Below are 70,446 nucleotides of genomic sequence, written 5' to 3'. Positions count from 1 at the left end.
TCGAGATTCGAGAGACGTGATGTTCTGTTGCATCGATTCTAGTTCGGTTCTGGAGAACTGCAGTTCGATCATCATATAGGAGATCTTTTCTTAGAGCATCTTCTTCCATTCGGCTGCCGTCTGAAGTTGTTCGACAGCAGCAGTTTTCTCGATGTTGGTGACAGCCACCTTATCCATCCACACTCGATCAAGCTCGATGATTTTTCGATATCTGCTCTCTAGAGCATGCATATCGTGTGCCCACTAAAAAGAAAAAGAACAAGTCAAGTTGGATCAAAAAAAAAAGTTTCATTGACTCATCCCAAGCATCATCGGATAAAAAGGAAAAAATATTTTGAACACTGTCTGATCTTTCCTATTCTCCCTATCGGTCGGGAGAAGTGCAGCTTCTATGAGTCATTTAGCCAATAATGGATTGGCCAAGGCAGACTCATCGATAGAGATTCAGATGTCAAAGAGAGTGGGAAGGCCCGTCGATGACCCATTATCGACAGAAGTAACCGGTGCCTTTCTCCAATCCCCAGTCGGCGATCGTACGCTTGAAACTATCACAAAATCGATGCTCGATTGCATCCGAGACCACTCTACTTGAGGAACAGCTTGTGCAGCAGTAGATAGTTCTCGTTCGACTGTGACTACAGAATCGGCCCGAACCTCAATTGATGGAGCCGTTGATAGTTCTGGTGCAGCATTTTCATCTCTTGCCATCTCAACTCTGACTGATGGCACTTCAATTGGAGGAAGCGTTATTGGAGCTGACAATGCTATAACCGACTCGATGCTGGGAGCCATCACCAATGGGATGTCAGACTCCCTCACCGATACTGACCCAGACGCACCCTGACTTCTCTTTGGCAGTCAAGATGGTCCAGCATCGATTGCTGCTCTCTTCTTAGCAGCATGTAAACAGATGTCGGCAGTTGAAACTCGTGCTGTCATCTGTATGGCTACAATCAAAAGACAAAGTTCAGTACAAAATTTAAAAGCAAATAAAAAATAAAGCGATCGATCATGCTATACCTAAAGAAGTTACCGAACTAAGTCTGACATCATAAAGAGCCTGCTCTATCATCAACTCTCATTGTGCTGAAACTTTCATATCTTTAAGTCAGAGAAAGTCTTTTCGATCGATGGTGTCAACCTGACTATGCTCATTGGGGTCGATTTTCAAGTTACCCTAGCATAAAGGAAAGCCCCAAGGAGATGAAGAAAAAATGAAGAAAAATTGATTTTTCCATCTATGAATAGACGATGGAAGATTGAAAATGAAAGAAAGATCCTTCTGTTGGGAATAGTGTCCCAAAGCCAATCGTCAGCCTGTTGACGGTTGTGCTCCTTTTGTATTAGTACATGAATTATAAATAAATAAAAGTTATTTTGATATTTTTTCATCACAAATATTTCATCTTCTAATGAACTCCTGTGTTGTGGTGAAGTCCTTACGACTATTTAGACTCGACAAAGGAGGATTTGTCGTTTAGTCCTTAAACATGTTCGCGACCAAATGATACGTTGTTACCAAGGACGACAATATTTATCGAGCATAGGTCGTTGTGTGCCATATGGGTTGGTTGTCCTCATAACCAAAGAGTGTGGAGACACTGGTATGGCATACAGGTGAGATGTAATGGTACATCTGCACTGAACGTGACCAACTCCGGAGCTATTTCTGCTGTCAAGATTTGCTCCGATGGGATATGGGTATAAATGTCCCTCCGATCTGAGACCGCCACGGTGACTTGCAAGCAACTCACTGCACTTAGGCACTGGACTACCTGAATTTCTAATTCAGTGATGGAAGGTTGCTGGGTGTAGTCAAGTACTTGACTTGTCGGTGCATGTGTCAAGATGGGATTGACCACTCCAGTTTAGGAGCTGTGTGCAGTCGTGTTTCAATTTAGCAAAACCTTGGCCAGGGTAGTCCTAGTGAGGAGTCACAGGACTAATTGAGTTGAGCATGATTCGGATGATATCATCAGGGTTGACAGTTTAACCCTGAGTCATCCTAAACTCAGGGGTCAAAAGGGATGAATTATACGGTAACAATATTCACGTAGGTTCTGAATGTTGCGATTACGATTATTCGACCTATCCGGTCGTCGGGTACCATTGCTAGATGGTCACTTCGATTAGTACAGAAATTGGTTCCTGTGCTACCGGCTTAGGTTCGAACCTGCGGGGTCACACACATTAGAGGTTCCTTTCTGATCTGATGGCTGATTATGAGTCTTATCTATCTGGGACTCTATGATTGAGAATTAAGATTCTCTAATCATGAGTTCCACACATTTTGGGTACCGGGGTCAAAATTTTGAATTTCGAATTTTGAATTTGAAATTTGAACTCTTTGATCAGGGTTTCATATCGATGGTCTCTGATGCCTGATTGCCCATCGGATTTGGACTCAACATTTATGAGAGGTTTAATTAGTGATTTAATCACTAATTAACTCAATTTGATTGAGTAATTATTTTTGGATCAAGTCCAATTGAATTGGATTCAGTTTGGATTGACCCGATTAGGTTAAATGTTGACCTAATCGCTAAGGTGGTTTAGTCCCTGATTTGATCAGGGGTTAGGTTTAGTTAATTTCTGATTTGATTAGGATTTTATTAAGCCTAATTAAGCCTAATTATATTGGGTTTAATTTGGTCTAATTGTGCTCAACCTATTTTAAACTAGGTTGGCTCAATTTGAATCAAACCACCTTGTTTTAAATTCTCTGCGTCACCCAACTTCCTTGCACCCATTTGAATTCACGAGAAGAAACTTCTCGTGAAATTTTTCTCACATAAAACCCTTCCCCACGTCCTCATTTGTGAGCCATATGGATGGATAAATTAATTAGTTAGCCATTCAAATTCAAAGCATGTTTGAATTTGAATGGATAACTTATCACTTGCCCTTTCATCCTTATCCATTTTGTGCGTCACATTACTTACACGAGAAAAGGTTTCTCGTGAAACTTTTCCATGCACAAAGAGCCACGCCCCTTCTCTTCTCACGCCCAAAAGGATAGGGATAAGTTGGTTTTCGTTTGAATTCAAATTTGATTTGAATTCAAATGTGTAACCTCTTGTCTTTATCCTCTCACGCGGATAAGACACGTTCGACGTTGTTTTAAAAAGAGGAGAAAGGTGGGACGTGCGTAGAAAAATTAGGAGAGAAACTTTGGGGCGTGAGGAAGGCTTCTGCACAAGGTGAAGGTCCAAAACCTTCCGAGAGAAAAAGAAAGAAAAGAGAGAAAATTGGGCGCAGGGTTTTTGGTGTGTACCCTAGGGTTTCTACCTAGGGTTCGGGAAGTGAGATTGGTGTGCCACGAGTGTCGTGAGTCCACCAAATTTTAGAGAGAGATATATCAGCCTCTCAAATAATTGTGCAGATGATCCAGAGCATCTGAGAAGTCGGCACACATCGATCGAAGGAGTTCGATCAACATCTGCCATCAAAAGGGTGAAATCACGAACTAGCATTCGTGAGGAGCTGATCAGACGGGAGCTTTGTGTGGACGATCCACAGAGGCCAGACAGTTGGGTGGCTGCGACGTGATGATCAGAGCCCTCCGACGGTGATCAGATTACGGTGATCGACTATCCGCAAAAGGTGATGTGTTCTGAACACAGTACTGTAAAACGTTTACTGATTCAAATTTGAATTTCAAATTTAAATGCATGCTGTTGTATCATATTTAGATCCTAGTGTAGGATTAATTAGTATTAATTAATGAGATTAATTAATAATTCCGCTGTAAAATAGTAATTTTAAAAAAATTTTAAAATTACCATTTTGCCCCTGCACTAAATTTTTGCTTCAATTGGTATCAGAGCCAGGTTCTAGAATATGATATACATATGCATGTGTAGATTAAGGTGTAATCTATAAGTTTAAATTTGAAATTCAAAATTTAAAATTCAAAATTCAAAAAGATTTAAAATTTGAAATTTGAAATTTGTTAGAAGTTTCAAATTTGAAATTCAAAATTTGAAATTTGAAATTTGGTTGAAATCTCAAATTTGAAATTTGAAATTTGAAATTCAAAATTCAAAATTTGAAATTTGGTTGAAATCTCAAATTTGAAATTTGAAATTTGAAATTCGAAATTTGAAATTTGAAATTCAAAATTTAAAATTCAAAGATTGAAAATTTGAAATTTGAAATTTGGTTGAAATCTCAAATTTGAAATTTAAAATTTGAAATTTAAAATTTGAAATTTGAAATTCAAAATTTAAATTTTGAAATTTGTATATTTAGATATACATGATCCAAGTAGCAAATAATCTAATTGGGTTGGTTGCCATGGCCGTCCGGTCATAGGAGAAAAGTATGGTTTAAAGGCCCTCTCTTCCCATTCGATGGGGTCTCCTATGGCGGTAGGGGTGCCGATGCAATTATATCCCATGCCGATGAAGCAGCGAAAGGACTTAATTAAGAAATTTATCATGAATGTGTTAGATTAGATCTAAAAAAAAATTTATTATTTATTTTGAGTTATTTTCTGTTATGAAATGAGCAATAGAATTGTTGTTTATGAAATGTGCTGACCCGTTTGTGAAATGAGTTAACACATTTGGTGAACAAAAAATAAAATCTTTCAAATTTGAAAATTGTTTTCGAAATGCCAAACCCTGACCCATCAGCCCAAGTACTTAATTAAAAGAATTAAGTGTTGTCTAGTAGGTCTAGAATTATGAATTAAGACCTAAGACAATTGCATAAACTTTTGGGTCAATGGGTTAGATGAATTAGGTCCATAATTGGGTTAGACCTAAGGTTAGTTTAAAAAAATGGACGAATTGGAGTAATTGGTCAAATCTAATCAAAAGTTGAATTAGATTAGGTCAAGGATACTCTAGACTCAACTTCAATAGTTGTAGTTGAATAGGTCCATGTCTTTAACTAGACCAAGATGGACTTAATTCATGGCTACGCGGTGGAGCTCTATTTACTAAGTTGATCAAAATTAAAACTAATGAACCGGTTGGTGTCTAAGGTAAGTTCGGCAGTTTTGACCAGTGGTTCTTAAGCGGGAGCTACTCGCATTGATTCGATCATTGACGAGTTAATGGCAAATCCCCACCACTGATCTCACTTACCTGGCCAATCTGGTAAGTTAGATTTTGATTAGATCACTTGATGATTAGAGCTCACCCATGTCATTAGGTAAATCAGTATGACTGATTTAGGTGCTCCTAATGCCAGCTTTAATTAAATCCTTTTTAATCTGACTTGGTGAAGTCAGTGGGAGGATTGAAATTGGCTGGATGATTTCTTCTCTACTATTCTTTAATAAAATCCTCAAAATTATTAGGTCCCTAAAATGATTAAGTTATAATGATAACTAAGTCATAGCCTCCCATTAAGTGAATGATAATGAGTCCATTAGTTCAATGATCATTGGAGGCCCAAAGGCCTGGTGCTCATTGGCTAATGGAATTATTATTCATAATATGATAATTTGATTGAGTCTTTCTGATGGTGGTTAGGTTGGCCGGCCAAAGTCGGGCCTGATCATTTATTGGTCCGATTCACTAAATTAAGTCATGTTAATGGTTGGACCTAACCAGATCTTTTCAGTGGAGGCCAAAGCCTACTGATTAGGTTCTGGGGCAAAATAAATTACTAGAAGTTGTTTAGAGAAACAACTGGTTAAGAACCTACCCATAGATGCACATGGGTTGACCAACCAAAGTTGGGCTCGTGTGTAGTCTGTGTGGATTCTAGTACCCATTAAGGAATTAAAGTAATTTCTCGAATTGGAGGATGAGGCTACCAGTTCGTAAAAATATTGGGAAAAACTTTAGACTAAAGTCCAAGTCTTTAGTATTAATTTATGTACTAATAGAGGTCTCGTTTTTCTTTAAGCAGCTATGGCCACTACCCTGTCGCTCCGATCATTATTAGATAATGACAAGCTCATGGGACCCAATTTCGATAGCTGGTATCGAAAATTGAAAATCGTCCTTGAGCATGAACGGATCCTTTATGTAGTAACGGATCCAGCACCTGAGGAGCCAGCTCCGAACGCTAGTAAGACGATCCGAGATACTTACTTGAAGTGGCTCAATGACCGCACCGCCGTTCGATGTATTATGCTGGCAGCAATGAATGACGAGTTCAGTCGAAGGTTAGAGAACACCCAGCCACAGGAGATGCTTCAAATGTTGAACGACTCCTTTGGCACGCCTGACGACGTTGAAAGGCACAAAATTAGTTGTGCTATTTTCAATGCTCGGATGAGGGATGGGGCCTCAGTCACTGATCATGTACTGTATATGATCGAGATGATTGAGCGCCTAAGCAAATTGGGCTTTCCTCTGCACGAGCAGCTCGGTAAGGATGCGATCCTTAATTCCTTGCCCAAGTCCTTCCTCCCATTCCTTACTCATTTTCGAATGACAAAGCCTGCAGTAAACTACCACGGATTGTTGGGGTTGCTGCAGAACTTTGAGAAGGATCACCAACTCCATAAGGAGTCGGTGAATGTAGTGGGAGGGTCTTCTTCTCGTCGTCAACCCTTTGGGAAGGGGAAGAAGAACAAGAAGAAGAAAAATAAGAAGGTGCAATCTCATGCTGGGACAGTAGCACGGGGTCAGACCAAGAAGCGCAAGCATGACCAGAGCCAGGCGGAGTGCTTCTTTTGCAAGAAGCATGGGCATTGGAAGAGGAACTGTCCTCAATACATTGCCTCCCTGGACCCGAACAGGCCAAAGAAGAAGCAAGGTAATTATATGATAACTCCTTGCAACTTTTCGATTTGTGATACTACTGCCTGGGTATTGGATACCGGAAGCCCTTATCATATTTGTAATTCGATGCAGGGTCTGCAGGTCAGTAGGAGATTTGATGAAGGCGAGAGGTTCCTGAATGTTGGAGATGGAAGCAAAGTTCCAGTTCTAGCTTTAGGAATCATGAGTCTTGTAATCAATTCTCGTAATGTAATTCTGAGTGAATGTCACTATTGTCCAAGTTTTTTATTAAATATTATTTCTGTAGGCCTTTTGGCCATGTACGGTTATGATTTTTTAATAAAAAAAAAATATTTGCAATATCATTTTGAATGGTGTTACAATATTTGTTGGACAATTAAATAATGGAATTTACTTACTATCACAGCCTGTTAATGTGGTTCAAAAATTTGGTAAACGCTCTAGAATAGATAATGTGTCAGAAGTCTACCTTTGGCACTGTAGGCTAGGTCATATCAATAAGAACAGAATAAACATGTTGGCTCAAGAAGGAATTCTTGAAGTTAGTGATTGTGAATCACTTCCAACCTGTGAGTCCTGTCTTCTTGGAAAGATGACCAAGTCACCTTTTACTGGAAAAGGTGAGTGAGCCAGTGAACTCTTAGGTCTGGTACATTCTGATGTATGTGGACCCATGAGCTCAAGTGCAAGAGGTGGATTTTTCTACTTCATAACCTTCACAGACGACCTATTTAGGTATGGGTATGTCTATTTAATGAAGCATAAGTCGAAATCATTTGAAATGTTCAAACTATTCCGAAATGAGGTAGAAAAATAAACTGGGAAGTGTATTAAAACTCTTCGATCTGATCGAGGAGGTGAATACCTTTCCAATGAGTTTCTGACGTATCTAGGGGAGAATGGGATTCTCTCTCAGTGGACTCCTCCTGGAACACCACAGCATAATGGTGTGTCTGAAAGGAGGAATCGGACCCTGTTAGACATGGTTCGATCCATGATGGGGTTTGCTGGTCTGCCGATCTCCCTCTGGGGATATGCGCTCGAATCGGCTTGTTACCTTCTAAATAGAGTTCCGAGTAAGTCTGTAGCCAAAACGCCATATGAGATATGGATAGGACGTAAGCCAGTACTCTCGCACCTTAGGGTTTGGGGGTATCCGGCTTATGTTAAACGTTTAATTACAGACAAGCTTGGACCTAGGTCTGACAAGTGTAATTTTATAGGGTACCCAAAAGAGACCAAAGGGTATTATTTCTACCTTGCTGATGAGCAAAAGGTGTTTGTCAGTCTTAAGGCAATCTTTTTAGAAAAGGAGTTCCTTAATGAAGGAACTGTTGCCTCTAAAGTCGAACTTGACGAAGTTCGACAGGTGAAAAAACTGACACATGTTACTGAACCTGAACCGGATTTGATTAGATCAGATCCGGAGCCCATTGATTATGCACCCTTAAGGCGGTCTGGTAGAGTACCACATCAACCGGATAGATATTATGGTTTCTTGGTCCGGGATGGTGATCCTATCGAACTTGATGAAAACGATGAGGATCCGATCACCTACATGGATGCAATGCAGAGACCTGACTCTGAGAAATGGCTAGAGGCCATGAAATCCGAAATGGAGTCCATGAAGGTCAACGATGTGTGGACATTGGTTGACCCACCCGAAAGAGTAAAACCCATAGGGTGTAAGTGGGTCTTCAAAAGGAAGAGGGGCGCAGACGGAAAGGTGGAGACCTATAAAGCTCGTCTGGTTGCCAAGGGATATCGTCAACGTTATGGTATAGACTATGACGAGACGTTTTCTCCTGTGGCAATGCTCAAATCCATTCGGATTATGCTTGCGATAGCTGCCCATCTGGACTATGAAATCTGGCAGATGGATGTAAAGACAGCTTTCCTAAACGGAGAGCTGGACGAAGAGGTGTATATGATACAACCTGAAGGGTTCACATCCACAGATGAGTCTAAGGTGTGCAAGCTATAGAGGTCCATTTATGGACTTAAGCAGGCATTTCGGAGTTGGAACATACGTTTTGATAGGACGATCAAAACGTATGGCTTCGTTAAGAACGGAGAAGAACCCTGCATTTATAAGTGGGCTAATGGTCCAGCAGTAGTATTTCTTGTATTGTATGTGGATGACATTCTCTTAATCGGGAATGATGTCCCTGCATTACAGGGAATAAAGATTTGGCTATCGTCACAGTTCTCCATGAAGGATCTGGGAGAAGCTTCCTACATCCTAGGGATGAGGATCTATAGGGATAGATCCAAAAAGTTGCTTGGCTTATCCCAGTCCACGTACATTGATACTATGCTGAAAAGGTTCAGCATGAAAAATTTCAAGAAAGGCTATCTACCGATAGGCCATGGAATTTCTCTCTCGAAGAGGGATTGTCCGACAACACCTCAAGAGAGAGAGCGTATGGGTAGGATTCCATATGCTTCGGCAGTGGGATCTATCATGTACGCCATAACATGTACACGACCAGATGTGGCATACTCACTGGGGGTAGTGAGTAGATACCAATCTGATCCAGGAGAGAATCACTGGAAGGTTGTTAAAACCATCCTGAAGTATTTGAGAAATACTAAGGATCAGTGACTTATATATGGTGAATCGGACTTGAGACTTATAGGGTTTACAGACTCTAGTTTTCAGTCTGATCGAGATGATAGCAAGAGTGTGTCAGGATTTATTTTTACCCTTAATGGTAGGGCTGTCTGCTGGAAGAGTTCCAAGCAGCACACTGTGGCTGATTCAGTATGCGAGGCGGAGTATATTGCTGCATCAGATGCTGTGTGGCTGAGGAAATTCATCACCGAGCTCGGAGTAGCACCCTCCCTTGTTGGTCCAGTTCTGCTTTACTGCGACAGCTCTGGAGCCATTGCTCAGGCGAAGGAACCAAAGGCACACCAGCGGACGAAGCATATTCTACGCCGCTACCATCTCATCCGGGAGATCGTGGATCGAGGTGACGTCGACCTTCAGAAGATCGACGGGAAGGAGAACCTGGCCGACCCATTCACTAAAGCCATTGCGGTGAAGGAGTTCAACGACTACAAGTCGAAGATGGGTATTAGATACTGCACCGATAGGCTTTAGGCCAAGTGGGAGATTGTTGGGAATAGTGTCCCAAAGCCAATCGTCAGCCTGTTGACGGTTGTGCTCCTTTTGTATTAGTACATGAATTATAAATAAATAAAAGTTATTTTGATATTTTTTCATCACAAATGTTTCATCTTCTAATGAACTCCTGTGTTGTGGTGAAGTCCTTAGGACTATTTAGACTCGACAAAGGAGGATTTATCGTTTAGTCCTTAAACATGTTCGCGACCAAATGATACGTTGTTACCAAGGACGACAACATTTATCGAACATAGGTCGTTGTGTGCCATATGGGTTGGTTGTCCTCATAACCAAAGAGTGTGGAGACACTGGTATGGCATACAGGTGAGATGTAATGGTACATCTGCACTGAACGTGACCAACTCCGGAGCTATTTCTGCTGTCAAGATTTGCTCCGATGGGATATGGGTATAAATGTCCCTCCGACCTGAGACCGCCACGGTGACTTGCAAGCAACTCACTGCACTTAGGCACTGGACTACCTGAATTTCTAATTCAGTGACGGAAGGTTGCTGGGTGTAGTCAAGTACTTGACTTGTCGGTGCGTGTGTCAAGATGGGATTGACCACTCCAGTTTAGGAGCTGTGTACAATCGTGTTTCAATTTAGCAAAACCTTGGCCAGGGTAGTCCTAGTGAGGAGTCACAGGACTAATTGAGTTGAGCACGATTCGGATGATATCATCAGGGTTGACAGTTTAACCTTGAGTCATCCTAAACACAGGGGTCAAAAAGGATGAATTATATGGTAACCATATTCACGTAGGTTCTGAATGTTGCGATTACGATTATTCGACCTATCCGATCGTCGGGTACCATTGCTAGATGGTCACTTCGATTAGTACAGAAATTGGTTCCTGTGCTACCGGCTTAGGTTCGAACCTGCGGGGTCACACACATTAGAGGTTCCTTTCTGATCTGATTGCTGATTATGAGTCTTATCTATCTGGGACTCTATGATTGAGAATTAGGATTCTCTAATCATGAGTTCCACACATTTTGGGTACCGAGGTCAAAATTTTGAATTTCGAATTTTGAATTTGAAATTTGAACTCTTTGATCAGGGTTTCATATCGATGGTCTCTGATGCCTGATTGCCCATCGGATTTGGACTCGATATTTATGAGAGATTTAATTAGTGATTTAATCACTAATTAACTCAATTTGATTGAGTAATTATTTTTGGATCAAGTCCAATTGAATTGGATTCAGTTTGGATTGACCCGATTAGGTTAAATGTTGACCTAATCGCTAAGGTGGTTTAGTCCCTGATTTGATCAGGGGTTAGGTTTAGTTAATTTCTGATTTGATTAGGATTTTATTAAGCCTAATTAAGCCTAATTATGTTGGATTTAATTTGGTCTAATTGTGCTCAACCTATTTTAAACTAGGTTGGCTCAATTTGAATCAAACCACCTTGTTTTAAATTCCCTGCGTCACCCAACTTCCTTGCACCCATTTGAATTCACGAGAAGAAACTTCTCGTGAAATTTTTCTCACGTAAAACCCTTCCCCACGTCCTCATTTGTGCACTATATGGATGGATAAATTAATTAGTTAGCCATTCAAATTCAAAGCATGTTTGAATTTGAATGGATAACTTATCACTTGCCCTTTCATCCTTATCCATTTTGTGCGCCACATTACTTACATGAGAAAAGGTTTCTCGTGAAACTTTTTCATGCACAAAGAGCCACGCCCCTTCTCTTCTCACGCCCAAAAGGATAGGGATAAGTTGGTTTTCGTTTGAATTCAAATTTGATTTGAATTCAAATGTGTAACCTCTTGTCTTTATCCTCTCACGCGGATAAGACACGTTCGACGTTGTTTTAAAAAGAGGAGAAAGGTGGGACGTGCGTAGAAAAATTAGGAGAGAAACTTTGGGGCGTGAGGAAGGCTTCTGCGCAAGGTGAAGGTCCAAAACCTTTCGAGAGAAAAAGAAAGAAAAGAGAGAAAATTGGGCGCAGGGTTTTTGGTGTGTACCCTAGGGTTTCTACCTAGGGTTCGAAAAGTGAGATTGGTGTGTCACGAGTGTCGTGAGTCCATCAAATTTTAGAGAGAGATCCATCAGCCTCTCAAGTAACTGTGCAGATGATCCGGAGCATCCGAGAAGTCGGCACACATCGATCGAAGGAGTTCGATCAACATCTGCCATCAAAAGGGTGAAATCACGAACTAGCATTCGTGAGGAGCTGATCAGACGGGAGCTTCGTGTGGACGATCCGCAGAGGCCAGACAGTTGGGTGGCTGCGACGTGATGATCAGAGCCCTCCGACAGTGATCAGATTGCGGTGATCGACTACCCACAAAAGATGATGTGTTCTGAACACAGTACTGTAAAACGTTTACTGATTCAAATTTGAATTTCAAATTTAAATGCATGCTGTTGTATCATATTTAGATCCTAGTGTAGGGTTAATTAGTATTAATTAATGAGATTAATTAATAATTCCGCTGTAAAATAGTAATTTTGAAAAAAATTTAAAATTACCATTTTGCCCCTGCACTAAATTTTCGCTTCACCTTCCTCGGGTTGAAAAATCACCAGTCTTTGGCCTTGGGATGAGGATGAAGAACAAAAAAAGTTTAAAAAAGAGAAAGACGAGGATTGGTCGGGATAAGACAACACAACAGAGCAAAGCTGATAATCAATCGAATAGAGTTCGGGGCCAGCTAAGCGGGACAAAATTGATAATAATCAAAAAGATTTTGGACAAACTTCGGAATCAAAAATCGAAGACTGATCCGAAGATCCTCGACATAGAATTCAACCTGATCCAGAGTAGGAGAGTTCATCCGACCGTCCGAACCAAGAGCAAAAAGTTGAAATTACTCTGGGATACGGTACTATTCTCGAAGTCAATCGACATTGGATCCGAACAAAGAAGAAATATCCATCTCTAGATTTGAAGGAGAATCGTCGATCGGATTCTTCGACCAACTATCTTGAGAAGTTGAGGCCTTTGTTTCTTACCCCTGCTTGCCATTGAAAATTAAAGAACCTAAAAGAAGAAGAGGAGAAAACAAAAAAGAAAACCTAGAAGAGAGAAACAAGAACTCGACCTGAGGAATTGAGAAGTGATGAGAAGGCTCTCAGCACCTGGGGATAGAACCTTCTGTTGCAGAGGAAAATGACGAAATGCAAAAGCAGAAAGTCTAAGTGAAAGTAACTTTATATATATAGGATCTCTCAACGATCTGGATGAAGTTATTCAAATCAGAACTTTTTCAGATTTCGATATGTGGCAACATCAGAACTGATCATTGATTGGACGGTTTGATGCATCTATCTCCAGATCATGCCACCCCATCACTATTTGCATGAATAATGCAGGGCCAATGAAATTTGGACATGTGATCAAAATCGACTAGCCAGAATCAAATCATCCGGATTCTCTGAACGATGGATTATCTTCTCGAAACGACACTCCAATGATAATCTCATAGTTATCGAAAAATAAAATAGCTGGAGATCCTTCGTATTTCAAAAAATCATTAATGTTTGCAATCGAATCGAGGCTTGAGACAACACGTGGTAACTCCCTTCGTCCAATATGACAGACCACGTGATAACACGCATGTCATACTACCTTGAACTTGAGAGTGGAGGGCAACTGTTGGGGTGATTCAGCCGACTCTCTGATTCTGACTTTCAATTGGCCTGATAAGCATGACCTGCCGACTATCAATCAGTTGACCGACTGACAGTCGGCTATCTTTAAATTTGACAAACTCCAACTATGACGATTCGACTGATTTTAGACTGATGACCATCGATATATCAGAATTATCGATCGATGCTCATTCGAACTTCTACAACTACTGAATACGATCGATATATTTTGATTACCGACATGTAGTCGGCTTACCAGAAACTGCTAGCGCAGAAAGCGCATAATGATCAGAATATGATCGGTGACAGATATAACCATCCATCCCACGATCACATAATATCGAAATAAGTAGAATCCACGTGTCTAACCGTTACAGATGGTTATCAACTACTCATCTATAAAAGGAGATAAATGAACAGCATTTGGTAAGGTCTCTTGAGAGCTAAAACTCTCTCTTTAAATATTCATCTGCTGTTCATCACTCTCCACTGATTTAACCATCAGAGGGTTCCCATCGGACATAATTTCGATCAGTGTGAACTTCATTTTGCAGATGCTCTTCACCGATAATAGACGCAACAAGGGATTGACCGCAACACAGATGGTAGTAGCTTGTGACTTTGAAAACTTTCGAGTATAAACAGATGCACAGCTACAAATAAAAAAAAAATCTAGCTATATAAAAACTTTTCCATCATATATAGTAGAAATTGGTCATTTCTCTCTCCCCACTATTCTCCTTTCCATACATGAGAATATGCGCATGATATGTATGCGGCATGGTTAAAAATGCAAAGAACCTTTCGAAGCTTGAAGAGGTTTGACAAGCTCGTCAGCAAACCACACTCAGGCCAAGGGGGCCAGTGCTACTGTTGGGTTGGCCTAGCCGATGGGGCACATATCCCCACTCCCAAGTGAATGCTGGTGGTGAACTAGGCAGGTCGGGCTGGCAAAGGGTAAGAGGTTGGTTTCGGACGGGCTAGGCCCAGTGGATGAGGCGCCTGTCGACCTATGGCCTGCCCTCAGGAGATTTCAGGCTGTAACCCAAGTGGGTTGAGCCTGGTGAGGGGAATGGTGGGGGAGCTGGTGGAATTGGGCTCTTTGGAGCATTTGGCAACTGCTGAATATGGGCTAGGCTCAATCACACGATGTAGTGCCAAGGTTAAGGCGTATGACATCAAGGGGAAGTCAATTCTGATGAAAGAGCAAAAAGAGTTGGGGCAGTTTGGTGACATCCCCAAATCTATTGACGAAAGGGCTTGAGGGGATGTTTCTAGTGATGGTGGGTAGGGCCTATAGGAGTGCTCATTGAAGTCGGAGTGCGGTAGGCTAGCCTCTCGGATGGACAGTGGCGACCAACAGGAGGAGTCGGAGTTCGAGGTACGAGCCAATGATATAAGGGATTTGATACCTCCGACACATGCAGATCCTCATCAATGAAGATCTTGTTATGGAATGTCTAGGGGACTGGGAATCCTTCCTTCTCTTCTACTTTTAGAAGACTTGTACAGCAGCATAGCCTTGATATTTATATACTTCTAAAGATCCGACTGGCTGGCAACAGTCTTGCTCGTGCTAAGCGTTGACGTTTTTCAGTATTGTGGAAGTTTTATGCCATTGAGTGACGAGACCTATCAGGAGGCGTTATTGTTGAATGGAGTAGGGCAACTATTATGGATGTATTTTACAATCATATTCAATAAATTTTTTTCATGATATTTGAAATGAATAAACCTCCTTAGCTTTTACCTGGTGTTTATATGGACATAATTATAAGGAGAGGTGGATTTTGTTGGATGAGGTTTCTAGACTGATTGAGCATGACATTCCTATTGTAGTTGCTGGTGACTTCAATTGTATTGATGGGTTATAGAAGAAAAGAAGGGGAGGTCTTATACTAGGTCTAGATTCATATAGTGTAACAACCATTGGAGGAATGCTAGGATTTGAGAGCTGATCGACAGAGCCTTTGCTACAGCTAGCTGGATACATCCCCAGCTGCCAGATGTGCTACTAATCGAGGATTATTTTTGACCATTGCCCAATCTTTATTTCCACTAATGCGAAGATCTCTTATTGGAGTCTTTTCCATTTTGAAAAATTTTGGCTGGCTTATCCTCGCTCTTGAGATATTGTGCACGAGGTGTGGTGAATATTGATTTGGGGCAATGCCATGTATAGGGTCTCTCAGAGGTTGGAGCTATTAAGGCACAAGTTGCATAGTAAAATCAAGTTGAAGTTAGCAATATCTTTAGGAGACTGGAGAATATCAAGGAGTCATTGAGAGAGGACATGGAGGAAGAGCTTTTTAAGGAGGATTTGATTGATCTCCATGGGAAGTTGTCTGCCTATCACTCCCTCTTATGTTAGTAGGAGGTGCTTTGGCGATAAAGTCGAGAGTGTAGTGGATCAGAGAAGGAGACAGAAATACTAGTTTCTTTTATCAGTCCACTATTATTCAGAGGCACAAGAATCGGATCCGGTTACTAAGGTCTAGCAGTAGCCTTTGGGTTGACTTTGAGGAGGATATTGGGCGGAAGATATTCAACTTCTTTAGATCCAAGTGGATGGCTAGCTTGGGTGGGGTTGGATCTTTTTTGTGCCCCTCTAGTTGACTAGGTGTCGACCTTGGAGAACCTTTCCCTCATTGGTGCTGTGGCACAAGAGGAGGTCCAAAGGATGATCTGGTCTATGACAGAGGATAAGATGCCTAGCCTAGATGGCTTCCCTCTTTCTTTTTCAGATGGTAATGAGCCATCATTCATCAAGAGGTAGATGAGGCTATACAACAATTTTTTATTATAGGAGTCATGTCGCATGCATAGAAGTAGATCTTCGTTGCTCTGATCCTGAAGAGATTGGATGCATTCAAGCCAAGTCACTTCAAGTTGATTAGCTTGTGTACTATCTTGTATAAGATTTGTGTTAAGATTATGGTTGGCAGGATGCAACCTATCCCTCCACATCTTATATGCCTCAAGCAGGGAGCTTTTCCTGGAGATCGTAACATCTCAGATAATATCATGATCATTCAGGAGATTATGCATGACTTGCGGAGGGCCTTAGACCATAGGTATCTCATGGCTATCATGCTGAGCATGGAGAGAGCCTATGATCGCATGTTGGGAGTTCCTTTGGCATGCATTGCAGAGTTTTGATTTCCATAGCTGGTGGATTAGTTGGATCACGGGGTGTGTTTGTGCTATGTCTTTCACCATTTTGATCAATGACACCTTAATGGTATTCTTCCGATCTATTGTTAGCTTGCATCAAAGTTGCCCTCTGTCTCTATCTGTTTATCATTTGTACCAATACTCTTTCTCGTACTATGCAAGCTGCAACCTAGGGGCAGATGTTAGACTTCTATATGTCGGTCTCCGGTGTATGGCCAATCTTGCATCTACTTTTTATAGATGTTTGTCTTTTGATAGGCCGAACGATCGCTTGAAATGCTATAATATTTGTGAGGATCTTAGAGGACTATTGCACTGCATCTGTGCAAAAGATGCATTTCACGAAGTCGGCAATACAATTCAGTCCGAAGATCAGAACACATGTGAAGCAGATGATCAAAGAGCGGCTTGGTATTCCTTAGCAGGATGGAGTATAGTGTTACCTAAATGTCCCTATCAATGGAAACTTTGGAGGATTGAGTGTGTGTAGTTGGAGCAAGCCATCAGGGAGCGACTTGAGAGATGGCAGGCCTGATCGTTGTCGATGATCAGCATGGTTACAGCAGTGCAGTCAGTCCTTAGAGCTACGTTGATTTATTTACTGTCTAACACTTTCCTTGTAAAGACCTTTTTAATGAAGCTGGAGTGGATGTTCAAGAGTTTTCTATGGGTTATGCAGTAGGGAGCAGAGGGGTTCATCTCCTAACTTGGGGCATTGTGTGCTAGCCAACTAGGGATAGGAGCCTTGGGATCCAGTCCCTACCGATGAGGCATGAGGCTCTACTTGTCAAACATATAGTTAGATTCCTTCTGCAGCTTGATAGCTTTTGGAGTATGACAATACAGGCTAAGTACGATCCATAAGTGACTGGTGAAGACATTTATACTAGTCGGAGTTGCTTTTTTATATGGAGAGAAATCTGCTCTCGCACTCTTGAAGTGATAGCTCGGGTCAAATGATTGATAGGAGATGGGCAGTTTGTTGGTCTCTTACGCGATACATGGTTGGTTGACCTCCCCCTGGCTCGATGGTTGATCTTCGTTAATATGGAGGTTGATGAGAGGTTGCTGGTTCGGGATGTGGTCCTTATGGAGGGAGGGTGGGGTTGGGACATTGCCTGGTCTCCGAGAAAATTCTTTCTTAGGCTCTCTCGGTCAGGAATGTGAGGGTTTGGAGGGCCTCCTCCAATCTTAAGGTGGCAACTAAGGATCTCTATGATTTATACAGGAAGAAATTGACCGCATCAATTATAAATAATCTTTAATTCTAAATTAATCAAAAATTGCACTGTTTCAGATCTAACTGCATGATAGCTGAACTCGCCGATAGTTCGACCCTTAGGTCCGCAATCCCCAATAATTCATCTCCACCTGACCTCAGAGCAAACCAGCTTCTGTTTGGTTGGTGGGTCTCATGGACCAAGCAGCAATATCGTACGTATGCAGCCGCAGACTTCTGCCAGCCAGCGCAAAAAGCCACCAAACCACTCCCCCCCGTAGTCGTAATTGAAGGCGGAGCCCGCCGATCCAACGGCCGACGAAGGCCTTCCGCCGTACAGGACGATTCATCCAACGGTAGCGATGCGATTTCGGCGGGAGAGGGGCAGGCGGAAAGCTACGAATAGGACAGAGACGGAGAGGCGACTCGCAGTCCACCAAACGGCTTTATTTATTTAATCTTTTAGCGGTAGAAATTCTACTACGGCGGTGGAATACGAGAAAAAAATAAATCAAGTATTAAAGAAGCCAACCAATAAAATAATCGTTAATCATAATTAAAGGCTTTGGAAGGACGGCATGTCGGTATAAATTTTTTTAAAAATAATAATCATGTTTTCCGAAATAACCCGAAGACGAGATCGGATCTCCCCCTTTCTATCCCTCCATCGTACCCTCCCCCTACGCCGCTTTGAATCGGCCAGCGCTCCAAAGACTTCGATTTGCTCGAGTCGGTGGGTCTTCGATCGACGGCCAGCTCTGGTATTCTCGATCCAGATCTATTGTTGGAGCTTGATTCTCTGTTCTGATGCTGTTCAATCGAGCAGCAGCGGACTCAGGTAGTTTTTTTCTCTTCTTTGATCAATCCCAGATCCGGATGGATAGATTGGCTTTTTTGATTGGAATCTCTTGAATTGGAATGCTTGTTTCCAAGATTTGGTTTGGAATGGGATAAAAATCGCTTCAAACTCTGGAAATTTGGTGGACTGAATGGTTTTCTTTTTTTCTTTTTTTTTTGGGATTCCAGCTCGTTGCAGGTGGTGATAATGTTATTGTGAGTGGATTTGGATTGTTCCTAGTGTTGATATAGAGTTTAGGATGGGTTCTCGAGTGTCCAAGTTGACGTGCTGTTGGGGTTCTCGGTACAAGGGGACGGTTCTTGAAGCTCCCGATGTTGGTGAGTTCGCAGGCCTGATTCGAGTTCGAACTCTTGTTTCAGAGAGTCTGTCATGGGTGGTGATGGTGGTGTTTTCTTTTGTTGCAGAGACTGAGGAGACGGGAGAGACATATGAGCTGCCTCCCTTCCAGGAGTTTTCTTTTGAGCAGCTTAGGTTGGCCACTTCTGGTTTTGCTGTGGAGAACATCGTTTCGGAGCATGGGGAGAAGGCCCCGAATGTTGTTTACAAGGGGAAGCTGGATGCACAGAGGAGGATTGCGGTGAAGAGGTTCAATAGGTCGGCATGGCCTGATCCCCGACAGTTCTTGGTACTGAAATTCACACTTTTTGCTATCCTCTGGAGTTAATTCCATCTTTTGTTTTCCTTTTCCTGGAACTAAAATACATGCAAAAGCTAGGCAAAGTATCATGTAGGATTCAAAATAGATAGGTATGGTTACGGAACGCATTGAGGTATTTCATTAGAGTTGTGTTGTCCTTGCTCCATGAAGATGAGGTCATGATAAGGCCGAAAATGTTGTGTGGTAAACTACAGGCAAATGAGATGCATGCTGAGGAGATGAGAGTCCTAAAGCGGAAGTTGGATAAAAATAGTAACACCATTATAATAATTGATTTCATAAAATGGCCAAAGAATTTTTGTTAGGAAATATGTTTATGAATAACTTATTATGATGGTTTCATCAATACCAGGGAACACGAATAGAATTTTTTGTTAGGAAATCAATTTATGAATAACTTATTATGATGGTTTCATCAATCCAGGGAACACTAAGTAGTGCTTCGTGATGGCTATTTTAACTAGTAGAAGAATAAATATTTTGCCAAATATAGGCTGCTTGCAATATGTTATCCTATTTGCATTCTCAGTGTGCGAAATCACATATTTTGACAGCTTAATTTTTACTTTAGGAAGAAGCAAAGGCTGTAGGTCAGCTTCGAAACAATAGATTGGCAAATTTGCTTGGCTGCTGTTGTGAAGGTAATGAGAGGCTGCTCGTGGCAGAATTTATGCCGAATGATACACTTGCAAAACATCTTTTTCATTGTAAGTTCCTGATGGATGCCACCGCCTTATTTTATGTGCTATTGTTGCTTATTTTGGGAAACTCTTTGTTTACTAATCCAGCTTGCTTTTGTTCTATTTGCATGTGAAAGTGGTGAATAAAAATTCTTTGGAATGAAAGATGTACTTGTACTATCCTTATTTAAAAGGACTAATATTGTGTTCATGTGTTCTTTAGAAATTTTAGTTCAAAGATTTTAATAGTGGATGCACCCATACATAACTGAGGTTTGTGTATTTAAATGAAGCAAGCTACTTCAATTTCCAAAAGTACAGTTTTTCTATCCCTTCTTCCCCTTCTCCCCCTCCCCTAGTGATATCACCACTTCTCTTTTCTGTATCATCATCCTCCATCCTAACCTGTGCTGATGCAACTAACCTTTTCTCTTTTGTTTTGTTTTGTATGGTTCAGTTTTGGGTCTAAATGAGAGCAAAGAACCCATATTGTCACAACTAGACTAGTGCATAGACTAGGCTGGGTTGGGTTGGTCCAGACCATAGCTTAATATTAACATGAAATCTCTAGGACCAAGCCCAACTTGACCTACACTAAGGTCACTATTCGCAACTTAAGCTCTATCCAATGATAGATGGAAGTGCCAAGCCCAACTTGGTCTGGTTCAAACTCCGTGCTCTAGATCCAGAGCTGATGGTGTTGGTGGTAGCTGCCAGCAATTGTTCCCCCAGCATTTTTTCTTTTTTTTTTTTTTGAGGGGGGGTGGGGAGATGGGGGTATGTCAAACCTCTCCTCCTCTCTCTGATTAGATTAGGGCCAGGATAGGAAAATAAATACTAATTTGATAATAAGAATGCCAAGCTAGGCCCTATATGTATGTGAGCTTGAGCCCATCCTGTTGGGCCAGAAATGCCTGCCCAAAATCAGGCTGGGGTGGGCCGGGCTAGATTTGCTTAGGTCTAAGCACATCACCAAGCCTCCCCTATTTCTTATGCATACTCCCTGTTTTTAACTCCTCAATAATATAGCACAACTCTCTGCAAAACTATCTCCTCATTCTAAATGAGTTCAACACTGGCCAACAAGGCCCTTGTATTATCACCTTGCATTTCATTGCAGCCTATATCATTCCTGAATCATTGAATATTTGTCTATCTCAGTACCAGTTCAGCTCTTAAGCTTGTTCTATCCGCTAGAATTTCATTCTCATTACTGCTTGTTAGCTTTCCAGCCAATTAAAAGGACCAAGACCTGCCAACATGACATCCAGTACTTTTCTTTTTCTCCCTCATCATATTAACATCATTGACATGTTGCATCAGTTAAGCGCAAATCTTGTCCATTCGGAGACTTCTTAACTTTAAACATGTATTGCCTTGATTTATCCATTATTTTCTTCCTTATTGTTTTTTCTTTTTTTGTCGTGCTGGCGACATGCTTCATTGCTCCTTCTCTGCCATTTAAAATTCAACATTTCATTAATTTATATTTGATCCTTTTATCTCTTCCATTTTATAGGGGAAACACAACCTATGAAATGGCCTATGCGATTAAGGGTTGTACTCTATCTAGCTGAAGCCTTGGATTATTGCACTAGTAAGGGGCGTGCTCTCTATCATGACCTTAATGCCTATAGAGTTTTATTTGATGATGTGAGTATGTGGCTACACATTGGTCTGATGCCATCATTTTCTTCCTGCTCTTGTGGTTTGTATCCCTTATTGTGGATTAGTATTCTGCAGGATTGTAATCCTAGGCTTTCATGTTTTGGCTTGATGAAGAACAGTCGCGACGGCAAAAGTTATAGCACGAATTTGGCATTTACCCCTCCTGAGTATTTAAGAACTGGTATGTACCCTTTCCATGCTTAAAGTTCTGTACAACAAACGGGCATCTTCATGTGGATTAATGCATCACTCTTCTCTAAGGATGTTTTGTCTTTTGTCTTTTCTGGGGTCTGGACTGATTGACTTGGTGAAGCCATCTGGAGCTTAGATATCGTGAAAACCCACTATGCTACCAGACTGTGTTGACTTATACAATGCCTTGCCAATGTAAAAGACAAAAATTTCCACTCTCTGCAAGTCTGCATTATTTGACAATTGATATCATAAACTCGTAAGAATGAAACGATTATTATTGACAAGGAAATATAAAAGCTCTTTTGGATGATGATGTTTATTTTGGGAGGTCAATTGTCGAGACTTCTTTTTGCCTAGACAGTTGATCAATTATAAAAAAAGCAGACGTTTCTGCACATTTTTATTTATAATTATCGTTATTTTTGATAGACTCACTAATTATTTATATCATCTAATTTCTTCTCATTGAATTTGCAGGAAGAGTTACACCAGAAAGTGTCATATATAGCTTTGGCACGTTGTTGCTTGATGTTCTTAGTGGAAAGCACATCCCTCCTAGTCATGTAAGTAGTAGTTTTTGGCCCACTTCCATGGCAACTGCACAATGCTTCTTCCCCTGCTCTGTCTCCCTTTGTTTTTGATCACTAAATTTTGCAGAATAAGCACAGCTTGGCAGTTGGAACATGAAGTCTATGGTTGAGTGTCTGAACAAAGCATACATACTTCACCTAAAAGTAACTAATAAAAGGAGAGAGAGCAATAATTTCAGGTCATTGGAATTCATGATAGAAGAGTCTAAGAACAACTATAGATCTGTGTTTATGTTGTCAAGCACTTCTAAGATTGACTCTAACCAGGCTGGATTTGGCAGGTGAACTGGGTGGGACGACCAGCTTGGTAAAGAATTTACAGCTAAGGAGGTTGAGCAAGCCGTTTTTACATAGAATGGTTGGAAAGGGTGAACAGGATATATCCATAGCATATATATTGTACTATATATGTATGTATGTATGTATGTGTATATACATATATACATATATATTTATCAAATGTATATTTGTGCATGTGTAGATAGCGAGATAGACAGATAAATAGAGATATTTTAGAAGGGGTGCGGCTGGCTTTTTAGTGTGAAAATGTGTGGGTTGGGTGTTGGGCACAATGGGTGATTAATTATTTTATATTATTAACTATTACCATTCATTTTTGTTGTTATCATCAACCCCCAGTCACAGTATTCGAGTCATGATGTGTGACAAGTTATGGGGTGCATGGAAATGAATCACAGTTAATGTGAAAAACATCGCCTCATGAAAATACAATCTTGGTTTGATAGGTTTGAACGGATGCCAATGTAATACACGGTTTAGATGCTAAGGTTTTTTATGCTAGATTCTCGTAGATGAAATGATTTTGATTTCAGCTGTGATGTGTTCTCATTTGTCATGACTAAATATGAAGAAATCTTCTCAGATCGAAGCAGATCATGAAGATAGTATAATGTTAAATTAATAGGAAATATGCAACTTGATCTTCCAGGCTCTGGAGCAGGCATATGTTGATTGGTTCACCTGAAACATGATTGTTCAGAAATTCTCTCATTGCTAGAAATGATGAAATAATACTTTCCTTTGACATTATGTACTCTACAGTTTTTTTCTTAGAATTCATGTACCTGCATCAGTGCATCATGCTGAATCTAATTGGTTCTAGAATTTCTCTGCAGGCCCTTGACTTGATACGAGATCGTAACTTCAACATGCTGACGGACTCATGTTTAGAAGGTCAATTTTCAAATGAGGATGGGACTGAATTAGTACGTTTAGCTTCAAGATGTTTGCAGTATGAGCAACGAGAGCGGCCTAACGTAAAGTCGTTAGTTCTTGCATTGACCCCACTTCAAAAGGAGACTGAGGTGAGTTCATCAACCCCTCTCTCTCTCTCTCTCTCTCTCTCTCTCTCTCTATTGAAGCATGCTGGTATATTTCTTCTTTTGTACTTGTATTACAGTTTAGTTCAGTGGAATGGATTGGTCATAGTGAAGTTTATTTTTTAATATTTATGTCCATAATGAAGTTTCTTTTTGTTTAGTCATGCTAAAATTACCAGTTAAGCATTTTATAGTGAGTTAAATTCATCATCAATCTGCATTTCTGCCTGAAATAATAAAAATGGTATAGATAGAATCTCCTTGAGCATGTAAAAGTCTTCACTTCTTGGATCAATGAAAGAATCTTCTCAATCACCATCTGTTAAACTCAAACCTCAAAATGATGGTATTCTATCTGTTTGAAGAAGTAAAGCCTGGCTATTGTTCATTGTTGACTTGTCTGATGATAAATACTGTAGTTTGAAGAATCCTGCTTGTGTTGATTTATTCATGTTGGGCTTAGCGGTGAGGAAGAGCTTTAATTCAATGTGTCTTCATGCATGTTTTCAACCTGTTCATTTGCATTGCATTGGCTGGTGGAATTTCACATTTGCACTTATAGTTTCCAGATGACAATGGAGGGAAGCCCCTCCTGACATTGCTATTGCAGTTGAGCTCTAGCGATACTGTGGTTACAGTATCATTATCCATGGTTGTGCAACATATGACTCTATTTTGCTTTGTCTAGGCCTCAGAACTGCCAACAGTTTTCTCCTAACTGGAAAATGACTATAACATCTTTCATGTGTATTGCTTTGTATTCATTTCTCAGAGACATGAAATTGTTTGTGCTATTTCTTGTACACCGAGTGCAAAATTTAGACGATGTACTGGCAATATTTTTTTTATTCCTTCCAAAAAAAATGAAAATGCTGTTTCATTGACTGGTTAAGTGACCAAAACAGCTTTAGCCATTTTTATCCATCTCCAGTTCTGGATAATGTCCAAGGCTGCTGCTTAAGTCTCTCATGCATATATAACTTCCAATGCGCGGTGTCTTTTCCATGCACATGTAGATGTTCTATTCACAATTTCTACATGTTATACTGACAATTTGTACTGTTAATGGAGCTTAAGCTTGTAATCTTAGATGGCACATTCTGCATACGCCCAATGCATCTTCATGCTTATAGAGGCCTGTGTAACTTATAGTGTGTCAAGAACAAATCATTGGTTTATTTTCTTATTTAAATCATGATGAGTATTTACAAGATATTTTGTGTAGGTTGCTTCTTATGCTCTGATGGACATGCCACATGGTGGTGCATCTTCATTGGAGGCGCTCTCTCTTTCCCCACTTGGTGAAGCTTGCTCTAGAATGGATTTGACCGCAATACATGAAATCCTAGAAAAGATTGGGTATAAAGATGATGAGGGAACAGCAAATGAGGTTGGTGTATGAGACTTCCAGTTTCAATTTTCAGTATTAGATGTAAACTTATTTGTGTATAAAATTAATGTGTTTTTGTTTGTATGGATGTTACTATTCTCATGGAAATATTTGTACAAATGTTCATGCAAATATTTGTATGCTTGCTAGCTGCAATGATTTCCAAAGAAGAGGGAGTGGGAACGAAATGACAAGCTTATATTGATAGAAGCTCCTTGTGGGTATAAGCTGCTATGAAAGAGATAAAACAGTTATGGAGACTAGAATACCATGAGTTTTTCTCCCAAAAAATTGTTTGTATGCCTTGTCTGAGATTGAGAGAACAGGATACAAGTATTGTGCCACCTTTCTAATGACCCTGAATAGTGTTTCTATTCCATTTATATATTCTATTATTGCTTCCAACTGCAGAAAACCCAGTTTTTGGCTAGATATGGTTTATCCTGGTTCCAGGCTTTAGAAGAAAAGGCAGATAAGCCCTGATTTTACATGCTTATAAGTATGTTTCTGTCTTTTGTTTCTTGTGATGCTTGACAAATATTTGACTCTTTGACCATCAAAATTTATTCAGATGATAGAATTTGTTAAAACCCGGAGTTTTAACCCATGTAGAATTTGTGACACTACCGAGGCTGCACGTTTTTTATCTCGTTGATGGGGCTTCTGGCAGAGTAGATAGATGATGCTTTTTTGCAATACTTATTTAATTACCAAGTTACTGATGTTGGTGTGAGCATAGGCTACATTTTTCATTTCTGGCATATAACTGACATAGATGTTTTGATCATCTCTTGGAATTTAATCTGTTATACTATCTAATTATTTGTCGACAATATTTGTGTTTTCTTATTTTTTTTTTCTTTTTTCTTCCTTTTTTCAGCTGTCATTTCAGATGTGGACCAATCAAATGCAAGAAACATTGAACTCAAAGAAGAAGGGTGATACTGCTTTTAGGCATAAAGATTTTAATACAGCAATTGATTGCTACACCCAGGTTACTTTATGTGTGCTAATCACTTGCTAATTTTGACCATTTGAATACATTTCTAGAAATTTTCTTGATGTACAAATGTTTAATTTTTTTTCATAAATGCACGTTTGATGTCGTTTATACTCGCGAACCTCACTATTTTCTAAATGCTGAAAATACTCATCATTGACGATAGCTAGTTCCTTTTTGTTATTTTGCTCAAAATGTTATTATTCCCATTATTGTAGAATATCTATGTATAAATAATAAGTAAACCGAAGTTATAAAATTGTCTAACTACATATTTCTTTTGAGGACTGAATTAGATACCTCTTATGCATAATTTGGTATAGTATGTATCTTCTAGGGATGTTTAATTATGCCAATGATTAAATGAGTTATGACTAGGAGTGTTTCAATCCACCTACTTTTTCATGAAAAAGACCAACAGCGATGCTCCATTACCATTTTTGTAACGAGATCATGGCTGAGGATGATCTTTGCCATAAACTTTTTTCCGAACCTTCATCTGCTAATTGAATCATTTTAAATCACTCACTATGGTATAATTATTTGACAAAAGTTAACACATCAAGGTCTGAACATTGTTCAGCTAAAATGGTTTTAGAGCTGCAATTGGCATTTATGCCATATGATAAAATAAAACACTGGGGACTTTAGCATTATCTTCTTTATTTTTGATTTTGGATTTTTTTTTTTGAATTTTTTGAGACCAGCCAACTTTCCTGCAATATTTTCTGTCATATAATTAGAAATGTATTGTCTATAAGAAAAGGGTAGAAAATGACAGGTAAAAATCTTATACTCTATTATTTGGGCCATAAGGTGTGGCAGTGGACAGGAAATTGAGAAATCCTAGTGCTTAATATTTGGACAAAGTTATTTGACCTATTATTTTTTGTTGTTAATTTTCATCCTCTCCTTCTTGTAGTTGTATAGGTTGTCATATTTCTAAATTGTAATTATTGTTTAATAATACATCAGTAACAAAACTGCATGGATGGGTTATGGCTTAAATTTTATCTTTATGTGTGATCAAAAAAATCCCTGGGGTAGTTTTGGATACTCTAACTGATGCTCAGGCTCAATGAAGTACCTTCATCAGATTACGTATTTATGGTCCAATCTTTTATATCAATTGATTTTCTTTTGAACTAGTATGTGGCAAATATGCAACATTGGAGCAGGGGGTGATAGGAAGCTGCAACTTTCATTTTGATTATTTTTTTTTTTAAAATCATTAGGTGTTAAATGTCTAATTTCGGTAGCTTTATCTAAAAAGAATGAAGTATCGTTCTTTATGAAGAAATAATCATTATCCAAAAAGTTGAGAGGAGTCATTGCACAAAAATTGAATTATATTCTAGTCCACATTAAATATCCAGTTAACAGAACAATTTCCTTTCCTACCTATATAAGACATTATATTAGTTTTAGAATTTAGAAAAAAATTACAGGATACTCCGTCAATTTTAGTTCAATTTCACTTACACCTCCTATACTTTAAAAAGTGTCAAATTGCTTTTCTAGTTATCGATATGTTCCAACGTGGTCCAACCGTCCATCTCTATTGACAAAATATTATAAAATGATAAAAATATCCTTATCTTCATCTTCTTCCACTTCGATTGATCCCTTCCTCCATCACTGGCGTTCCTCTTTCTCTCTACTCCTTCCTCCTCTTCCTCTTTCTCCTCCCCTTTCTCATCCATTTCTCCTTCTCTATGGCTCCCTCCACCTCTATTCTTTCCTTCATCTCCTCTCACTCCTGATTCTCCTCCAAGTTGCCTATAAACTATCCCCTTCTATGGCAGTCCCCTCCACCTCCGTCTCTTCTTATCTTATTCCTCTTCTTCCTCCCCATCCTCTTCTCTTTGTCCTCGAACTCATTCTTTGTCGGCAGTCTATCTACCATCCTCTCTTTCCTTCTCATTCTCTTTCTCCTCCAAGTCCATCCATGAGCCCTACCTCTTTATGATAGCCCCCTCAATATCTGTTCCTTCTCACTGGCAACCCATCTTTCCCCCTTCTTCCTCACTCATTTCTTCTCCTCTATGGTGACTCCTACCTCCTCTTCCTCATCCATTTTTTCTCCTCATCCTCCTCCTCCAAGTCAAGCCGCCCATAAGCCATCCCCTTCCATGGCAGCTCTTTTTACCTTCATCTCTTCTCGCCGGCAATCCATTTTTCCTCCTCCCTTTCCTCCCCACCCTCTTTTTTTTTTTTCTTCCTTCTCCAACTCATTCTTTGTCGGTGGCCCTTCTCTCCACCTCCTCTTCCTCTTCCTCTTCATCCACTTCTCTTCATTTTCTTCCTCCACCAAGCCCACCCATGAACGAGGGATATTTTCATCCATTGAGTGGGAAAGCTCACATCATTTGTTGGTAAAATGAACGACTGGACTATATTGGAACATATTGAAAACTAGAAGGGTTAGTTTGACACTTTTTAAAGTACATAAGTGTAAATAAAATTTGATTAAAGTTGAAGAGGTGTTCATATAATTTTTTCGAGAATTTAATATGCTAGAACTTGAGTTCCAATGTATGGCAAAGATAGTATCTGCAATGCATGTGTGAAAAGTTTCCTCATACGTATCATTTACTAGGTAAGATATTAGGCAATCTTATCATTAATCTTTATAGTTGGAGTTGGATGCAAATATTGGAATGATCTTGGTATCTATTTTTTGTGTACGCACATGCTGATCTCTATGCATGTGTGTGTGCATGTGAGTTTTTTTTCCTTTCTTTAATTTTTTATTTATTTTATTTTATTATTTTTATTTTACTTATGAATTTTGCATCTGGCACTTGACAGAAATTTTGAATTATGAAGGGAGATTGTATCTCTCTCTCTCTCTTCGTTCATCCTTTCATGGTTATTGCCAAGTGAGCGTTTGATATATGTATTTATAAAGCCCTTGTTTATACACATCTTCTTGCATCATTCATTACAATATCCTTGAATTGCTGTGGTAGGTCTGAAGCTGACTCCCTATTAGAGATTCACTGTCTGGGGAACTTTAGAAATTTGTTGTTTATAACATGCTATTTTTATGATTGCTTTTACGTCATATGGAACTGAAAATGTCAATATATTTATTGATTCAATAGATCTGCAAGCCTATGTTATTAAATAATTTTTTATGACATGCAGTTCATTGAAGTTGGAACTATGGTTTCTCCAACGATTTTTGCACGACGCTGCCTGTCATATCTGATGAGTGACATGCCACAGCAAGCTCTTAATGATGCAATGCAGGCCCTAGTCATATCTCCAACTTGGCCAACTGCATTTTATCTTCAGGCTGCTGCTCTTTTGGCCCTTGGAATGGAAAATGAAGCTCGTGAAGCGCTGAAAGATGGGTCATCCCTAGAAACAAAGAAGGATGGGGGCCATTAAAGACAGGCTAAATTAACTGTTGGTAGGGTGATGAATGCTCAAATTTTCAGGTATTCCTGCCTGTAAAAATATTAAATTTTGTTCAAAAGATATATCCCACCTTCAAGTTTCTGAGATTGTCAATGAATACCGTGATAGACAGTTGATTTGATGATTTTTAAGGGGCTTTCTGTTTCAGGTTTAGGCACATTCAGAACTACAATCTTTGGATATTGAAGCAGCTTTTGTTCATTTGCCTTGTGGCTATGATGCTTCGTAACCACCTGCTGTTGTACACCAAACCTCTCCATATGGATCATGCATGTATATACGGAAGCAACAGCCACCATAGTGCCCCTGAAAGAAATTGCAAACTGATTCCGTCTGACGAGTATGAGAAAGCTTGATCCTTCATCCCTAGATAGAAGTTCTCTAGTGTTTTTTTCTCCCAAAGGCATGCGTTGTAAATCTCCATCTTGCTGGTAAACATGTAATTGTGTACAGCAGTGGAATGATTTAAATCGTCAGTGTGGCTCTTTTGTCATCCGTGTCTCCTTATTGGATTTTTTTCCTGAAGCTTGGTTTTTTCTGGAAGAACATTTGTTGAAGGTTGTGTATCTGGGAGCGAGTTTAATGTGGTAAAGGTGACATTCTTTGGATTGTGGAAGACTGCGGGTTCCTTTCTCTTTTATGGGCCTTTTGGTAAAGTATCTTTGGTTCAAAATAATTGGTTAAAATCGAAAAGTATTCATTTGTCTTTTAATTGGACTAAATAATGGCTTTTTTTTCAAATGGTTGAGTCCATGGAAACCAACAATCTTCCCAGCATTCCTCGTACATATGACATCCCATTCGTACGACGTGACGCACGAGACCATTCTTTTCTTCTTTTGAGTAGGAGTGTCGTGTTTTGAGATAGATTTTATTTTATTTTATTTTTTTTGCGCGACTCATTCCTAAGATCATTATTACGACATATTACATGTTTAAAAAGCATTATTTCTGTTTCTGAAGGTTTCCAGCTCTGGTTTGAATGAATGTGTACCGACGTGGATATAAAATCTGTAACAGGGCTGCATCAACTGCTTTGAATGCCACATTAAGTGTTCATGTACATTCTCTGGACCTACAACAGCATGCAGGTGAGAGAACAATTGAACAACAAACAAGCTCAGTGAATCAAATCAATCGATTTGTACCTTTCTTTACAAAAGGAAGATGCGTGAACAATAATTAAATACCTACCAAGGGATTGTGTGCAAATAGCTCTCCAAAGATCCCATTATTATGGTGTTAAAAAACAAGTCTCGCATTTGTATGTGAGATCAGGACACTGTGCAAGGAGACCGCCAATCTACTATTGCCTTGGCTTAGTTTCTCATCTCCCAGCCTGAGTTGCTCTGACATTGATATGGTAGTAGATTTAGACCTAGATATTTGGCAAGCGACTACTCTAGAAGATCAAGCTTAGGCGAACCCTTTTCATGTTGAAACTTCAGGGGTCTTTTTTTGGTCACAATTATAAAACAAAACTTGCTATAGTTGTAAAAGGGCTTGATAACTTTTCTCATACAGCTTTCCTTGGTAGGTTCTGAGATCCGTCTTTCCCCCCTCCTGTTTGGAGATGGGACTGGAGACTGATATCATTTTTCAATTATTATTTAGTAACTACAAACAATGCGTCGATGCCATGAGTGCAATCTTGTCTCAAAAGGACCACCCAACAACTGATCCGAAGCACCACCTTGTCTCTTTTCATTGCCAGCTCACACCACTTGTTGCTCTCGTTGGCGAGTCCATCTCACGACAGGAAATAATGGGATCCCCCACATCTAATTTGATATTACTCGTACAGCGAGTAAGCCACTCAGCACCCAGCTAAACTCGAGATCGAGTTGGTACGCAATAATCCATCTTTCCACGTTGATAAGCCCATTACCCTTCACCACGACATGAGGCTGGATATTAAATCTCCGTATGACATTATTGCTCCATTTTAACACATACCACACCCCTTCTTTCCCACCATCTGCTGCTTCCCAAAAATAGCATCGCTCTCCATCCATCGGTTCCCCTTTAGAAAGCTTCGTGGCAAGCTCCCCTGATACTTCTTCCATACTTTCCTCTCCTCCTCCCTTGCTTTCTTCTTCTATTCCTGTCCCAATATCGATCCCATATATACTTTTTCTTGCCCTCCTCTTTACCTTCCTTCCTTCCTACGATCATCGAATCATTCATCAAAGATGAGAGAAATCCTCCACATCCAAGCAGGCCAATGCGGCAACCAGATCGGAGGCAAGTTCTGGGAGGTGGTATGCGACGAGCACGGCATCGACAATACCGGAAACTACAAGGGCAACTCCAACGTCCAGCTCGAGCGCGTGAACGTGTACTACAATGAGGCCAGCGGCGGCCGGTACGTGCCCCGTGCCGTGCTCATGGACCTCGAACCCGGAACCATGGATGCTCTTCGCACCGGCCCCTACGGCCAGCTCTTCCGCCCCGACAACTTCGTCTTCGGCCAGAACGGCGCCGGCAACAACTGGGCCAAGGGCCACTACACCGAGGGCGCCGAACTCATCGACTCCGTCCTCGACGTACTCCGCAAGGAGGTCGAGAATTGCGACTGCCTCCAAGGTACATATATATATATATATAAACAAACACATGGATACATTGTTCTGGTTAATTATATGGTGGGTGAATAAGAAGAGAATGATTCATTGCAATGTTATCATAGGGTTTCAGATATGTCACTCGTTGGGGGGTGGGACGGGGTCGGGGATGGGGACGCTGCTGATATCCAAGATCCGGGAGGAGTACCCGGACAGGATGATGCTGACGTTCTCGGTGTTTCCGTCGCCGAAGGTGTCGGACACGGTGGTGGAGCCGTACAACGCCACGCTGTCGGTGCACCAGCTGGTGGAGAACGCCGACGAGTGCATGGTGCTGGACAATGAGGCTTTGTATGATATCTGCTTCCGGACCCTCAAGCTCACCAACCCCAGCTGTGAGTCTCTCCCTCTCTCTTTGCTCTGCATAGTGGCTGTATACAATAATAGCAACCTGCACTGTTTACCTGTGGACCCATCAGGCTCGGACCCAACCTGACCCTTACGCTGACAATATTTGCCATCTCAGCTATAAACAAGAAAACGATGAATTCAGAAATGTTAATGAAACAAAGGTTGCCAAGTATGAATTGTTTCAGTATTAGGAGTGCAGGATGATCCAAGCTCCTCGATCTTGGGGAAACATGGAAAATACTTGAGCAACTCCAGAAAAACCACTTAAAAAATCATTTATTGGCGTGGTGTGTTGTCATTGCTCCCCTTGAATTGGCATCATGAAATATGCCACTAAATGAAGCAGAGTGCTTGGTTAGTGATTTTTCTGAGTAATTGTAGCTTTGCCAATTTTACAAGGAGCAAACATAGAATAGAAGTTGAGCATGAACTAGATATTAACGCAGGACCTTTCTGGCTTTCCACCTCTCCGTCTAGGAATTAAAATTTAGTATGGTTGTGATTTTTCGACTCGACGGTAGATCTAAGCTTGTTTCAGAAACTGGCTGGATCTTTATCAATAAGCTAGAGAATGCTAGCTGAACAAAATGTCGAACAACTGGACAACACTGATGGGATTCTATTCTATTAAATAATGAGCAATGCTGTAACAACAGACAATCGCACAAAACTAACTCACTTTTGCGAAATTATTTCCATAATGGGGCCCATCACTCAGGCCATGCATGTGACCCTTCAGAAATCATTAGATGGAAGGTGAAATAGATCCATCTAATAATTTGATCATAGGATGAAATGAATTCATCTAGGATAAATTTATCCTAAATCCACGGTGACCACGGTGACCTGGTTCATTAATAATTTCTCCATCGGCACAAGCTGGCGTTATCAATAGTGACATGATCTTGTTGAGAATTCGGTGCCATGGTGTAATATATTGGTGGCTATATATATAAATGATACGTTCGCCGCTTGATGAATGAGGGCAAACTACGTAACCTGTCCCGAATATCTCTTCCAGTTTCGGGTCCCACTGTAAGTGGCCGACGACAAGAAAACGAGTCAGCCCAGACTCAATCCAGTAGTCATGACCAGCACCTCTAGCAAGCCATTTTTCTGCTACTTGTTTGCACATATTTAGATCTAAACCGTCTCTACGTGTGTACGTTAGACCCACCTTTTTGTCTTTGGGTGAGTTTAGCCTTTCTCAAGCCATTTCAGCCTTTCCTGTTATCGAACAAAAATCATATGAGATGGGCAGTATAAAATATCATATGGAGCTCGCTTCATAGTTTGTTACATTTCTCTTAATATTAATTTTAAAATATAAATTTAAAAATTAAATTTTTTTTACTAACGAAATTATTAGTTCTATAATTAAATTTTTTTTTTTTTTAATTTTCAACACATATTTTTTAGTGATGCATACCATATGATCATATGATACGCACTAAATATATAGTTAAGTGATACATACGATAAGCTTTTTTTGATACACATTTAGTAACTATTTAATACATACTTATAGTTAAATGGATATATGATTTGTCGAACTTAATTAGTATTCACTAATATACGGTATATGACTAGTTGATACATATCTAGCAAAATATTCATCCGACGTCCCAATTAGAATTGATCATGGACCGGACTTTGGGCCTAAACTTTATTTATTTTTAATCAGACTTTGGGTCAGGTCTATGTAAAATTTAACATTTTCTAGGCCCAAACCCTATCGGTGATCAGATCTAGTCTCAATATGTATCTTTAGATAAAGCAATACACAGTTTTCAAAATATAGTATTCATCAGTACACAACATACAAGCAACTGATACATACTACATGATTTATTGATATATATATATATATATATATATATATATATATATATATGTGTGTGTGTGTGTGTGCGCGCGCGCGCGCGAGCGCGCGCGCGCGCATCCGGATGTCCGATGAATATTTTATTAGATGTATATTAATTGGTCATATACTGTATACCAGTGAATAGTAAGTTCGGTAATCTATATATCAGTTTATCTGTAGGTGTGTATTAGATCATTAATTGATATATATTAAAAAAATTTACAGTATATATCGACTTATTTGTAGGAATGTATTGGCTTGTTTGATGATTATTTTATTTAGTGTGTATCGTATAGTCATATAATATATATCACTAAAAAATATATATTGAAAATGAGAAAGAAAGAAAATATTTTTAATTATAGAATTAATAATAATTTTATTATTAATTTTTTTTTTTTTTGATTTTTAGATATTTTTTAAGATTGATATTAACAGAAATGCAGTAAACTATGAAGCCCACCCATACGACATTTTATAGTGCCCGCCCCATATGATTTTTGTTCCCTGTTATGTTGACGGAGCCCACCAATAAGCTAGCGATAGATATGTAATCACCATTTACTCAAACAAGGGAAGGTCAACATACCTTCTCTGTACTCTGTTAGCAGGCGCTAAACACTACACTTCTGGCATGAAACTTGGATCACTTTACAGCCCAATCCCAGCTCTTCTATAATTAGGTGCTCATTCTATAATGGCATGTTTATATATCAGTTGGCGACCTCAACCACCTCATCTCCAACACCATGAGCGGCGTCACCTGCTGCCTACGCTTCCCCGGCCAGCTTAACTCCGACCTCCGAAAGCTCGCCGTCAACCTCATCCCCTTCCCTCGTCTCCACTTCTTCATGGTGGGCTTCACCCCCCTCACCTCCCGTGGCTCCCAGCAGTACCGAGCCCTCTCCATCCCTGAACTCACTCAGCAGATGTGGGACGCCAAGAACATGATGTGCGCCGCCGACCCCCGCCATGGCCGCTACCTCACCGCCTCTGCCATGTTCCGCGGCAGGATGAGCACCAAGGAGGTCGACGAGCAGATGATCAATGTCCAGAACAAGAATTCCTCTTACTTCGTCGAGTGGATCCCCAACAACGTCAAGTCCAGCGTCTGCGACATCCCGCCCACCGGCATGTCGATGTCGGCGACCTTCATGGGCAACTCGACGTCGATACAGGAGATGTTCAGGCGTGTCTCGGAGCAGTTCACGGTCATGTTCAGGCGAAAGGCCTTCTTGCATTGGTATACTGGGGAGGGGATGGATGAGATGGAATTTACTGAAGCGGAGAGTAATATGAATGATCTGGTGTCGGAGTACCAGCAATACCAGGATGCGATGGCTGAGGAGGAGGACGAGGGGTATGCCGATGAGGCCGAACCGGAGAGTTAAATCGATGTTTTTTAATTAATTTCGTGATTGAATTCATGTTGCTGCTGCTGATGGTGGTGTTGTGAGGTTTTGCTCATGCTGCTAATAAATGGAGTAAGGGGTGTTAGCTGTACTTGGTGGCTCCTCTAGCTCTAAGAGATGAGACGTGTCTACGTTACTGATCATCATCTGTTCATGATGATGAGGCTTGTATTTGAGATGTCTTTGCTCATATTATAAGAATGTGTATAGAGATGCTGAAGGTGTTATTGTTTTATTATGCATTTGTGTTTCAGTTGTAAATTTTAAATGCCAATTAGGTTCCGAATTAACTAAGTGGTTATGGTAAATTATCTTGGACTCCGTAGGAATCTGATCGAATAATGCTTTACATGCAGAGGAGCTCATTAAAGATACTGGGAAGTTTAGGTTGTGACAGGGTGCTGCACCCAAGTGGGTGTCAAGGCATTTTTGTTTTGTATGATGTCGTTATAGGGCCTACGACAACACTCAAAAAGAACAAAAGAAAGAAGCACATAGTTATAGTGAAAATTTACCCAACTATTTTCCTAATCTTTTGCCCCATTTAATACTTAGCAATTCACCATGGCTTCTGTCTTTAGGTGTTCTATAAATGTTTTATAGGTTAACTCTGATCAGTCAATGTATAACTTCTGATCAAATTAATGGCTACCAAATAATGCAAGGATAGACTACCTTTGAGTACTCGGGGCTAAATATTGCTTTGTTTCTATCCCCATGTATATGAGTTACGACATTAAAACAAATATAACTAACTACAAGCGCCCGCAAAAGAATGCTCTGGGAAGATTACCCCACTTTAATTATTATTCATTATTAATCTACTTTTGAATACTAGCACAGGGCACATTTGATGCAAGGACATGGCAATTGGCAAAGATGATTATCACATGTTAATCAAAAATTAAAGGGATGTTTGGTTTTTTTTTTTTTGGGAGGGGGTGGGAGGGTGGCAGGGGGTTAGATTTTAGAATCGGAGTGAAAATGGATGACTTCTATTCCAACTATTTGGTTGGGAGGAGTCCTATTTGGATTCCAATTCTAGAGTGGATTGAGAATGGTCTAATCCACCTAAAATTTAATCCCGACTCTTCCCTAAGTATTTCAAATTTTATTTCAATTCTGATTTTGATTCCAGTCATGAATCAAATACTTCAGAGGATTTGGCCATTCTGATTTCGATTCTAATTCATTTTGATTTCGATTCCAGTTGCAAATCAAACACCTCCTAAGTGATAAGCTAGGCATTTTTTCTTTCCTTGCCTTGTTTGTTTCATGCCAGCATTGAGCATTTGTAATGCGCATGATGAGGGTTGAGAGCCTAAGATGGACCGGTGAGATTTCAAGATCCTTCTAAATATATCCTCACTATTAATTGAACTGAGCCCTTCGACTATTAGAGAGAATCCAACCTCAACAGTAACGGTCCTTCCGTTATTTCTATATTTTTTTCATAGATTTATCACCTATCTTACCAATTCCCCTAACATTTTCCATTTTTTGTTGGGGACCTTTTAACCATACCTTTTTTTTGTTTTATAAATTATAATATTCTTGCAGAAGTACTATTGATTCCAGTAGATTCTTTATCTCCTTGGCACAACGAAGTGGTCCATAGCGTTTTCTATTTGGGCTTGCCTATCAATATTGGGACTTTGTTGATTTTTCAAACGAGAAATGCCTATGTTCAGATTGATGACTTGACGTGCTGCATCAACAGTCAAGTGCTTAGGAGTGCTGAAGTTGATGAGAAGAGAAAAAAGGTACCAAGTAATCCTCAATAGATTGCTACCCAAGGGTTATTCAAAGTTATTAGGCATCAATGCTTTAAAAATGAAGAGGTATTAGCTATCTCCATGGTTGACTAACATTGAGATGAGTCAAGATTTTATTTATCCTGGCTGGGATAGGAGACACCAGAAGTTTGCAAAGAACCAGAGGGATTCCATCTAAGCTTATTGTATGACCTGGGGTTATTTGTTATAGCCTGTATGGTTTGTCTGGAAGGGTAGAATATGTATCATTTCATCTAAGCTTGAGTACTGCATATCTGTGCAACTTAGGTGGGCAAGCTGTGGGTAACTTTACCATAAGTTGTTATCTGTTTCTGAATGAATGAATCTACCTCCTTGTCAGAGAAATATCTTCAAAGTGAATAGTCCTGTAGTTGTCGTAGAGCCTGCCCCATCTAGCTGTGGTCTTCCAGAGTGGGTGCCAACTTGCCAATTAGGCAAGTCCCTGACAGGGTGGTGCCCGATTACCTGGATTCATATTCTACCGACACGGTGGGTGGCTGGGTTGAGGTTAACCCTCCTCTTTTCTCAAAGGGAAAAAAAAAACAAATTGTGGTCTTGAACAATGATCTTAAGATCACTGGAACAAGATTGGTGGTCGTCGAAGGAATTTGCTGATGCCCATCAATATTTTGGATATATTATATTGGTCAATAAGACAAAACTATAATTAACCACTCATTTTATGCATTTGTTTTGATATTTTTAACTAAAAATTTATTTAAGATATAGCAAAAGAAAATACTAAAAAAAATCGAGCAACATTGGTTGTCCGGGAGACGGCAAAGGGCCAATTAAGTTTTTATATACATTATATAGGGAAGTCGGTATCTTAACCTGGATCTTGTCAAAGATCGAAACCTTGCTAGTGACTTAATAGAAGAGTCCGTAGTATAAGCCTTGCTCACCTGGCAAGATACTGCATCATGCGGAGTTTAGAAGGTTAGTGTGAACAATAGTTCGATCTTCTTTGATTGGGTCATAAGAATTTCCATTATACAACATTGTTCGTCTTCTCCAAGACATGCCGAAAAGACGTCATGATGGAACGACAAAAGAATCTCCTAATATCACAAAAGAGCGGATGAACTTTTAGATGCTTCGCCTTATCTCGAATCCTAATATCACAAGAGAGCGACTCTTCGATAGCCATATCTGATAGGTGATGTATGCCATCCTACCACCCATATCGATCTCTCAGCTATATTCTAAAGGATAATGTCTATGAAGGGATAAAGCCAAGAGCCACTATTCGTCCCCCAAAACTAACCACCTACCATCCTTTAAATCAAACTCATCCTCGAATAATAAAGGAGGGTATGCTTCATCGACTCATCCTCCAGCTCATAGACTGGACATGCAGTCGGAAACTCCATGCTTTTATCCCTGAGAAGTATCCACGTCAAAAACTAATTCTGGACAATCTTCCAAAAAAAAAGTCTGACCCTAAGATGGACAGCTACTCTCTAAATCTAAGTAGCCTCAATCCTCCTATCAAGCAGTGGCTTACTCATGTCAACAAGGTCCCTAACAGAAATCTTAGGATAGCAAAATTGCACCCATACTCTCAAGTCCTGGCTCCGATGAATAGGAATCAGGATAGCAAGAATTCTATCAGCAAGTTGACCACCAAAGAGATGATAATATCCTGAGCCCTCCAACCTTTGCCGTTGGCAGTGATCAAATCACAGACTCGCAAGTGGTCATATATCTCCATGCTAACATAGGTCGGCCAATGTGAGAGGCACAAGCTGAAAATCCAAGCGTCCTGGCTCACATCAATCAAAATTTCATCTCTAATCACCATCTGGCCGGGCCATCATTGTCGGAGTGCAAATATAAATCTCCTTCCAGATGAAAGAGTAGCCATGATCAATCTGGAGTTTTAGACCTTTGGCTCTATTTTCCATATCGAGCCGTTATCATCCTATTCCATAAGCAATCAAGCCAGGTAAAGAATCTGGTTGTATGTTGGGCATAGCGCTACCAAAACAATGGACCCTTTTTTTGGCAAGCGCTTCCTTCAAGCTGGACAATGGCCGACAGACTATATTTTGGTTCGACAATTGGTTTACCAACATATCTCTCAGGGATCTCTTCCCTCCTTTTTCTTCCATACTTTGAGACCAGACATTTCAGTTGTGGAATTCTTGACTTGCACTAACCAAAGAATTCTCTTTAAGGATAATATGGCACCCAGAAGCAATGAGGAACTTGAAGTACCCTTATCTGTTACCTCCCAGTAAGCTTATCATTGGATGAAGATAAGATCGAGTGGTCTTGGAGCCCCAAGGACACTTATAAGGCTAGAGATGCATGCCTCTTCTTCACCTATACGGGGGTTATTTCAGAATTTGCTCGGCTGAATTGGAAACATTACTAGCCATGGCTAAACACTATGCATTGACCCGATGAAAAGTTGGATCCCTTCAGATCCTACCAGGAGGTTGTCCCAGCTGCATAGCCTTCTTGACAAGCTGGATTGTTTGAGAGTAGCCGAATAATCTGTTATCCAGCGGGGACGAGCCCCTTGGATGTCGATGTGGAAACATAACTGGCCATGGCTAAACAGAGCAAATTCTCCGTAGGTTTGTGCCTCTGATGTAGTTACCCAGTTCTATGGGTGGTTGGTGTCCTGTAAAAAGATAGCTCTTACAGGTTTTGAAGCTATGTGGGTATGTTAAAATGGTTCTTCGATCTTCTGGAGGACTACTATCTACGGCTGAAACGGATCATCCGTTGACAGGAACGGTCTGACTCGTTGTTCAACTCTTAACGGTGACCTTATTCCCCTGTTTCATCCTTACAGCTCCCTGTTTTTTAATTCCTTTCTCACTTGCTGAGCTTCTCTCGGCACTTTTTCTTGTAATTACTTCTATAAATATTCCTTCTTTATCAACAAATCATAGCTGGCAGTCCCTGCCTCCTTTTCCATCAAAAAGAAGGCAACACTTTCTCTAAGGAGAATCCAAATCAGTTTTGTACTTTTTGGTAGCTATTCTAGGCAGGCATGGCGTTGCTCCTCGTAAAGGGGTTTGGATTTAATTTTCGTTCTTTCCAAAAGAGAATATTTGATGCAACAACTTTGAAGCCTTGAAAAACCTTCCATTGCTAATAAAAATTCTAATCTAAAGCTGCATTTTTTTTTTTTTTTTGGTAAGAATAAGATTTCGTCTTAAAAGACTGGTAGGTAGAGGTGATATAACAGAACAAGGAGGTGTGAAACAAGAATAACTGCTTGTAGAACGAGACAGAGGTTAGTATAAAATAAAATCAGAGTTACCAATCGAATACAATATTATTTTGCTTGTCCCTGTCACTTCTCCCAGCGGAGGTGGGACAAAGTCACAAAAGTATGGGAGAGTTTTGTGATACAAAACATTCAAACTCACGCCAAACATATCACAAGGAACATTCAATGTTAAGAGGGACTAAGTCAAGTCCCAATCCTGCAAGAAGTTTTCCTTACAATGAAATTATTTAAGAAAAAGTCAAAATCTCGGTGCAAAAAGTGGATGATGATATTATGTCTAATCACATGAAAATTATATTGTGGACCGCCGCGACAGATATTTTTTTTAATTTTTTTATATATTTTATTTTCTAATCTTGATGGATGTATTTTTATTGGATCGGTACAATAAATATCTAGAACAGCAGCCAAGTTGGTCCTCATCCTGAAAAGTATCTAGAGGGTCACCAAAGTCAGGGGACAACACGCTTGCCGGTGAAGACTAATTCCAAGGGTCTCCTCTTCCGCGTCAATATGTCCACGAAATTTACGACAGAACCAACACATGCCTGGAAATTTTTTTTTCTTTGCATCTTTATTTAAAGAGCTGATATCTTCCGTCATATGCAATCTTTCAGAAGTAGAGGAATGGCATCCCTGCCAGCGTTCTTGCTCCAGCTACAGCTGCTGCTGCTGCTACTCGGAACAGCAGCGGTGGCATCAACGATTACTTGGTCACCAGACTGCCCAGCGACGTGCGGCAATATCTCCATCCCGTACCCCTTCGGCATTGGCCCCAACTGCTTCATGGAAGGTTTCGAGGTCACATGCAACGACTCGAAGCCTTTCTTAGGTGGCAACGTCGAGCTAATCGACGTCGACTTGCTAAAAGGAATCGCGCATGTCTACGGGAACCTCAACTGGCAGTGTAACTACGGAAAAAACGCGCCCTCGGGCTTTTCGATAATGAACTTTACGGGGACACCCTTCAAGCTTTCTGACACTCGCAACAAATTCACCGCTATTGGCTGCAACACTTACGCGTACATACTAAACTCCGATGGACAGAAGTACGTCAGTGGATGCTTGCCGACGTGCTTCAATATAAGCAGCGCCATCAGTGGCTCGTGCAATGGCTTGGGCTGCTGCCAGGCTTCCATTCCCAAGGGGATTGTCCAGTATTATTGTACCATTGATCCCACTGATAGTAGCACCGGCGTCCACCAGGCGTATCCTTGCATCTATTCTTTCTTGGCAGATGAGAAATGGTACAAGTTCAAGGCCTCTGATATCTCATCGTTGGACTTCTACGAGAGAAATAAGAACGGGGTACCTGTGGTGCTGGACTGGGCAGTAGGAGGCACGAGCTGTGAGAAAGTCAAGCTTAACACCACTTCTTACCTTTGTCTTAGCGAGAACAGCGAGTGTACTGACTCTCCCAACGGCCCTGGATACTACTGCAACTGTTCGGTGGGCTATGAAGGCAATCCCTATCTCTCCAATGGATGCCAAGGTACTGATCACGAGTTTTAAATTTCCTTTTTCCCTAAATTCAGTTGTCTGAATCAAGGATCATCCGGTCAAGCGAGGAGTCTGATCAAATTTTGCGTTCGATCATCATTGAATTGCTAGCTTCTGCCTTAGAAACGTAATTAGGAAACTCAGCTATTAATTTAGTTGAATAACTCAGCTGAGTTTTGGGTGGATCAGCGATCTAACTTGGTCAAACTACCTCTGTCTAATTAAAGAATATTTCATATATATCATGTTGGCTAAGCATATATGATTATTCTTGGCCAGAATCCACATATAATTATTATTTATGAGTCTTTATGCACACAACTTTTGTTGTACTTTCACGCGCGCGCGCATGTCAATTCTTATAGTACCTAAACTTTTGTGTAAATTAAATAACATTACTGATAAGTATATTTCTTATTGATTTCTGAGTTTTTTATATGGAATTATTGATCCGCGAGTTAATCTGTCCAAGATATCAATCCACAAGAACTGGAGTGGACTCTTTGGAAAGAGCGGAATGCAAGATTATTTTTGCACAGAAAAAGTTCTATCATTCTCTATTCTGTAGGTTACTCTTTAGTACTTTCATAGTTGGAAGACTCTTTGCTCCACCAAAAACCTTCAAGACCATCTTGGCTTATCTAATAGGCTGATTCTCTTGTTGCTGGTTACTGCCGTACTGTCTCATCTTCATAATCCCATATTGATCTTCTGTTGGGTTTGTTTGCTTTGTAGTCTTTGCTTTTGAAACTCAGAATTCAGTGTAGTTTTGTAACTTCCACTTTCTATAGTTTTTGAAGCTTCCCCTTGCTATTGTTGAGGACTTGCTTTGCTATATGAATATCTCATTGTAATTACTCTTTTTGATAAATCTGAATGGCGATCCTTGCTTCCCTTTTCCTTCAAAAAAAAAAAAAAAAGCTGGAGTGGACTCAAGCTCTCTCTCTCTCTCTCTCTCTCTCTCTCTGTGTGTGTGTGTGTGTGGCTCTTTCTCTCCCTCGTCTTAAAAGTGGAGGGAGTCATGAATTGCCCACCAAACCACCAATTTATTGCTCGGTGACTCAACTTCTCATAATTCTAAATTTTGCTTCAAAGCATGGCTTCTTCTTCTTACAAAGCTGTTTCTCTTGTAGATATAGACGAGTGCGCGTTTCGGGAGCAGTATCCATGCTATGGAGCCTGTCGTAATACCCCCGGGAGCTACACTTGCAACTGTCCAGAAGGCACCCATGGAAATGCTCTGATAGCAGCAGGTTGCATCAGAGATGAGTCCATTTTAGGTGTGTTCTCTCTTCTACACCTAACTACCTAAGAATTGATATATTTTTCTTGAATCACGGATGTACATAGAAACAATGAAGGAAGCTGGCAATATCCAAATATATTCATGGTGCTCAATTTTGGATTATCTAACTTCCATCTATGTCACCATTCATTCAGGAGATTCTTACTTATCTAACGTCGGCTGCTTGATAAGACATGCTTAAAACTAGAATGGAAACCTTCTGTTTGATTACTCCTTAGCAATAGAAGAAATCCACCTGCAGGGATGGTGATGGCCGATTTCACTGGATGGAGTGGACACAAACTGGAGAGGATCTGATTCTATCATGGCCACGACAAATGGAAGCTTTTTATTTATTTATTCATTCCTGCTTCTTTCTCCTGCCTGTCTGATCTTAATTTGTCCACCGTCCCAAATGTTGCAGTATGTCATTATAAGTTCTTGCATATCTTGGCAGGCACAATTTTTATAACTGCCGGAAGTGTTGGAGTAGGCATTCTTCTTCTTCTTGGATCTAGTGTTCTGATTTGGAGAAAATTGAAGGAAAGAAATGTGAAAAAAAGAAAGAAAAAGTTCTTTCATGAAAATCGAGGTTTGTTATTACAGCAGCTTGTTTCTTCCGACGAAACTCTTGTTGAGAGGATGAAAATCTTCACACTGGAAGAGCTGGAGAAGGCCACCAATAATTTTGATAGTGCTCGTGTTGTTGGTAAGGGAGGCCATGGCACTGTCTATAAAGGAATTCTATCAGACCAACGTGTGGTTGCTATCAAAAAGTCAAAAATAGCAAATCAGATTGAGTTAGATCAATTTATAAATGAGATGGTCATTCTTTCTCAAATCAATCACAGGAATGTGGTTAAGCTCTTTGGATGTTGTCTAGAATCCAAAGTCCCCTTGTTAGTTTATGAATTTATCTCTGGAGGAACTCTTTTCGACCATCTCCATGACAACCAACACTTTGCTCCTCTATCATTGCAAGTTCGTCTAAGGATTGCTACTGAAATTGCAAGTGCACTGTCATATCTCCACTATGCTGCTTCAATATCAATTTTCCACAGAGATGTCAAGTCATCTAACATACTTCTTGATGAAAGTTATACCACAAAAGTATCAGATTTTGGTGCTTCAAGATCTATTCCTCTCAATCGAACACATGTAACCACAGCTGTTCAAGGAACGTATGGTTACTTGGATCCTGAATACCATCAAACAGGCCAACTAACAGAAAAAAGTGATGTCTATAGCTTTGGAGTCATTCTCCTGGAGTTGCTAACCGGAAAGGATCCAATTTCATACAGTAGATATACAGAGAGAACTCTAACTTTTGATTTCATTTGTTCCTTAAGAGAGAATCATCTCTTTGACATTTTAGACCCCAACATTGTGGAAGACAGAGGAGAAGAAGAGATTGAAACAGTTGCTTCTCTTGCTGAATTATGTTTGAGATTGAAAGGAGAAGAAAGGCCAACAATGAGGGAGGTGGAAGAAAAACTTGACACCATGCGATGGTTCGGAAAATTAAAGCATGATTTTGGTGTTATACAAAACGGTGGAATGACAGCAGGCTTGCCAGGCAACATACCAGTTAAAGACAATGCTAGTGATTCGACTAGGCAGTACAGTCTAGAGCAGGAGCTTATGTTGTCGCTAATAGAACAACCAAGATGACTTCACGGGGGCAGGGAGCAATACGAATGAATGATTTGTTGCATGTTAAACTGAAGTTAGTAGTCACCTCAATTGAGTCAACCTACATGGTATTCTACAAGGTATCCTATAAGGTATAGTCAAAGGGTCAACAAGTAAATAGTTTATGTCAAGCATCATGGCAAGTAAAGGGTCCCATGAGTTGAATAGTCATGAACAATTCAATGCTAGTATTCATGATGTATCTTTAGGGTTCGTCATGAGGTGCCTTTTACGATCCTATGCAAGTATTGATAGTTGTCTCTTAGATATTCTAGTACATTTATGTAAGGAATGTATCAAGAGTCATTATGTAACGGTATAAAGGCATGTAATGGTTCATCCTGCAAGAAAGTCAGACGAACTAATGGAATGAAGTAATACTGGAGTGTCATGTTCCATCTAACCTCTCCTGCTCTCTCCCATTATATCAATTAGAATGATTATAGAACTTTGATGCTTCTGCTATCCCCAACATATAGTAGTATTGAGCTCAAATGCGTGAACCAACACACTTTCCAAGCTAACATAATTTGATGTCAAAGTATGATGCAATGGCGGACGAGGATAAGGGCTAGGCATGTTGAAGAGGCTGAGTAGAATTAGATCGAACCTTTTCATGAGGTCTGTATTGAAGTGTTTTTGCTCAGATTGCAATACGCATACTGATTTTAGAGTTGCTATTGTTTCATTCACATCAAGAACACCGGGCAAACTTCATATGGAGGGAAACATTTTAGAATTTTTTTTTTTTTTGAGAAAGCCAAGAGAAGATTAATTATCCATCATAAACCGCACTCCAAATGCCTTCAACTAGTACCGAAATTAAAAAAAGGAAAGGCTTTCCATTGCCGTTCATCAATTATTCAGTCCCTTTCTATTTGTCCCATGCTAGCATTTCCACTGCTGTGGAACTTGATCCAAGACATGCCCATGCTTGCTCACAGGGCGATCGTGATGTCTTTCCACTCCCCTCTCTCGAGCATTTTATCGAACAGCAACCCTGCTCAACCACTCTACTATTCTTCTCAACTCCATCCTACATTCTCCGGTCCGCGTCGAGTGACGAGGATAGCGGCAAGGGCGGAGAAGTCCACCAGCAATCTGATGGGGCCACCCGAAGATTAGGATGGGATGCAGAGAGGGTGCATATGTGGGCAAGCTGCTCGCTGCACATGGAGATGCATATCAATTAGGGGTGGCAATCGGATCGGATCACAAATGGATCAGATCAATACGAATCGGATCAAAAAATCGTCAACTCAAATCTGATCTATTTATTAAACAAATCAAAAATTCAAATCTAAATCTGATTTATTTATTAAATAGATAGTTCGATCTGACTTGTTTAACTTATTTATTAAATAAGTCAAATTAGGTTAAACGGGTTAAACTGGTTAAACGAGTTAAATAGGTTAAATTGATCGGATTAAATGGGTCAGAAACAGATTAAACAGGTGTTAAACAAGTTAAACGGATCTTAAATGGGGTAAACATGTTAAACAGATCAGGTTAAATGGGTTAGAAATAAATTAAACAGATTAAATGGGTTATCTGATTCAATCCGATCTGAATATTAAACGGATTAAACGGATCATATATCTAAAATTCAAATCCAATCCAATTATTAAATAGGTTAAATAGGTCGATCTATTTACGATCCAAATCCGTTTAGTCTAAATCCAAACCTGTTTATAACGGATCGAATATGGATCAGATTGACGGATTGAATCGTATTTTACCAGCCCTAATATCAATGCCTAAGGACTTCACCGTGGGATTTGACGCGGTCCAATTGCATCCGGTGCACACAACACTGAGGCTTTTGTGTAGGGAAAAAGATGAAAAAGGATATAAACAGCTATGCAAAATCATCACATTACTGAATTCATATTAGAAGATGATTCGATTAGATTACTGTCATTAACTGACTAAATGCGTAGCATAATTATCTGGCACAGCATATTCTAATATAAAGCTTCATATTTTATTTATTTATTTTTTTTGAGAATAAGATTTCGTCTTAAAAGACTATGGCAGAGGTGATATAGTGAAACAATGATAAGTGCTTGTAGAACAAGACAGAGGTTAGTATAATATAAAATCAGAGCTACCAATCGACTAAAATATGGTTTTGCGGGTCCCCGCCGCTTCTCCCAGCGGAGGTGGGGACAAATTCACAAAAGTATGGAAGAGTTCTATGATCCAAAGCATTCAAACCCACGCCAAACATACCACAATGAACATTCAATGTTAAGAGGGACTAAGTCAAGTCAAGAAGTTTTCCTCACAATGAAATTATTTAAGAAAGAGTCAAAATCTCTGTGCAAAAAGTGGATGATGATATTATGTATAATCACATGAAAATTATATTGCGGACTGCCGCGACAGATATTTTTTTTTAATTTTTTTTATATATTTTATTTTCTAATCTTGATGGATGTATTTTTATTGGATCGGTACAATAAATATCTAGAACAGCAGCCAAGTTGGTCCTCATGCTGAAAAGTATCTAGAGGGTCACCAAAGTCAGGGGACAACACGCTTGCCGGTGAAGACTAATTCCAAGGGTCTCCTCTTCCGCGTCAATACGTCCGCGAAATTTACGACAGAACCAACACATGCCTGGAAATTTTTTTTTTCTTTGCATCTTTATTTAAAAAGCTGATACATATGTTCCGTCATATGCAATCTTTTAGCAGTAGAGGGATATGGCATCCATGCCAGTGCTCTTGCTCCAGCTACAGCTGCTGCTAGGAACGGCGGCGGTGGCATCGGCGATTACTTGGTCACCAAGCTGCCCAGCGACGTGCGGCAATATCTCCATCCCATACCCCTTCGGCATTGGCCCCAACTGCTTCATGGAAGGTTTCGAGGTCACATGCAACGACTCGAAGCCTTTCTTAGGTGGCAACGTCGAGCTAATCGATGTCGACTTGCCACAAGGAATCGCGCATGTCTACGGCAACATCAGCTGGAATTGTAACTACCAAAACAAATCCGCCCATTGGCCGATGAACTTTAAAGGCACATCCTTCAAGTTCTCCGACACTCGCAACAAATTCACCGCTGTTGGCTGCGACGCCTATGCCTACATGGTAAGCTCCGATGCACAGGGCTTCGTCAGTGGATGCATGCTGACATGCTTCAATATAAGCAGCACCATCGGTAGCTCGTGCAACGGCTTGGGCTGCTGCCAGGCTTCCATTCCCAAGGGGATTGTCCAGTATGATTCTATCATATTCGTAAGCAATCCGGATCCAAGCACCTTCCAGCTGTATCCTTGCATCTATTCTTTCTTGGCAGATGAGAAATGGCACAAATTAATGGCCTCTGATATCAGATCGTCGGATTTCTACGAGAGAAATAAGAATGGGGTGCCTTTGGCGCTGGACTGGGCGGTGGGAGGCACGAGCTGTGAGAAAGCCAAGCTCAACCCCACTTCTTACCTTTGTCGTAGCGAGTACAGCGAGTGTACTGACTCTCCCAACGGCCCTGGATACTATTGCAACTGTTCGGTGGGCTATGAAGGCAATCCCTATCTCTCCAATGGATGCCAAGGTACCGATCACGAGTTTTAAATTTGCTTATACCCTAAATTCAGTTGTCTGAATCAAGGATCATCCGGTCAAGAAAGGAGTTCGATCAAATTTCCGTTGGATCATCGTTGAACTGCTAGCTTCTGCCTTAGAAACGTAATTAGGAAACTCAGCTATTAATTTAGTTGAATAACTCAGGTGAGCTTTGGGTGGATCAGCAATCTAACTTGGTCCAACTACCTCTGTCAAATTAAAGTATTTTTCATATATATCATGTTGGCTAAGCATATATGATTATTCTTGACCAGAATCCACGTATAATTACTATTTACGAGTCTTTGTACGCACAACTTTTGTTGTACCTTCATGCGCGCGCGCATATGTCAATTCTTATACTACCTAAAATTTTGTGTAACTTAAATAACATTACTGATGAGTATTTTTCTGATTGAATTCCGAGCTTTCATATGGAATTATTGATCTGTGAGTTAATCTGTCCAAGATATCAATCCACAAGAACTGGAGTGCACTCAGTCTCTCTCTCTCTCTCTCTCTCTCTCTCTCTCTCTCTCTGGCTCTCTCTCCCTAGTCTTAAAAGTGGAGGGAGTCATGAATCGCCCATCAAACCACCAATTTATTGCTCAGTGACTCAACTACTCGTAATTCTAAATTGTGTTTCAAAGCATGGCTTCTTCTTCTCATAAAGCTGTTTCTCTTGTAGATATAGACGAGTGTGCGCGTCGGGAGCAGTATCCATGCTATGGAGCCTGTCGTAATTCCCCCGGGAGCTACACTTGCTACTGTCCACATGGCACCCATGGAAATGCTCTGATAAAAGCAGGCTGCATCAGAGATAAGTCCGTTTTAGGTGTGTTCTCTCTTCTACACCTAACTACCTAACAATTGATATATTTTTCTTGAATCACGGATACACATAGAAACAATGACTATAGGTTGCAGAATAAATGCAGGACGCTGGCAACATCCAAATATGTGCATGGTGCTCAATTTTGGATTACCTAACTTCTATTTATGTCCAGTACTTCTTACTCCAAAAGATAAAAAATCTATGTCCAGTTCTATCTAGTTGAATCATCCACCATTCATTCAAGATATTCTTACTAATCAACGGCTGATTGATAACACATGCTTAAAACCAAAATGGAAACATTCTGTTTGATTACTCCTAAGCAATAGAAGAGATCCACCCGCATGGATGGTGATGGCCGATTTGACTGGATGGAGTAGACACAAACTGGAGAGGATCTGATTCTATCATGGTCACGACTAATGGAAGCTTTATTTATTTATTTATTCATTCCTACTTCTTTCTCCTGCCTGTCTGCTGATCTTAATTTGTCCACCGTCCAAAATGTTGCAGAATGTCATTATAAGTTCTTACATATCTTGGCAGGCACAATTTTTATAACAGCCGGAAGTGTTGGAGTAGGCATTCTTCTTCTTCTTGGATCTAGTGTTCTGATTTGGAGAAAATTGAAGGAAATAAATGTGAAAAAAAGAAAGAAAAGGTTATTTCGTGAAAATCGGGGTTTGCTGTTACAACAGCTTGTTTCTTCTGATGAAACTCTTGTTGAGAGGATGAAAATCTTCACACTAGAAGAGCTAGAGAAGGCAACCAATAATTTTGATGGCGCACGTGTTGTTGGTAAGGGAGGCCATGGCACTGTTTATAAAGGAATTCTATCAGACCAACGTGTGGTTGCTATCAAAAAGTCAAAGATAGCAAATCAGATTGAGTTAGATCAATTTATAAATGAGATGGTCATTCTTTCTCAAATCAATCACAGGAATGTGGTTAAGCTCTTTGGATGTTGTCTAGAATCCAAAGTCCCCTTATTAGTTTATGAATTTATCTCTGGCGGAACTCTTTTCAACCATCTCCATGACAGCCAACACTTTGCTCCTCTATCATTGCAAGATCGTCTAAGGATTGCTGCTGAAATTGCAAGTGCACTATCATATCTTCACTATGCCGCTTCAATATCAATTTTCCACAGAGATGTCAAGTCATCTAACATTCTACTTGATGAAAGTTATACTGCAAAAGTATCAGATTTTGGTGCTTCAAGGTCTATTCCTCTCAATCAAACATGTGTAACCACAGCTGTTCAAGGAACATACGGTTACTTGGATCCTGAGTACCACCAAACAGGCCAACTAACAGAAAAGAGTGATGTCTATAGCTTTGGAGTCATTCTCTTGGAGTTGCTAACCGGAAAGAATCCAATTTCTTATAGTAGACATACAGAAAGAACTCTAACTTTGGATTTCATTTGTTCCTTAAGGGAGAATCATCTCTTTGACATTTTAGACCCCTACATTGGGGAAGAAAGAGGAGAAGAAGAGATCAAAATAGTTGCTTCTCTTACTGAATTGTGTCTGAGATTGAAAGGGGAAGAAAGGCCCACGATGAGGGAGGTGGAACAAAAACTTCACACCATTCGAAGGTTCGGAAAATCAAAGCATGATTTTGATGTTGTACAAAATGGTGGAATGACAGCAAGCTTGCCAGGCAAGCTACCAGTTAAAGGCAATGCTAGTGATTCGACTAGACAATACAGTCTAGAGGAAGAGCTCATGTTGTCACTGATAGAACAACGTAGGTGATCTCACGGGGGTAGGGAGCAATATGAATGAATGATTTGTCGGATATTAAACCGAATGTAGTAGTCATGAACAATTTAATGCTACTATTCACGATGTATCTTTAGGGTTCCCGAGGGGTGTCTTTTAGAATTCTATGTGAGTATTAATAGTTGTCTCTTAGATATTCGAGTACATTTATGTAAGGAATGTATCAAGAGTCATTATGTAACTATATAAAGGCATGTAATGGTTCATCCTGTAAGAAAATCAGAAGAACTAGTGGAAAGAAGTAATATTGGAGTGTTACAATGTTCAGAGTTAACGTTGACTGGATTTCAGTGTATATGGAGTACCAGGATGCAATGGCTGACGACGATAAGGGCCGGGCACGTTGACGAGGCTGAGTAGAATCAGATCGAACCTTTTCATGAGGTTTGTATTGAAGTGTTTTTACTCAGATTGTAATATGGGTGATTTTAGAGTTGCTATTGTTTCATTCACATCAAGAACACTTGACAAACTTTATACAGAAGGAAACATTTTAGGAGACAAATTTTGATCCGAAAGCTACGAGAAGAATTATCGCACTCCAAATGTCTTCAACTAGCACCGAAATTAAGAAAAGAAAAGGCTTTCCACGTTAAAGAGCCACTTACCCAAAGCGCCACTGCTGCTGAACTTTGATCCAGGCCATGCCCATGCTTGCTGACAGGTCGATCGCGACTTTTTTCCACTCCCCTCTTTCGAGCATTTCATCGAACAGTAATCCTGCTCAACTACTCCACCATTCTTCTCAAATCCATCCTCCTCTCTCCAGTCTCCAGTCAGCCTCACGAGAGGACAACAGCGGCAAGGGAGGAGGAGTCCACCGGCGATCCAGCGGAGACGCCCGAAGATTAGGATGGGACGCGGAGAGGCTGCACACGTGGGCAAGATGCTAGCCGCACACGGGGACACATATCAATGCCGACGACTTCCTCTCCCACGCTTCCTTTGTTGAAGTTGAATGGGCGAATGTCGGCAGACAAGGTTGTGGGCGGATTAATGTCCGCGTGGAAATCGATGCGCGTCCTTTTGCAAGGTTGCTTGAGCACCAAGGATGAGGTCTAACATTAACTCCATTAATATTGATTCCGTGCGAGGGGTTATTGGCAAAATCCGTTTATCTGAATTTTAGAACCGTCAAAACGGATCGATCCTTCACAAATCGAATCTATTAGGATCGAGCCAAAAATTTTTTTTTGATAAATAAACCATCAAATAAGTGGCCCATTCCTAGTCCTTATAAGTGAAGGGCCTAAACGAATCGATCCTTGTAGCTCACCAAAAAAATTAAAATAATTATAAAAATTATAAAAATTAAAAAATTATAATAAATTAAAAAATTTTCAAACATAATACTTCATCAAATAAATAAATAAAATCAATCCCTACATCAAATTTTAAAACACCAAAAAGTAAACATGAAAAAACTCCAAAATTTTTGTAATAATATCATAATCTCCATTCTCCATAAGAAAAAACACCACAGACTAATTAAACTCCACAAAATCAAACAAACTAAAAAGTAATAAATATTGTTCAAATAACATTGAGTCCAACTATTGAAATTCAATCCCTGTTCTTAAGATTTTTGTCAATATTTTATTAATTAATAATCATCCTCATCTTCGTCAATTATAACATTAGAAATTTGACAATCTTATTTTGGCAAAATTGCATCAACTTTTGTAGTTGAATCATCATCTTCATCTACAATCTATAAGTAACAAATAACAAAGATCAATAAATAGTTAGAAAAAATCTATTTTGCATCCAACTAAATTTAAATTCTTATCTTAAATTATAAAAAAAAGATATTACCATCATGAATAAAGCCATGTAACCAATTGCGGGTGCAAATGAGAGCTTGCACATGATCACCAAGGAGGCAACATCTATATTTATTTAAAACACGAGCACCAATGCTAAAAGCTGATTCGCTAGCCACTGTAGTGATTGGTATGCTTAGTATATCACAGGCCATTCTTGATAGATTAGGAAACCGATGTTTATTATCTTTCCAATATTATAGCACATTCAATTTTGGAAAATATTTAGATTCAAGTTTTGGCTCCTCCAAGTATAGATCCAATTGTGACTTTTCAATTGTAGAATTGTTTTGGCTCACATATGTTACATACTCCTGCATCATTGATTCATTTCAAATATATTGGCAACAAAAAATTATTAATCAAAGGAACAATTAAGAAAAATTATCATGCAATTGAATTTTTTAAAAAGAATATCAAATACATTCAACTTACATTAAATGCATCCAAGTCTTCTAATTGTATTTTCTCATCTTGTCCTCCTCCAACGGGTGCATATGTAGATTGTAGACTAGAAGAATGAATCTGGAAATCACTTGAAGCACTTGGATCACTAGAGGATTTGTCTTTTTTATATTCCTCAAAAAGCATATACAACTTACATTTGATGGTTTGCAACTTCTCTTGGCAAGTAGTGGGCTCAAGTTGTGAGTAACAAAAATTTAGCAAATCAAACTTCATGCGTGGATCAAAAATAGCCCCAAGTACAAGAACAATATTGTAATCACTCCAATACTTATCAAACTTTTCTTTCATCTTAATAGCCATGCCTTTAATAATTGGATCTTCACTATTCACATTATCTATCAATAAACACTCAATTTTCCAAACTTCCATAAAATACAAGTTTGAGGTTGGGTAAGATGAGCCGGAAACCAAGTTGATCATCATATAGAATGGGCGTAAGAACTGAAACATTTTTTCTCCTCTTCTCCACTCTTCATTTGATGGATAAAACTTAAAATTTCTATCATTCAATTGAAGACTAGCAAAAGCACGTCGATACTTAATTACACTTTCAAGCATAGTATAAGTAGAATTCCATCTAGTGACACATCCAGACGCAAACTAACTGAAGTATCAATACCACCAACTTGTTGAACATATTCTTGAAAATATATTTTCCTTGCCTCCGATGCCTTTACATATTTGATGCTCTCTCTAATTTTGTGCAAAGCCACACTAGTCACTTTCAAACCCTCTTGAATTATAAGATTCAAGATATGTGCACAACATCTCACATGAAAGAATTGACCATCACATAGCACGCTATTTTGCAAAGCAAGTTGTTCCTTCAAAATATCTTGCATATTATCATTAGTAGAGGCATTGTCCAAAGTAAGAGAGAATACTTTTCTATCTATTTCTCAATCTTTCAAACAATCAAATACCTTTCTTGCCAATTCAACTTCAGAGTGCGGAGGATCCATTTTACAAAAAGATAAAATTTTACTATTGTTGGTGCAGAATTCCGTCGAGGTCGGAGAAGCTGGAGCTGGGATGACCGCGGCCGCCGTCGAAACCTACAAGGAAAGTCTAAACTGGAGTTAGGGATGCTCCGGCAAGATCCTCCGACGCTCAAGTTAGTACTCTACTTCAACAGAAATGGAGTGCTCGAGCAAAAATTTTGGCAGAGTTTCGAGATAGAGTTACCCGCTTAGAGAAGAACGTATCTGGGGATCTTTATTTATAGACGGAGGGTGTAACTGACCGACAGCGACATCTGTAACCGTCTGGTAGTAGACCGCTCAGAGCCGTGTGGAGTTTGTTACGGAGAGTAGTGGCGTCAGTGGTCGTTCAGGGCCACGTGGAGCTTGTTGCGGAGAGTGGAGTGGTGTCTGTTGTCGGGACTTGCCAGAAAGTGGTGGAGCTGCATGGAATCCGTTGCTGAGAGTGGAGCAGGAGGGCGGCTCTCGTCGTGACTTGTCAGAGAGTGGTGGAGCTGCATGAAATCCGTTGCAGAGAGTGGAGTAGGATGGCGGCTCTTGTCATGACTTGTCAGAGAGTTTGGATCCATCGGTTGAAGCTCGGCTGGGATGCCTGATGGAGCAGAATGGCTCTTTACATCGTCGTTCTAGGAGAGGCTCGAATGTTCTGAGGTCGCTGACGAATCTACCATTATCGGATGCTTCGGATGCTGATGTTTCAGGCGGGAGTCATCTGCTGTAGGAGCTCGGACGGAGATCTTTGTTGACGAAGTTCGAAAAAGTCAGTCTGGAATTTATCTGATGCGGAAGCTCATCTGAAGATCGTCCGTCGAGGAAGTCCGGTTTTATGGGGAGCCTGATAGGAGATCGGCCGGCGACGGACTTCGGACAGCGTTGGGGAGGCTCAGCAGACATCGGAGGCGATCGGCTATCGCAGGGACCCAGTTGCTGGAGCTCATCCATCATAGAAGCTCGTTCGAAATCCATCCGCTGGAGAAGTTCGGATGGGCTTCGGTTCTCGCGAGAGGTCAAAAAGGGACTGCTTATTGCAGGAGCTTGGGCGAGGACCAGTTGTCGTTGAAGCTTGGAGTAGTGTCCCGCTGTAGAAGTTCGTCCAGGGCCCACTCGCTACGGGGTAGCTCGGTTGAAGTCTACCTGTGATAGAAATTTGAAAGAAATTTATTTATAGTAGAGGCTTGAGTCAGGATTTGCTTACAGTCGACGTCTGGGATAGACAGCCTGCTGTAGGAGTTCGGAGTAGACTGTTCGTAGTAGAAGTTTGGCTCTCGCAGGAGCTCGATCGGAATTCGAAAGGTGGTCGACCGTCGTAGAAACTTGGAAGGAGTCTGGTTACTGTAGAAATCTCATTGTCGGAGAAGCTCGGATGCTGACGAAGCCCGAAAGAAGTTCGAGGGTAGTTGGTCACTGTAGAAGGTCGGCTGGCGGTGAGGTCCAGAGAGCTTTTGGGGTGGCCCGGTAGACGAATGGAGGAACTCATTATCGGAGAAGTCTGGAAGGGTCGGCCTTTTACAGACTTCGGTCAGAGGGTATTTCATACCCAACATCAATCCTCCTACTTTCGAGTTCGGGCTCCGAACGAGGGAAGTACAGAGAAATTCTCACGGCTGAAGTTGCCCCCCCTCGATTGCCGCATTCGGAGGTTGCCAGATATTTTGGCGTTCAGCACGCTGGTACTAGAGCCTTTTCGAAAAAGATTTCTTCTTTTTGGGATTCTCGCTGGGGCGTGGCTCTAGGTATGGTGCAATAATTATTTTGTCAGCTGCCAGCCATTTTCAATAGTCTGTCAAAGTGAGTGGGACACGTGGCAGGTACAGGCCGGTCAGAGGATATCCACGATCATAACCGCTCCAGGCCCTGTTGCCTATTTAGACACATCCTCCTCCTTAGGGGTTTCACCCTACTTGAGAGAGTCCTTCGGTCCCCTCTTCTTCCCCGAGAGCTCCAGCCTCCTTTAGCATCCTTCTCGGCTTTAGGCATCCTCCGGGTCTTCCATCGTCCTTCCCGCACTCTCCAGGCCAACCTAGGTTAGTCCTGAAACTTCTCGCTGTTTTTCTATTTTTTCTCCTTCGTGCTCTGTTCGCTTAGCTTCCTTGAGGGTCTGTTCGCTATTTTTTTTAATTTTTTCAAGATTTTATAGCTTTTGTTTGATCCAAAATATCTTCTGATATCTCCTCTTCTAGTAGTTCTAGGAGTTCGTCAGCCCCAGTTCCCCAAAGTCCTGGTATCGTGGCCGAACCCGTAGTCAGGACTGAACCTTGTCTGGTCTTTGCACCGGACACCATCCCCGGCTCTTTGACTCCGGATGAACTCTCACTAATAAGGATTCAGTATGGAGTTCCTCCGGAGTACGAGCTGGAGCTTCCCGGGCAAACTGATCGGGCTAGCGCCCCTCCTCCCGACTGCTTCTGTCTGTACCAGGAGGCCTTCCATGCCGGACTTCGGCTTCCGCTGCCATCCTTTGTCATTGCTCTCTTTCATTTTCTGAATATTTTTCTAGTTTTCGTCGTGCCGAACTCCTTTAGATTTTTGATAGAGTTTCTTTCTCTTTGTAGTTTAGCCAAAGTTCGGCCGACTCTTTCTTTGTTTAGGAATTTCTACACCTTCAAACGCCATCCCTCAGCAAAGGATTGATGGTACTTCTCCCCCCAGTTCGGTAGAAAAGAGTTGCTGAAAGGTGCCCCCTCTTCTGTCCATAACTGGAAGAAGAAGTTCTTCTATGTCCGATGCCCGACCTTGGAGCTAGGATTACCCCCGTGGGGCTCCTTGAGGGATTCCGTCCGTCGGGCTCCTACCCTGGAAAGGGATGACCTCGAGGCCTCCAAAAAACTCGAGGCCTATCAAGCCCCCCTCCTCCCCAACCTTCTGAGAGAATAACTTTTGTTCAACGTCGGCCTGAGCCCGCTTAATCCTGCCGGTACCGATTCATCATTTTATTTTTTTTTTGGTTCCCACTTCTCTTATTCCATCTCTGATCCATGTTGATTTTCTTTTATCGCAGACATGGATGCAAGCATGGCTCGGAGGCTAGTCCAGGGTCTCAAGACCCACAAGAGGAAAGACGCCTCAACTTCAGGGTTGGTGAAGAGAGCCAGGACAGAAGGGACAAGTTCGGCCGTGCCTGCTCCGGTGGCCGTCGCCGTCGAAGTCCCTTCCGACGCCGAACCCGCAGTCCCCCGAGCCCTTTCAAGGAGCCCTCTGGTCGAGGATCCCACTCCTGAGGTTCATCTCGAGAGGGTACCCAGGGTCGAAGGGAGGAAGAGAAAGAAGATCCTGGCCCGAAGGAGCCGCAGTCGCAAGATTGCCGTTGAGGGGGCCAGCGGCTCCGAGGAAGACCTGGGAGACAATCCCTTCAACAATAGGGACTTAATAAAGAGGCTGGTCGAAGGGTGCATTCTGTCCGAGGTCGTCGAAAGGATCATCCTCGCCGATCCCGAGCTGCGGGTCTGGGACTCCCTGGGATCTTTTCTCGAAGTAGGTTAACTCACATTTTTCCTCCTTCTTGCCTCTTTATTCGACTTATTCTTCAGCCTTTATATTGACTCCCTGACCTTTCATGCAGATTGGGCACCAGCTGGTCACCAATGTCGAGGCGATGAAGATCGCCAAGAGGGAGGTAGCTCGGGCGGAGGAGGGTCGTCTAGCTGGGGCCGTCTGCCTCAAGGAGAAGATCACCGAGGTCCTTAGTCTCTAGGAGGCGCTGGAAAAGGAGGGACAAACCTCATCCGATCTGAGGACCGCCTTGGAGGAGGAGAGAGAGAAGGCTGAGGTCGAAATCTTCGGACTGAGGGCGCAGGTTTTCGACTTGAAGGCGCAGGTTTTCGAGCTGAAAGCATGGATTCCATCCCTGATTTCGGAGGCAGGGGCCCGAGCGGTGGAGGAGTTCAAAGCCTCCTCCGAGATGGAGGATCTAAAGGTCCAGTTTGGCCAGGACGCCTTCATCAAGGGTTTCGAACTCTGTCAAGAGAAGGTGGCTGGGAGGCTTTTCGAATTGGATCTCGGCTTCCTGAACGAGGCATCCGATGATGAAGCCAGACCATCCGAAGCCACTGCCGATCCTCCTCCAGCCGGGACCTCGTCGACCGTCGCGGTCGCCACTAATGATCTTCTGGGGATGTCGAGCCCCTCTACTTCTGCCCCAGAGGTCCGAAACCTATAGCTTTGTATTTCTCCTTTGTGGTGATATATATATATTTGTTTTGTTCTCTTGTACCTGAAAATTATTTAATCAATGAAATCGGACCCTTCTTTACAGAGGGTCCCTCTCTTTTTTTTTGTTTTCTTTTCCTTATCTTTTGTCTTCTTGTACTAATCCGAGCCGCGGCGCTTCTGCCTCCCGACGACAGGATCCTGTCGAAGCCCTTCCCCTACCCCAGGGGATCCTGCTGAAGTCGACGATCCGAGACCTCAGAAGGAAAGTTCGTCAGTTGGCGAAGAAATCTAAGAAACTGGAAGATGAGCTTCACCGGCTGAGGAAGAGCCACTCGAAAGTTACTGCGGAGGCTATTCGCCTTCAGGACCTCCACAAAAAGGGGCTCATGAAATTTACCCGGAAGAAGGCCGACTTCGTGACGGAGCTCGAGGAACTCCGGAAGCATGCTAGCGACCGATCTTGGGCTTAGGCTTCTAAGATCAGCTCTCTCGAGGTTGAGCTAGCGGCTGCACGGGAGAAGATCGGCCAGCCAGAAGGGAGCTCATCCTGGCTCACAGTCCAAGCCGACCGCGATCGAGACTGGTCAAAAAAATTCTCCGACCTTCAGAAGCAGCTGCAGGACACTGAGGTGAACTACAACACCTACCGAGTCGGCTGGAGTGGACAGGTAGAGGACTACCGAAGGAAGCTCCAGACGGTGACCGACGAAGTAGCCCACCTTCGGAGGCAGTTGTCCGGGAGAGTCCAGCCTGCCTCTGCACGTGGCTCTGATGAGCTCTGCTCCTTGAGGGAGACTATGGCGGAACTGTCTGTGGCCCTTGGGTGGGGGGAGGTCGAACTGCAGTGGCTGAAGATTCAGCTAGTCCACGAGCAGCAGACGGTCAAAGATGCCGAGGCAGAGTTCGAGGTCCTGAGGAGGAGGCTTCGAGAGTCAGAGGACGAGCGTCGGTGGTTCCACCGGATGTTCCAAGATATGCTGCTGAAAAAGAAGAAACTAGAAGAGGAAGTCGAAAATTTAAGGCAATCCATAGCAAGGGCCGGAACCGAGAGCTCGAAGTCGAAAGAAACTAGGCTTCCTTAGAGCCTCTTTTTCTTCTTTCTTTTTTTTTTGGCCTTTAAGGCTTTGTAATGCATACTTCACCAATAAAATGAGAATGAAATTGTTTATTACCTTGCCCATTCTGGTATTAATCGGTTATTTACTGGACCCTTTTTGTTCTTCGCCGTATTCTATGTCGATGCTGTTTGGAGGTTTTCGGTCGTTGCAGTGTCGATTTGCCCTTTGGTTTATGACCGTAGGTTCTTTCGAGGCCATTTGAATTTGACACTTCCTTCCGGTGCTCGAGCTTGGGGGTCCGAACTTCTCATTACCTTGAGGAGGTCGATTTATCCTCGACCCATGTCAGGTTCCCTCTTAGCGATTGAGACGAAGTTCCTTATATCTTGGATGTAGTTTGTTTTTATTTATCGTAGAAGTAGTTCGTCAGTTTTTCTTTTTCATCTTTCCCCTTCTCTTTCATGTTTGAGTGAGGGTTTTCCCCCTGCTCTTAACGGGGTCATGAAAGCGTAGAAGTATCGTTGAGGAAGCTTTCCTCCTTATCGATCAATCGAGTCTTTGTTTGTGTCAGGACGAGGTCTTCCCCTTGTTCTCAACAGTCAGATTCAGCTCGTGTTAGGACGAGGTTCTCCTCCTGTTCTTAACAAGGCCGTGGGGGCACATCAAGGCCGTTGTGAGGGCCTCTCCCCCCATTCGATCTTTTAAAAAATCGGGCCTTCGACTTCGCTCATGTTAGGACGATGTTCTCCTCTTGTTCCTAACAAGGCTGTAGGGGCATGTAAGGGCCGTTGTAAGGGCCTCTCCTCCCATCCGATCTTTAAGAAATCGGACCTTCGATTTTGCTCGTGTTAGGACGAGGTTCTCCTCCTATTCCTAACAAGGCTGTGGGGGCACATAAGGGCCATTTTAAGGGCCTCTCCCCCCATCCGATCTTTAAGAAACCAGACCTTCGACTTTGCTCATGTTAGGACGAGGTTCTCCTCCTGTTCCTAACAAGACTGTGGGGGCACATAAGGGCCGTTGTAAGGGCCTCTCCCCCCATCCGATTTTTAAGAAACCAGGCCTTCGACTTTGCTCACGTTAGGACGAGGTTCGCCTCCTGTTCCCAACGCGCTTAATTTCGTTTGTATGGGGGAGTTATTTTCCGTCGTTATAAGCTCATACCAAAAGAAAGAATGCACAAATGTGAAGAGAATTTTCATTCAGGACAAAGTTGTTGGTAATACATTCGTAGGTTTTTCAAACCCTATAGCCGCGGAAGGTCTGCTCCTCGCTGGGGTCCCCCCGAGATGGAGTTAATAATCCCAATCGGAGGCCGATCTTCTGACTGCTCCTCTCTCTTTGGCGGTTCCAGCTGCGGCAGGGCCCTAGGCCGATCTTCTCTTCCTTCAGGTCGGCATCGAATGAATCCGTCGAGCCGACCCCGTCTGATGAGCTCCTCGATCTTATCTCGGAGCTGAATACACTCCTCCGTATCGTGGGCGTGGTCATGATGATAGAGGCAGAATTTGTTCGGGTTGCACTTTCTGAGGTGCGAGTGCATCCTCTCCGGCCTTGAAAGTTGCTCCCTAACCTCCATCAGCACTTGAGTTTTTGATGCGTTGAGAGGGGCGTAGCTGTGAAATCTCTTTGGAGGAGAGCCTCGCCGAACTCGACAGTCTGAGCTTCTCTGTTTATGAGCTTGGGGAGGAGTCCGGGCGCACCTGTGCCCGGGAGGAGTTCGAGAGCGTGGCCGAGCTTCACTCGGCCCTTTTTCAACTGCGAACTTGCTCGAGTCTCCCGCCTGCCGCTCTCTCGCGATCTCCTCGTCCTTCATCTTGAAGGCTTCTTCTGCTCGGGCATATCCTTCGGCCCGAGCCAGCAAATCGACAAAATTCCTAGGGTACTTCTTTTCCAAGGAGAACAGAAGGTCGTTCTTCTGAAGGCCGCCTTTCAGAGTGGCCATCGTGATCGATTGGTCCAAGTTTTGGATCTCCAACGCAGCGACGTTGAAACGGTTGATGTAAGCCCGGATGGATTCCCCCTCCCTTTGCTTGATGTTGATGAGGGACTTCGAACCTCTTCGGAGATGCCGGCTGCTAACAAAATGAGCCGCGAACTAATGGCTCATCTGATCAAAGGAAAAGATGGTATCCGACTTCAACATCGAGTACCAGTTTCTTACTGCTCCCTTCAGGGTGGATGGAAAAGCTCGGCACAGAATGGCGTCTGGCGCGCCATACAGCAGTATCATTATCCAGAAGGCTTCCAGGTGGTTGATCGGATCCGAATTTCCGTCATAGCTTTCGAATTGGGAGAGCTTGAAGTTTGGCGGGATCGGTTCCTGCATGATCATTTGAGAGAAGGGGGGTCAGTACAATATCCTCACCATAAGCAGGGGGAGCATGGCGGAGTTCTTCAATCCACCAGTTCATCTCTTGGAGCCTTCGATCCAGGAAGTCCTCTCAACTGCGGGTCTTGAGGGTCTTCGGGCAGAATGGAGGTAGAGATCCTCCGGGAGTAGAATCGTGATCGGACTGAGGGCTCTCCACCCTTGGATTTGTCTTTTCGGGAAAGACAGGGCGACTGGCCCAAGTGGCCCACCCTACCGTTGGGTTTTGGAATTCCGACGACGTTCTCTCCAACCGCACCGACGCCTGCGGCTGTTGTTGCTGTTGCATGGCCTGCACTGCTTTAGTGAGGCCCCTGACCTGCTGAACCAGCAGGTCGAATTGCTCCGCACCGACCGTCGTTGCCGGAGGAGGAGGGGCCTGGAAAACTAGAGGTAAGGCCGGAGCCTGAGGTCTGACCGCGGAGGCCGTGGATCGCCTGGTGGATGCTCTATGGGGAGGCATCAGGTGGAGATCTAGTAGAAGAAGGAGAAGAGAATGTCGGAGAAGATGACCGGAATCAGTCCCGTTGAGCTCTCCTTTAAGAACAAGGGTACTGCAAAGACACGCTGGCCTTCCTCTAGCGCAAATTCTGTTGGTGCAGAATTCCGTTGAGATCAGAGAAGCTGGAGCTGGGATGACTGCGGTCGCCGTCGGGACCTGCAAGGAAAGTCTAAACCAGAGTTGGGGGTGCTCCGACAAGACCCTCCGATGCTCAAGTTAGTACTCTGCTTCAACAGAAATGGAGTGCTCGAGCGAAAATTTTGACAGAGTTTCGAGATAGAGTTACCAGCTTAGAGAAGAACTTATTTGGGGGTTCTTATTTATAGACAGAGGGTGTAACTGACCGACAGCGACGTCTGTAATCGTCTGGTAGTGGACCGCTCAAAGCCACGTGGAGTTTGTTACGGAGAGTAGTGACGTCAGGGGTCGTTCAGGGCCACGTGGAGCTTGTTGCAGAGAGTGGAGTGGTGTCCGTTGTCGGGACTTGCCAGAGAGTGGTGGAGCTGCATGGAATCCGTTGCTGAGAGTGGAGCAGGAGGGCGGCTCTCGTCGTGACTTGTCAGAGAGTGATGGAGCTGCATGGAATCTGTTGCAGAGAGTGGAGCAGGATGGCGGCTCTTGTCGTGACTTGTCAGAGAGTTTGGATCCATCGGCTGAAGCTCGACTGGGATGCCTGATGGAGCAGAATGGCTCTTTACATCGTCGTTCTAGGGGAGGCTCGGATGTTTCGAGGTCGCTGATGAATCTACCGTTGTTGGACGCTTCGGATGCTAATGTTTCAGGTGGGAGTCATCTGCTGTAGGAGCTTGGACGGAGATCTTTGTTGATGAAGTCTGGAGAAGTCAGTCTGGAATTTATCTAATGCGGAAGCTCATCTAAAGATCGTCCGTCGGGGAAGTCCGATTTTATGGGGAGCCTGGTAGGAGGTCGGTCGGTGATGGACTTCGGACAGCACTGGAGAGGCTCAGCAGACATCGAAGGTGATCGGCTATCGCAGGGACCCAGTTGCTGGAGCTCGTCCGTCATAGAAGCTCATCCGGAATCCATCCGCTGGAGAAGTTCGGACGGGCTTCGGTTCTCGCGAGAGGTCGAAAAGGGATCGCTTATTGCAGGAGCTTGGTCGAGGATCAGTTGTCGTGGAAGCTTGGAGTAGTGTCCCGCTGTAGAAGCTCGTCCAGGGCCCACTCGCTACGGGGTAGCTCGGTTGAAGTCTACCTGTAGTAAAAATTTGAAAGAAATTTGTTTATAGTAGAGGCTTGAGTCGGGATTTGCTTACAGTCGACGTCTGGGATAGACAGCCTGCTGTAAGAGTTCGGAGTAGACCGTTCGTAGTAGAAGTTCGGCTCTCGCAGGAGCTCGATCGGGATCTCATTGTCGGGGAAGCTCGGATGCTGACGAAGCCCGAAAGAAGTTCGGGGGTAGTTGGTCACTGTAGAAGGTCGGCTGGCGGTGAGGCCCAGAGAGCTTTTGGGGCGGCCCGGTAGACGAATGGAGGAACTCATTGTCGGAGAAGTCCGGAAGGGTCGGCCTTTTACAGACTTCGGCCGAGGGGTATTTCATATCCAACAACTATTTAGCTTCCAATTTTCATCAACAAAATGTGCAGTCAAACAAATATACCCCTCACTAGTATAAGCAGTCCAAGAATCAGAGGTCAAACATATTCTACTAGGACTCTTATGCATGACTTGTTTCAATTTCTCCTTCTGAGCCATATAAAATTTCATCACATCAGACACAACAGTATTTCTACTATAATATTTTGTATCTGGATTAAGTAAAGAGTGAAGTTCTCTAATCCGTTTATATTCAACAAATGAAAATGGAAGATCATTCTTAATGATAGCCATAGATATGACTTCACGTATATGCTTATGATCAAGTTTTCTAGATTTTAACTTTTCAGTATGATCTAATATCATCTCACTCATATCAAAAAATTTAGGTAGAAGCTTACAACTCGACATGTGACGAGATAGATGAGAAGTCCCATTAGCACCACCCGCAACAAACTCTTTTCCACACCCATTACATATTGCCTTTTCTTTACCATTTTTCATACCTATTTTAGTGAAATAATTTCATACCTGTGAGCTGGTAGATCTAGCTCTTTTACTTGATTTCTTCTCAAAATTATTATTTGTGCTTTCTTGTTGACTAGGAGGAATTTTAGGTGCATCCAACATTTCTAATTCATCATCATCAATATTTTTGCTATGATCAATATTTCTAGAATCTATACTACAAAATCAAATTAAAGTATCATATAATCAATCATCCAATGATTAACCCATCAATATTTTAGCATGTTTATTTTTGAATAAATCAAGAAAAAAATAAAAACATATAGCTTGGAGATAGTCATGAGGTAAAATAGTAGATAGTGAATGTATGTAGGAGCAACTTGAAATAAGATAGCATCATCAGCATAGGGATATTATAATTTGTAAAACAAGTATTGACTCCCTCTCTAAGTTGGTAGAAAAGGTATGAAGTAGTCGTGAAGAAACATTAAGATAATAAGCTTCATGGCAAGAATAAAAAGTGAAATCATATGTCTAGTTTTATAATTTCTTCTGTCGGATTCTTATCAATCATGAAATAAAAAATAAAAAGAATATAATCCATCAATTTCTCTTTGCTTCCCACTGTATTCCATGTCCAGATGTGTCCTTAGGAGCCAACCACGATGCATCCATATGCTCCTCTCTCCGAAAATCAGAAAGAGTTAGCAATAAAATTTAAACTTTGACAGCGATGGGTGGGTGGCACTGTGGGTGAGAGGCAACGGTGGGTCATTCCATTAGATTTGATGCTATATCTATTTGTTTGTTTAGTAATGGAACTAAAAAAAGAGACAGATGGGAAGCAAAAAGTTCTGGCAAGAAAATAGTCTCTCCCCTGTGTCTTGTCCTCCCTCTCCCCTAGCATCCATGTCCTCCTCTCTCTCCCCTGCTCTTTTTTTTTTGCATCCGCATCCTCCCTTTCCTCCGGTGTCCGCATTCGTGTGTGCATCCATGGTGAATCCGAAAAAAATATGAAGATAGAAAAAAAAAATCGCATTCTTCCTGTGATTCATATGTGCATCCATAGTGAGTCCAGAAAAAATATAAAGACAGAAAAAAAAAATTATATCCTTCTTATGATTTATGTGTGCATCTATGGTAGTCCAGAAAAAACATGAAAACCGAAAAAAAATCACATCCTTCACATGACTTTATTCCATGAAATCATTATAAACATCAATAAATTAAAAAAAAAAGATTGACAAAATAATAAAACATACCTTTGAGGGCTTAAAGAAGCAGAAATACAGAACCACCACGGATATTTGAAGAAAAGAGAGAGTAATAATGATCAGATGGGTAGTGGGAAGATGAACAGGGACTAAGCCTTGGAAAAAGTGATTTGAGTTATTAGACATTAACGATGGAAGTAATGACTAATGAGGCATAGAAATGAGAAAAAGGATATTTTAGAAATAATTGGTTATTTACTGATTACTTTAAGTGGTTAAGTTATTTTAAAATATTTTTTTTTTAAAAAATAGATTGGCCCACGGGCTAGACGGGCCAGTCCTTCACGGGCCAGGCCATAAACGGGTCGGGCTAAAAAGCCCTTTTGTTAAATGGGCTGCTAAAACACTGGTCCAGTCATACTATTTTAGGAGCCTAAATGGGCCGGCCCACGGGCCAAGATCCATTTTGATGGCTCTACCGAATTTTGTGCCACCATCGGGCCCCAGATCCCGCAATTACCTCAAACTTTAACCAATAGTTTTGTTCACAATTTTTACATATAAAACCCTAACATATTTTAAAATAACAGATGAACTCAAGCATGTTGACTTTGTATACGTCCAGCCGAACGAAATGTCGATGTTGGCCGTCTGCACGAGCAACTTGATATCGATCCAGGAGATGCTCGAGCTTGTCTTGGAGCAGTGCAAGATCATGTTCGGCAAATTCCTTGGTACAGCGGGGAGGGTTTAGATGAGATGGAGTTTACCTAGAAGGAGAACAAAATGAGTGATTTAGTGCCGGAGTACCACCAGTCCCAGCACGGACTGGCCAAGGATCCAATTCCCATAACATTTTCCTTTTTGTGTTGGGACCCCTTAAACATACCCTTTTTATCGTATAAACCGACGGAGGACTTCCTTCAGAAAGGAGAGGTTTTTTGGAATGAAATTCAGCGTGCATTAGCCTTTGAAATCAGAAAAAATCGAACTGCATATTGTGCGAAAACGGATGTACGAAAATAAATTTTTAAATATTATTATATTATTTTTTAAATATTATTATATTTTTATTATTATTTAAATTATTATAAATAATAAATTAATATTTTAAAAATAATATTTTAAATATTATTTTAAAAAAAATATTTTTATTAACTTTTTGAAATTAATTTTTTAAAAATAATATATTATTATACAAATAATATTTTTAAATTAATAATACAAATATTATTTTTAAAATAATATTTTGAAAAAAATAATATTTAAAATTAAACTTTTTGCTTCAAATAATATTTTAAAATTAATAAAATAATAATATATTTTTTTCTCCCTCTCTCCAAATATTTTTTTTCTTTTTTCTTCTTTTCCCTTCCGCCCGCCGCCTTTGCCCCCACAGCATGAGACCTAGGTCGCAGCTATCGACACCCCCTACTGTCATCTGCATCGAATGCACAAAAATAATTTTTCTAATGTTGTTGTCCGACTTTTTTCCTCCCCCTCTCCAAATATTTTTTTTTAAAATTAATACCTCGCCAAAGCCACGTAGAAAATAATATTTTAAATTATTATTAGTACTAAAATAATAATTTTTTTCTTTTTTCCTCTTATCCAAGTATTTTTTTTTCTTTTTTTTCCCCTTCCTTTCTCTTCCTCCCACCGTCTCCCTCCACCCCCCCATCGTGTGAGGCTCAGGTCGCGGCCGTCCGCATCGCTCCCATCGTGGCCCCGCCCCATCGCCGTCTGTGCCGCACCCGACTTCGGTATCACTAACCCCCTCCCCTCTTCTCTGCGGCCCCACTCCGTCGTCGTCCCCTCTTGTTCCCTCCTCGGCTCTGGTGAACCCGAGCCCCCGTGGCTCCGCACGCGCACCGACGATCGCCCATCTCTTCCCCTGACTCCGGCACCACCAACCCGGCTCTGTCCTATCGCCGTCCGCATTGCACCTGCCGTTCGTACTGCACCCAGCTCCGGATGACCACCAAACCCCCTTCCCTCCCCTCCCCTCGCCTGACTCCGACGCCATCAAGCCCCTTCCTCTCCTCTCCGTGGCCCCGCCCCATCGCCATCCCCTTCTATTCCCTTCTTTGACCCCGGCGAACTCAAGCTCCCACGGCTCCATGCGAGCACTGGCGATCGCCCCTCTCCTCCCTCGGCTTCGACGCCACCAATCCCCCTCCCCTTTTCTCCCTTTCCCTCCTCCGGTTCCGGCACCACCAATCCCCCTCCCCTTCCCTCTCTGGCCCTAGCCGCGGGCTGTCGCTGGTGCTCGTATGGTCGTCGGCTTGGAGCGGCCGAATAGAAAAGCTTGGATGTTGGCTGGGGTTCATCGGTACTCGCACGAAGCTGCGGGGGCTCGAGTTCGCCGGAGCCGGAGGAGGGAATAGGAGGGGCAGACATGGGAGACAGCGGCGTTCGAAAACTTGGGCGTTAAAATTTGTGCGAAAAATAAAAAAAATTGAAGAATCCAGAGCTCGACATATGGTGCATTGGGAGGATTTTGATTTCCTGAATTTGCAATGCTATAATATTCCTCTACAGAATATATATATATATATATAATTTTAATATTCTTGCAGAATTATTGATTCCAATAAATTTTAAAATCTCTGGTCCCCGTAAAGCATGCCCCATCTAGCGGCGGTCTTTAACAGTGGGTGCCAGCTTGTCAAATTGGTCAAGTCACTGACAAGCTGAGGTTAACCCTCCTCTTCTCTCAGGAAAAAAAAAGAAAAAAGAAAAGAAAAAAAAGGTGGTCTTCAACAATCAACTTAAGATCACCAGAACAATAGAGCTTAGTGATTGTCTGAGGAATTTACTGTTGTCCATCAATATTTTGGATATACCAAATCAGTTAATAAGACAAAACTATAATTAACAACCTATTTTATGCATTTATTTTGAACATTTTTAATGACAAACTTATTTAAGATATAGTTTACAAATTAAAAATTGACCAATACTGATTGATAGTTGAAGAGGGTAGTAAAGAGAGGTGAACTAACCTATATGGCTGCCATGAAGCTGGAGGCAGAGCCGATGGATATGAGCTTTCTCTCCTGAAGTGTCACAAATCGTCCACTAGCTCAAAAATGTCATGTCTCCAAAGTTGCCAAAGATTTTGCCACCCAGACGGGTAGTGGACCATAAGATCTAGCGGAAGCCAGGGACAAAGCCGCCTGCTCGTCCACTCAATTGCATGGCATCTCTAGAGCTAGTATAACTTCAAAAACAATTTGATAAAACTTACTAAAAGTAGAACTCGTTCGCAGCTCAAAGGCTCTTTTGGAGTCCCAGTGTTCTTTCAAAAGAAGTTTGTAATTGGGATCTCAACAAGGCGACCGTGAAGAAAGTATTCGGTTCATCTAATATCAGACTTGTTCAATCAACTTGATGGAGCTCAGTTTTTCAAGCTAACCTCCAATCTGGATGTTGGCAAGTTCGGATTATGGAGCAGGATGAAGGCAAGAAGACAACATGTGTGACGAGGAATAAGGCATTCGCCCTTTGTGCAACCAATGCCTAAGCCAAATTCAACAGTATACTAATGAAGCAACTGTTGGGCAACTATCTCAACATATTTATAATGGCGTACTTGGACTAGATCATTATGTATAGTCAAAAGATAGAGGAACATGTGGAGCACCTACCAACCATTCTCAAAATTCTGTAGGAGAAATCTCTCCATTTGAAGGAGAAATGTTACTTAGGAAGAGATTCTATTCTGAGGACCTCAGATATATCAGCGGCAACACGCTCTGACAAGGAGAAATTCCATGCTATCTAGGAGTGGTAGGCCTTACCAATGTGACAAAGCTATGGACCTTTTTTAAAGCTTCTCAACCACCACAAGTGGTTCATCAGAAATCCAGAGTTATTTTTGAAGTTTTTCAACTACTATGGGAGTTCATCACAAAGCTGTGGTCTTTCTTGAAGCTTGTCAACTACCAGACAGTTCCTTGAGAGGTATCACATTGGTCACATCCTTGATGGGGCTCCTACAAGAAAGATTAATCATAGGATTGGTCTCCAAAGTTTTAGGAAGCTTTCGAGGACATAAAGGCTCCAATGATGGAGGAATCTATTGCAATATAATCATAATATGTCATTTGAAACCTATGCTGATGCCTCAGACTTTGCCTTCAGAGTGATCTTAGTACAAGTGGCCCATTGGTGGCCTTCAAAATTAAGTTGGAGCTCAAGGAGATGGAGAGATAGTACGAGATAGTGGTGGTGGTGCATTCC

General features: G+C 41.5%; 4 protein-coding genes, 1 long non-coding RNA gene and 1 pseudogene across 9 annotated transcripts; 4 read left to right on the top strand and 2 right to left on the bottom strand.

The window, feature by feature from the left end:
• Window positions 1-18,447: 18,447 nt before the first annotated feature.
• On the top strand, window positions 18,448-30,263 carry LOC105054845 (probable serine/threonine-protein kinase BSK3). Of its 3 annotated transcripts, none has more exons than XM_073246634.1 (12): window positions 18,448-18,679; window positions 18,868-19,017; window positions 19,105-19,325; window positions 19,930-19,999; window positions 21,558-21,691; window positions 21,782-21,887; window positions 22,379-22,464; window positions 23,628-23,816; window positions 25,057-25,221; window positions 26,102-26,215; window positions 29,372-29,667; window positions 29,796-30,263. In XM_073246634.1, exons 2-11 carry the CDS (start codon window positions 18,939-18,941, stop codon window positions 29,615-29,617), a joined length of 1,410 nt encoding a protein of 469 aa, XP_073102735.1. In that variant the 5' UTR covers window positions 18,448-18,679; window positions 18,868-18,938; the 3' UTR covers window positions 29,618-29,667; window positions 29,796-30,263. The 3 variants fall into 3 exon arrangements, with proteins under 3 accessions (XP_073102735.1, XP_010934763.1, XP_019709683.1); XM_010936461.4 differs by having other exon boundaries at window positions 19,930-20,065; XM_019854124.3 differs by having other exon boundaries at window positions 19,930-20,065; window positions 29,780-30,263.
• A 1,291-nt stretch (window positions 30,264-31,554) lies between these two features.
• LOC105054846 (tubulin beta-7 chain) lies at window positions 31,555-36,209 on the top strand. Its single transcript, XM_010936462.4, has 3 exons — window positions 31,555-32,233; window positions 32,337-32,606; window positions 35,204-36,209. Exons 1-3 carry the CDS (start codon window positions 31,840-31,842, stop codon window positions 35,875-35,877), a joined length of 1,338 nt encoding a protein of 445 aa, XP_010934764.1. The 5' UTR covers window positions 31,555-31,839; the 3' UTR covers window positions 35,878-36,209.
• Window positions 36,210-41,488: 5,279 nt separating this feature from the next.
• LOC105054847 (wall-associated receptor kinase 2-like) lies at window positions 41,489-45,824 on the top strand. The gene is made up of 3 exons (XM_010936464.3): window positions 41,489-42,436; window positions 43,578-43,724; window positions 44,187-45,824. The coding sequence occupies exons 1-3, from the start codon at window positions 41,548-41,550 to the stop codon at window positions 45,398-45,400; spliced, it is 2,250 nt and encodes a 749-aa protein (XP_010934766.2). The 5' UTR covers window positions 41,489-41,547; the 3' UTR covers window positions 45,401-45,824.
• Window positions 45,825-46,140: 316 nt separating this feature from the next.
• On the bottom strand, window positions 46,141-53,167 carry LOC105054849 (uncharacterized). 2 transcript variants are annotated; one of them, XR_833641.4, is made up of 2 exons: window positions 52,221-53,167; window positions 46,141-46,587 (listed from the first exon to the last, which is right to left on the bottom strand). It is a non-coding gene; the product is annotated as an uncharacterized lncRNA (long non-coding RNA). The 2 variants fall into 2 exon arrangements; XR_012135837.1 differs by lacking the exon at window positions 46,141-46,587 and adding an exon at window positions 48,481-49,799 and having other exon boundaries at window positions 52,221-52,360.
• LOC105054848 (putative wall-associated receptor kinase-like 16) lies at window positions 48,043-52,224 on the top strand. 2 transcript variants are annotated; one of them, XM_010936465.4, is made up of 3 exons: window positions 48,043-48,979; window positions 49,679-49,825; window positions 50,372-52,224. In XM_010936465.4, exons 1-3 carry the CDS (start codon window positions 48,130-48,132, stop codon window positions 51,583-51,585), a joined length of 2,211 nt encoding a protein of 736 aa, XP_010934767.1. In that variant the 5' UTR covers window positions 48,043-48,129; the 3' UTR covers window positions 51,586-52,224. The 2 variants fall into 2 exon arrangements, with proteins under 2 accessions (XP_010934767.1, XP_073102795.1); XM_073246694.1 differs by lacking the exon at window positions 49,679-49,825.
• A 188-nt stretch (window positions 53,168-53,355) lies between the features above and the next one.
• On the bottom strand, window positions 53,356-68,270 carry LOC140852798 (zinc finger BED domain-containing protein DAYSLEEPER-like; annotated as a pseudogene).
• Window positions 68,271-70,446: the final 2,176 nt, after the last annotated feature.

The sequence above is a fragment of the Elaeis guineensis genome, chromosome 12 (assembly GCF_000442705.2).
Source record: "Elaeis guineensis isolate ETL-2024a chromosome 12, EG11, whole genome shotgun sequence".
Taxonomy (NCBI): domain Eukaryota; kingdom Viridiplantae; phylum Streptophyta; class Magnoliopsida; order Arecales; family Arecaceae; genus Elaeis; species Elaeis guineensis.
Note: the sequence above shows the minus strand (reverse complement) of the source record. Positions and strands in the feature narration are given on the sequence as shown.

What these genes read in the sequence shown, in the direction of transcription:
- LOC105054845 (XM_010936461.4), top strand. Translation starts at nt 18,939, where the DNA reads ATGGGTTCTCGAGTGTCCAAGTTGACGTGCTGTTGGGGTTCTCGGTAC. An exon ending in TCCTGAGTATTTAAGAACTG is followed by an intron (nt 21,888 to 22,378) that starts GTATGTACCCTT and finishes TTGAATTTGCAG; the next exon opens with GAAGAGTTACACCAGAAAGT. An exon ending in CACTTCAAAAGGAGACTGAG is followed by an intron (nt 23,817 to 25,056) that starts GTGAGTTCATCA and finishes TATTTTGTGTAG; the next exon opens with GTTGCTTCTTATGCTCTGAT.
- LOC105054846 (XM_010936462.4), top strand. Translation starts at nt 31,840, where the DNA reads ATGAGAGAAATCCTCCACATCCAAGCAGGCCAATGCGGCAACCAGATC. An exon ending in GAATTGCGACTGCCTCCAAG is followed by an intron (nt 32,234 to 32,336) that starts GTACATATATAT and finishes ATGTTATCATAG; the next exon opens with GGTTTCAGATATGTCACTCG. An exon ending in CAAGCTCACCAACCCCAGCT is followed by an intron (nt 32,607 to 35,203) that starts GTGAGTCTCTCC and finishes TTTATATATCAG; the next exon opens with TTGGCGACCTCAACCACCTC.
- LOC105054847 (XM_010936464.3), top strand. Translation starts at nt 41,548, where the DNA reads ATGCAATCTTTCAGAAGTAGAGGAATGGCATCCCTGCCAGCGTTCTTG. An exon ending in TCTCTCCAATGGATGCCAAG is followed by an intron (nt 42,437 to 43,577) that starts GTACTGATCACG and finishes TTTCTCTTGTAG; the next exon opens with ATATAGACGAGTGCGCGTTT. An exon ending in CAGAGATGAGTCCATTTTAG is followed by an intron (nt 43,725 to 44,186) that starts GTGTGTTCTCTC and finishes ATATCTTGGCAG; the next exon opens with GCACAATTTTTATAACTGCC.
- LOC105054848 (XM_010936465.4), top strand. Translation starts at nt 48,130, where the DNA reads ATGGCATCCATGCCAGTGCTCTTGCTCCAGCTACAGCTGCTGCTAGGA. An exon ending in TCTCTCCAATGGATGCCAAG is followed by an intron (nt 48,980 to 49,678) that starts GTACCGATCACG and finishes TTTCTCTTGTAG; the next exon opens with ATATAGACGAGTGTGCGCGT. An exon ending in CAGAGATAAGTCCGTTTTAG is followed by an intron (nt 49,826 to 50,371) that starts GTGTGTTCTCTC and finishes ATATCTTGGCAG; the next exon opens with GCACAATTTTTATAACAGCC.